This window comes from Halichoerus grypus, chromosome 7 (genome assembly GCF_964656455.1).
Source record: "Halichoerus grypus chromosome 7, mHalGry1.hap1.1, whole genome shotgun sequence".
NCBI lineage: Eukaryota > Metazoa > Chordata > Mammalia > Carnivora > Phocidae > Halichoerus > Halichoerus grypus.
The window spans coordinates 122,441,098-122,511,623 of NC_135718.1; the positions used below are offsets into that span (position 1 = coordinate 122,441,098).

Consider the following 70,526-nt stretch of genomic DNA (forward strand, 5'->3'; position numbering starts at 1 on the left):
CTGCCCCCTACTGTCTATTTTCAAATAGATTTCTACCTGTGGTTTCAGTCCCTCCACCATCCAAACCTACCTGTTTCTTAACTTTCTTACTTCTACTGGTGGTGAGTACTCTACTGAGCTACTAAAACTTAAAATCCTTTCATCTTTGACTCTCCCGTAGCCCCTCAGATCTCTGCAGTCCCTCAGCCCACTAATTTGACCTCCTATCTACACCCACTTTCCTATTTCTACTATTACTATTAAAAAGTGCTTTGTTTAAGAACAAAGCTCTATTAAAGAATGTTTTCCTCTACACTGGGAAATCATCAAGGACACCCAGGCCACTCAACGTCATTTAATTAATATGTAACACAGACTTGAGGCTAACCTCTGTTTCTCTAGCACCTCTGGGAAAACAGCACTATTCGACTAGTTAGATTCTCATGGCAGAAACGGTACCAATTTTAAATGGCACCAAATGGGGCAATGACCTAGCACAGCTCCTTTTTTAATCTTCATAATACTAGGAAAATTAGGGGCATGTCCCCCTGCCTTAGGAAACAGGAAGGCTGGCCTTTCTCTTTTGAACCAGTGGCATTGTTTTATTGTCCTTGACTAGGAAAGGTCTTAAGCAACAATTGAATTTGTACTATAGTTATTGCCAGAAGGAACATTACTTAATATAAATTACACCATAAATAAATCATGGAAATAAGTAAGCATTCATCAAAATTCAAAAAGAGCAATTTTATACAATCTTCTCCAACTGGTTAAATTGAATCACTCTGCTATTTAAGTTGCCTTTTCACACTATTACTTATTTGGGGCGCCCAATAGACGCCTTCTTCAGCAAAAAGTAGAGAATGATAGAGAAGTTCGTTTTGGGGAGGTATAGACAGGTGATCACAGCCTAAACCAGTTGTCAAGTGAAAGTCTTGGTTTCCTGAATAGTATGGACTAGAATTCCTAAGTCTGTCCAATTAGTACTGCACTTTGTTAAGAGCAGGGTCTCCACGCTCAAGGATGCTTATAGGTGACCTGTGATCTCCCTGAGCTTTCAATGTTCTCATCTGAAGAATGTAGATAATACTGGTGTCTCATTCATAGAGCTGTTTAGAACAGTGCCCAACACATTATTCAAATATGAGTCCAAGCTGTCCCCCTGCCCCACCCTGTGTGGCTCATGCTTGTCCTGCTGTGGGCAGACTGTCTGAGAAGGATCGCAAGTCCAGCTCTTACTATTACAACACAGAAGGATGTGTTACTTTCCCATCTTGTATCTAAATTGGATAGCTCTCATTCTAATAAACAGTTCAGAAAAATCTATATTATTTAGAGGCTATGGTCGTTATTTATAAGTATTTAGCATGTGCCCAGAGATTGTTGAGGCATCTGGGATTGGAGAGGTTCCAAGCATATAAACCACCCCTCAGAGGTCTCCAGGTTCAACTCGTGTGATTTTAGGCCTGGAAGGAAGGACAGCATCACATTTTTTCAGCCTGTAGAGATGCTTTAACAAGTAGCAGGTTAGTATGTAGGGAAGCTGCTCTTATTTAAGAACAATATGAGAACCAACGGTCTGAAGTACTCTTCTGTGCCGCATAAAACCAGGGTTAGGTATTTTCCACGGTGTTGCCTACCTAATTCCCTTCATTTAAGGTCCCTACATTAATTCTTTCTTGAGCTGTCTATAGCTGAGTTTTAGTCTTCTTATTGTCAGAAAATGGAAACTATGTCATCTAAATGTGTTTGGCGTTTGCGTTCACTACCAGAAAGCTGATAACCAGCTCATTGCCCGTATGTGCCCATCCATTCAATGTAAGTGCCGGTTGTCCACTCTCCTTGCATCTTTCGACTGTACCCTGCAGGACTTTGCTGTGAATTACCTTATCTTGCACTATGTTTTCTTTTTGAGTCCCTTCTGAAAAAAGGTTTTCAACCTTAAATGAAAAAAAATGAAATAATTCATTCATTTCAACAACAGCAATAACAGCAAAAATACTAGGTAAGTATTATAAGCAAATGCGAGTAAATCACTGGATGGTATTTAAGATTTCTGTTCGGAAAGGATTAAATAGAAGCAATAAGTAAAAAACATTTGGAGATGTTTTATATAGGCACATATTATATATCTCTATGTAATATATAGATAGAGATAGAGATATATCTATACATGGATATATAGGCAGGTATCATATATAGATACATACCCCATATATCATACATATTTTCATACAGACACATACTATATATGCATATGCAAAGATATCAGATTCTAAAATCAGACTGCTTAGGTTTGAATCCTAGCTTCACCCTCCACCAGCTCTATGTTCTTGCACTATGAGATTTATCATCTCATTCTCAGGCTCATCATCTCAAAATGACAGGTAAAAATACTTCCAACAAATGTTGCTTTGAGGATTAATGAGTTAGTTACGATATGGCAAGCTTTCGATAGATACCAGCTCTTACTCTTATAACCCCCTTTTACTCGTTTATGATAACAATGTTCCTGATAATATTTGCAATCCAGAATTTGAACGATAGGTTTACATGTTTTAAGGCAGTATCTTTCCAAAATGCTAAAGATTGAAAAGTCCTTAATTGTACTTCCTGTGAATAGTGCCTCACGCAAACTCCAGTAATCTAGAATGTATGAAGATCTTTAACAGGCACAGCTGGCTAGGACAGAGCAGCTATGATTAGGGAAGAGGGGCTCAAGGCTTAGTAACCCAGAGCAGCCCCCTTCCTTCTGCAGGTCACTCAGGATACACAAGGATCAGGGTAGAGGGAAAATGATCTCTTTTTTTGCTTCCAAACAACAGCCGCATGAAGGCTTGCTCTGCTGTTTCCTCCAAGCTCACCCCGGGGTAGGATCCTCCACTCAGTGGCCAGTCTTCCCAGTATATGTGGTCAGAAGAGGGGGCCTAGCAGGGGACCAGCCTGGGATGATGAGCTCCTGTACTGAACAAGCCTCACACCTTGACAGTCATGGATGGGGTCACGGGTTTTGGGGGGGGAGGTTGATGTTGACAAGGACATCTGCTACCTTACAAGCCCAGCCTCAGCTCTTGGTCCCCGCCCCCCACACCCACCCCAACAGGAAATGGACAACAGCCCCAAGTTCTTTTGGCTCAAAGTCATCAGCAATCAGATGACACAGGGAAAAAAACAAACAAGTGTGTTGCTTATTATGTTTTATTGTGTTAAATGGTTTGCATGGAATAGCCTATTTAATATAATATGTAATAAGCAAAAAAGTTGAGCTTTCTTAATTCTTAATTTATATGTTATTTCATTACATCCTTATTTAGAGGAGCCACATAAATGACAGTGTAATTATATTTTTAAGATATCTGTTCATGTGTGGCTTTGAATATTCACTTAGGGAACTAGAATCCAAATCCCTTGATGGAGGGATTGGAGATTCAGCTAGGAGTCTACCAGGGCTAGCTACTCCATAATCTGAGACTACTATCTGGTCTGGTGACCACTGGCCACGTGTGGCCACTGAGCACTCCCAATGTGGCTAGCACTACGGGGGCACCGCATCTTTTATTTTCCTTCATTGCTGTAATTTACATTTCAAAAACAGAAGTCGTGTAAAATATTTTTCTAATAACACCACTTGATCATTTTGGCAGGACCACACTTCACTTCAACCATTTCTCTTGCCTGATGGCGTACGTGTCGAGCATATGTGCTGTTTCTAGTATTACTTGTAAGCATTTTACTGATCCAGCTGGTGGCAACCTATGGATTCAATTCAAATGATTTTTTTTCTGTACATCAGTGTAACATTCTGATGTGTTTATTTGAATATTTTATGCAGACAGTGCAAGTTACAGGGATACCCATAAATCACAATTGGTAGTAAAATAGAAAATATTATTTTAATTGTAATACAATTTTCATTTTTAAATTCATTCCAATTTTAGTATATGTGCTGCCGAAGCGAGCACCATTCTTAAATTCAAAATGAAGGCACATAGCTGATGCTGCATTGCTTAGAGGTCCAGGAGCTAGTACTGTCATGGAAAAGATCTGTTGTAAATGTCACAACAAATGGCAATTGCAATTTGCTGAAGTGGTACAAAAGGAGAAAGCTGATTTTTGCATAAAATTTTTTAAAAGATAATTTTGTGTGCAATAGTAAGTGACATTTTCAGCAAACACATAGTGAATTTGATAAATTTCCTCTCAATATTCAAAAAAGCGTTGTTGAAATTATACTTCAAATTAGAATCAAATGTCTAAGAAAATTTTTTTTCTTTTTTCCCTTTGTAGACAATCTATTTTCTTTCTTTAAAGTTTTTAATTTTGGGGGTGCCTGGTGGCTCAGCTGGTTAAGTGTCTGACTCTTGATTTTGACTCAGGTCATGATCTCAGGGTCATGGGATCGAGCCCTGCGTCCGGCTCCATGCTTAGCATGGAGTCTGCTTGAGATTCTCTCTCTTCCTCTCCCTTTGCCCCTCCCCCACTCACACTCTATAAATCAATCAATCAATCTTTAAAGTTCTTAATTTTGTTTTTTCGATGAATTTTACATGTTATAATTTAAAATTTAAAGTGTACAGTATATTTCTTTGAAACCTTTATATAGTGTAATATAATTGCCATTGAAGCAATATTTATCACATTATATCATGATAGTACAGTATTATGGACTGTATTTGTTATAGTTTGCATTAGCTCTCTATGGCTTATTCACTACTTGTCATAAGTTCATACCCTTAAACACCATCCACCTATCTCCCCAGTCCCCATCTCCTGGTAACCACCATTTCACTTCTCCGGTTTTTTTATAGGTTTGACGTGTTTAAATTAATCAAATCTTTTTTTTCTTTTTTACAGCTTCATTGAGGTATAATTGAAATTTTAAAAACTGCACATACTTAACGTATACAGTTTGATGAGTTTGGGTGTAGGTAGACACCTGTGATATCATCACTACAGTCAATGTAATAAACATATTATCACCTCCAAAAGTTTCCCTGTGTCCCTTTGCTGTGTGTGTGAATGTGTGTATGTTAAAAACACTTAACATGAGATCTACCATCCTAACAATGTAAGTGCACAATACTATATTATTAACAATAGGCACAATGTTGTACAACAGACCTCTAAATTTACTCATCTATTAGAACTACATTTATACCCATTGAACAATTCCCCATTTTCTCCTCCCCCCACCCACCAGCAACCAACATTCTATTTTCTGCTTCCTTAAGTTTTCTGCTTTCTTAAGTTTAACTAGTTCAGATACCTCATATAAGTGGAATCATGCAGTATTTGCCTTCCTGTGACTGATGTATTTCACTTAGCATGATGTCTTCCAGGTCTATCCATGTTGTCACAAAATTTTAAGACTTTTAAATAGGATCTCAGCTTGTCACTTTGGCCAGATATAAAACTGCTCTGATTCTCACATACATACACACATACGCATACATTTTTAGATGGAGACAAGGTAAAAGAAACTATTATTTCAGTTATAGAAATTTTATTAGAAAATTATAAAGAAAATATTTTAAAAAGATATTTCACAAAAAGAACTTCAATTAAGCTACCAAACAATTGCTTATAAAATATAAGACCTTTTTAACAATATCAAAATCTGAAAAATTGCAAGTTTTTGTTTTGTTTTGTTTTAGCTTTAAGTGAGTCACAAGATATAAAAGACACTGCCCAATGAGTACTTGGAGTTTGTTTTGTCTCTAAGGACTTTGTAATTTATAAAGAAACATTGTCCATTCATAGCCTAAAATATCAAACTCATCGTGTAGATATTTTTTATTTTATATCTGTCAAAGAAGAATTTTGGCTAGATATTAAAAAGTTAATTTCTAACACAATAAACAATTTTCCAGTTATGTTAACTCAAATCACAGATTTATTGGAATTTTTCAAAAGGAACTAATGTTTCCTTTGTTTCTTTGTTCCACTGTATGATACAGCTTACAAATATTTATGCCCAGTTTTCTGAAGCAGACTCCATGAAATTTGTCCTGGATACAGTAGTTAAAATCATTCAGTGCATACATGCAAATGCAGTGAATCATTACAAGTGAAGAGAACTGTTGAAAGAAGTAGAAGACAGTGAATTTAATGGCCTCATGACTTCTTTGCCAATACTCTGAGGTTGAGTGACAAAAACGTTTCACAAACATTAATGTACTGTTAACTCCATTTCCAATTTTCATTCTTGAAAATAAAGGAATATTTACCAAATATCCAATAATCAGAGATGAAAAATGGCAACATGATCTATATTTTCACACCAATATCACATTGCATATAAATGAGCTAAATTTGGAGCCCAAAGAAAGGAAAAGCTTATCAGTGACCTACCTAGACAGATGCAAGATTTGAAATCAAAATTGAAACTTTTCATTATAGAATCAATAATAATGATTTTTATAGTTTCCTTTCATGAGTCAATATGCAGAAGATTTTCATTGTAATTGAAAGCACTGTGTAAACTGGCTGCAAAAACTATAAGAAAAATATGAAGAACTCGATACTGACAAAAACCTGCTTTTCACTGTCAATACCATTTTGAGTTCAATGTTAATACTAAGTTAACACAAGGGTTCATGCATTTACTTAACTTGGGCAGACATCAATTTGGAAATGATGTCTTTTGCTTTGAAGTCAAAGCAGTTATTTTCTAAAAGATGAATCAGTTTTATCAATGTGGATGTGAATATGGAAGGAGAAGGATTTTCAGTTATGAGGAAACTTCTAAGTATGTTTGGAACACCTTAGGTATGTGAATATACTTTTCTAACTATAACATTTATAAAATCATACATTGCAACTACTCCCCATAAAAACCAAGCCATCCGAATTTGCTGTGCTATACATGTAAAGCACACTTAATACGAAGAAAAGAGTCTAAAATGTCACATTATTATATTTTATAGTGATTTTGTGTTGAAAGGTAATATTTTGAGTGTATTGTGTTATATAAAGTATATTAGTAAAGTTAATTGACCTGTTTATTTTTACTTTTTAAATATGGCTGCAGGAAAGTTTTAGATTACATATGTGGCTTACAATATGTTGCTCTCAGACAGTGCTGACCTGGGGGAGCCTGTGAAAACTGCCTCCTCAGTAAATACTGTAACACTTAGGTGCCTTCAAAAGGGAGGGAGAGGAGGGAATGGAGGAGAGGAAGTCAGTCTGGGTCAATGACAGCCGCCCTGATCACTAGGAGAACTTTTTGTCCTATTGGGTATATGAGTGTTTGTTACTGCTTGCCATTGTCTTCCTGACTTTTCCTCTTCTGACTGTGAAAAGAAAAGAAAAGAAAAGAGGAAGGAAGGTCAGTTCTGGAAGCTTAAAGCCAGATTTCCTCTGGAAGTCTAGCCTGCCAGTTAACATACGTCAGAGTCTATTCAGAGTACCAAGGAGTGAAAGAGAATGCCTTTCTCCAGTCAGTGAAGGAAATAGCTTATAGGCTCTTGACCCCAGAACCATCAGAAACCCTGAAGCAGAGAAAAGGAGAGACTCTGAGCTTCTGGGGCCCTTTGAAGAGCTAGGACTTTTTGACACTGGCAAAGTTCATCTAAGAAAGTAAAATGTTGTTTGTGCAAAATAAGGAAAGTGGGGTTAGGAGAAGAGATTAGGGCTAAAAATTGAAGTTTAATGGGGAAAGGATATTTAATTTGCCCTTATGCATTTTATTTCTTTTGATTTTTCTCTAAAATATACAGGAATCACATGCAATGATTTGTGATTATTCGTGACCTAATAATTCATGTTCTTATTTTAATAATCACATTTTGAATGAATGAATGAGTATGAATGATCAGACTGTTTGCTGCTTTGGTCATGGTTGGGAAAAGGTTTTGTTTGTTTGGGGAAGTGGAGTGCTATGGAGAAATAACCCATTTACCTAGTGGCAGATACATGGAATCCAGACATGGAAACTGGGAGGAAACAAACACTTTCTGGAGCAAACTGACAAATTCAGCCGAGGTACTCCATCTGTGTCATAAGCAGCTCTTTGCCTGGCCTGGCGCCTGCTACCACGTAGGCGGCCAGCATCATTTGTTGGATTGAATTGTAAAATGAGGTCATTTCCACAAAAAGATTTGTTGTCTAATCAGAAGACAGGGTGCAAACCCTAAGGAATTAAATAAATATAATAGGTCTTATTTTTTTGTATTTTTGTGCTTTGTATTTATTTTGTTAATTATAAAAATCTTTTTCAGTTTTTTCTTTTTTTTTTAAGAAAAGACAATGAGTACACAGAACACAATACACACATTGAATTTACTACCTGAATCACACTCCCCAAATATTCTCTGTAATGACTTGGAACCATTTTTACCCCACATGCATTATTCTAATTGAAATCCTGCTATAAAGTATCTGCAGGCTGGGGCCAGTAAAAACTCATCATTTGAACACAAGTCTGGGCAAGAGGACATGGGGCGCCCTGCAGTCTATCTTAGCTGTTTCCCTGTAAGATGGCTTCTCTCTTGTTTGCCTTGTCGATTGCGTTATTTAAACTTGTGTGTTATCACCATCATCTTCCCCACATTGGTAAGTGAAAATGCCTTCTAAGAAAGTGGAAAAGCCTATGAAAAAAGTACACGAACCAAAGAGGTCTAGAAAACCCAATCACTAGAAAGAGAAGAGAACCAAAAAAGCATTCTGAGAGAAGAAAATGAATACAAAACCCTAAGCAGGAAGAAAGGACAATATAATGTGTATTGGCTACTGAACAACATGATCACACAGAGCATTTATCCACAGTCACTAATGAGTTCATTAAATGCAATTGGTGTTTTAAATCCATTATATCTTTCAGAAATCTTCCATGGATAATTATGTAGATTCCTAAGAATGGTTTAGTGATATATGGGAAAATTGATTAGGGTTTTAGGGAATGCTTTTTTATTCTTCTCACTTAAAATAAGAAAATACAGGTTCAAGCTATTTGGAAATTTCAATATCCAAAATATTTTTGGGAATAGGTTGGATTTGTACAACACAGGATGTCCAAGGTCACAGAGTGAAAGCACAATTAGATGGTGTTATGAATAAATCTGTTTTAAAGTTTTCATATCTAGAAAGGCCTTTTAAACTACAAAGAACTTAATATTTTTATGTCACTTAGAGATATTTGGCAAACATATGACTCTAGATAATGTTCCATAACAGAACTTCAAAGTAGTTGTGTGATGTTGAAATAAAGTTGGAATCCTAAATCAAAATTAAAAAAAAATACATTTGAAATTTTTGAGATCTTCATAAACTCTTCTTTCCTCAAAAGAGAAAAACAAAATTGAGTGTGGAAACTATAATCCATCCATGGACTGTTGTGGTTGTTCCTAGCTGGTTTCTCTACCTCTAGTCATCTCTGTCCCTCCTTGTCCCAGGGGTCAGCACGAAGCTCTCAGAATTTTCTGGTGAAACACTATTTAGTCACTACAACTTCTGGTTGAGGAAACATTCCCATTTCTTTTTGGGTCTGATTGAAATGTCTTTTTCCAATGGCCAATGATCAATGATCAAGGTCCCGTCACGTTATCAAGTCTTCTAAGTCTTCTTTAACAGTCACCATCAGTCTTACACAATTCACAGCGCTAACCATAGCACATACCCTCCCCAATGTCTATCACCCAGTCACCCCATCCCTCCCACCCCCCACCACTCCAGCAACACTCAGTTTGTTTCCTGAGATTAAGAATTCCTCATATCAGTGAGAACATATGATACAAGTCTTTCTCTGATTGACTTATTTCGCTCAGCGTAATACCCTCCAGTTCCATCCATGTCGTTGCAAATGGCAAGATTTCATTCTTTTTGATGGCTGAATGATATTCCATTGTATATATATACCACATCTTCTTTATCCATTCATCTGTCAATGGACATCTTGGCTCTTTCCATAGTTTGGTTAAAAAAAAAAAAAAGAAAATATCAGGAAGGGAAAAATGAAGGGGGGTATTCGGAGGGGGAGACGAACCATGAGAGACTATGTACTCTGAGAAACAAACTGAAAGTTCTGGGTGGGGGGGGATGGGTTAGCCTGGTGATGGATATTAAAGAGGGCACGTACTGCATGGAGCACTGGGTCTTATATGTAAACAATGAATCATGGAACACTACATCAAAAACTAATGATGTAATGTATGGTGATTAACATAACATAATACAATTTTTAAAAAAAGATAAAAAAAAAAATAGTCACCATCACTCTGTTAGCCTGCCCTCTTTTGTATGTTACTGTGTGGTTCTTTCAAACTTCCTGGTTTGGCAGACCCTCTTGGGCTCAGTTAGGGAACCCATGCACAATTGCCTAGGTATGTTCAGTTCCCCAGTCATCTTGGGCACAGGTACAACAGGGGCAATATCCACAAGTTGCTTCAAGCATAGCTCTGAGCACAGAATATGAGGTCAACTAATGTTTGTTAAATGAATGGATGAGTATGACATTATCTGCTTGAGTAACCATGGCCAGTCTTGAGAGACTAAAAATCTACAGACTTCCATCTTTAATCATAGGCTGGACCAGATACCCTGAAATTTCCTGCTGTAAAACAAAATAAAATATAATTGACATCTGTTTAAATGCAAAGCTGAGTTCACAAGATAAGAAATCCCTATAAGAATAGGAAAATAGTCATGAATTTGTGCTCCTTCCAAGCTGCCTAGAGGGGTTTTTTACAATTGATCAAGTGAAGGTTTTGGTTTAAAGGACCGTAAGGAAGAGAAGATATAAATCCCATTCAGTATGGAACCTGGAACCAAGACCTCTGGAGAACACTATTGGTGGAATCATAAAAGGTACTTGCTTGGTGAAGGGAGGATGAGAAAAAAATGCACTCTACTTCTAGATATATAAGGAGAATGAATACATCATTTACTGACACCCTTTCTGAAGCCCCACTAAAATTAGAGCAAAAAGATTTTTTTAATAAACAAACCACGAGAACAGAGTGCAGGAAAGAATCAGTAATGGTAAAATATTGGAAGCTTAAAAAACCTATGGAAGAGTAGTAACTGACTCAGAAGATAACTTAGAGCACTTAATCCTAAATCTGCAGTAGAGAAAGCTAAGAAAGAGCAGAATGTTGACTGCAAAATTCCCCCAAAACTCACAATTAGCATGAGGAATCTCTAGGGGGTGGAGGTAAATTCAAGGGTAAAAATGAAATGATTGGTTGAAGGTCAGTTTGGTTGAAGAGTCGTTGGTCCCCAAATTTCCACTCTGACCTCACTTGTCCCATCCCACCATACCATAGGTAATTGCATCTTTCAAACTGCAGCAAGATGACAAGAGTTAGCGGCTGATGGAAATAAAACACAAAGGCTCTAGACTGTCAAGTACTAACCTTTGTTTCAGACAGGTGCATCATTCTGACAATAAGGGATTCCCCGGCCACTCTCCCACTAGCTCCCAGGTTACAGGCATCTAGGACTAAACGCTCTAGGGAAGACAAAGGAAAATCTTCTGGGACCTCTGGCAAGCACAAGAGGAAGGGTCTAAAGCTACTGATGCCAGGGTCCCCCAAAGATACATCCCAGCCAGAACACCCCCACTGTGGAGACCACAGCTGGCAAGCCAAACTCCTTTCTCAGTGCTTCCAATCAGCTTGCTAGTATCCCATTCCTAAAGATGAGCAGATACTTTAGGGTCACCAGATAACAAAGAAAGCCTCTATCGTGAAAGACATAGACCAAAACAAAAAAGTAAATAAACAAATAGGAAAAAGAAAACCACTTGAAGGAAATGGAGACCATACAGGAAGAGGAATATTTAGGGGGAAAAAAAAGTACAATTACAAACATCCTCAGAGAGATAAGAGAAGATATTATTTCCATAAAACAAAAATAGAAAGCCAAAAACATAAAAAAAGAAAAGAAACAATATTTAGTAAACAAATTAAAAAGCGCTCTGGAAATAAAAAAATATTGTAGCAGAAATTTAAAATGTAATAAAAGAGTTGAAAATCACCCAGAATAGAGTAAAAACACATGAAAGAAAATATTATTGAAAAGATAAAGCCAGGGGACTGGTTCAGAAAGTCCAAAATCCAAACAGCAATATAATTTAAGATATTTTCCCCAAATAGGCAGATGCATGTTTCCAGAGAAAAAAGATGTATCGACCATCCAACATTATAGATGAACCTAACCCACACCAAGGCACATCATGGCTTCTCAGAACACTAAGGCACAAAAGAAAATATCCCACAAGTTTCCAGAAAGTAGAGAACATATCACATCCAAAGATCAGGAATTGGAATACCAAGACTCAGACCTAACAGCAACACTAGGACCTAAAAGACAATGGAGTAATGCCTTTAAAATTATAAAAGGAATTAATTCATAATCAGTAATTCTTTTCTTAGCTAAAAAATAAGTGTGAGAGTAAAGACAATTTCAAACATAGAAGGTCTGAAAAGGTTTGTCTCCATCCAGTACATCGATTCGCAGAATGCTGGTGAAGGGTGCACTTGTCACAAATAAGGGAGGAAGCTCAGAAAGAGGAAGACGGGGCACAGGAAACAGGGAATCCAGTACAAGAGAGAAACAGAGAGACTCCCTGGGAGGAGGGTGAAGGAACAGCCTAGGATGAGACGGTGCTTCAACATAGATGGCCGCAGTCCCACCTGGAGCGCATTTGAAGGCTGCATGCCATATTTCTTGAAGAAGATGCAATTGACAGAATGTTTGGTGTACCTGAATGTCTTGAGAGAAGAGTGCAATAACGGTGAAGAGTTTAGCATTGAGTCAATGATAAATGCCCAGGAACCTATGCAAACAAAAATTCAGGACTCTAGTTATTTGCAGAAAAGATAAACAAAACTAGTTCACAAAAGGGGAAAAATTAAAGTTGCTTGATTCACCTATAAATAGAGTTTGTATAGTTATAAAATAGCTAATGCAGAATATAAATCATACAGGCCTATATTACGATATAACTACACAAAATGAACCACTTACTGTCTTTCCTGGAATTAACCTTGTGGGGACAAGGGGAGTGAATGGGATGATGGAGGAGGTGAAGGGAAAGACAACCCAGCCTCATCTGCCAACCCAAGGGATTTACATGCAATGACTAAAATGAACAGTCTGGAAGTAGTAATGTAAACATGTTATTTAGAAATATGGAGGTAAATCCCAAAAGAATTAACTAAAAGAGGGGAAAGTGGCTGATCAGAAGAGGGAAAACAAGAGAAAAGATATGTTTGTTTTTCTTTTTTCTTTTCTTCTTTAATGTTTGGCAATAAATGTTATGAAATAACAGGAATCTTTAAACTATGTAGAAATACATTTTGATAACATTTATGTGTTTATGTATACATATACATGTATGTGTGCATATATTTATAAATGTGTGTATGTATATACATTTGATCTCTTTCAGTTTCTATTTGTCAGCTTATATACAAAGATAAATCACAAAGGAATTTTTCTATTTCTGCCTGGACTTTGGGTCTTGTGGGGAGAGGAAGAGGAGAAACAAAAAAATGTTTCCCTAGGACTCTTAACCCTCATAAGGGTGTTGGGTAAGAATTCTTACTTTGGAAGATTTTTCTTACTCTATATATTTTGGAAAATTTTGCTTACTGATGTATCCCATGCTACTAGCACATAGCAAGCACTCAATAAATATTTGCTGAATAAGTAAATAAATGTACGAAGATAAAATTAAATTAGTAGCATATAATAGCATGTATGACAAAAAGGGAAATACTTATCGGTAGACTTTGTTAAAATTAATATATTTATTAAAAATTTAAAGTTAGTGTCTATAATAATTGAAATGGAGTGTAAAACTTCCAAATTAGTGTAAGGGAAAAAAGTTGAATTTAAAAAAATGACCAATCTAAAAGACTGAGAAAAAAAGAAATAAGAATAGAAAAAATAGAAATAAATTCAAATGCATAAGTAATCGCAGTATATGTAAGTGGACTGAAAACTTACCGATTAAAGGACAGAAATGATTAAAATGGATTTTAGAAAATTCAGCTTTATACTTTTACCAAAGATACATCTTAAAGTAAGGACACAGAAATGTCAAAAGTAAAATGATGAAGAAAGATATTATAGGCAAATACTAATAGAAAGAAAGCTCATGTAGCTACATTAATATCAAGCAAAATACACTTTTATGTGAAAAAATTACTAAAGGTTAAGAATATCATTAAATATTGATAAGTTTTCATCCACCATAAGAAATGACAATTCTATCCTTTTCCACATCTACTAAAATAGTTTCAATATACAAAGAAAAAATTGATAGAACTACAAAAAGAAAATAGCAAAATGCACTTACCCAGTGGAAAATTTTAATGCAATTCCCTCCAAAAATGATAGATCAAGCAGGCAAAAAATTAGCTGGAAATAGATTTGAATGATGTAATTAACACATTTATTCCAGAGGTTATATATAGAACTCTGAATCCAGCAATTGGCAAATACACATTGTGTTCACACACACGGAACATTTATGAAAATTAAGTCTGTATTATTAAGCCAATTAAGCAAGTCTCTGTAAGTGGGAGAGCTAACATACCATAGATATTATCTTTTCTGACCAAAATGGAATTACACATTTCTTTAAAATAATATTTTTTTTAAAAAAAGTATGTTTGAAGTTTTTAAACATACTTCTAAAATATCCATGGGTCAAAAAAACAAATGAAGTTAGGAGCACCTGGTGTCTCAGTTGTTAGAGCATCCAATTCTTGGTTTAGGCTCAGGTCATGATCTCAGGGTCCTGAGATTGAGCCCTGCCTCGCGGGGAGTCGGCTTGGAATTCTCTCTCCCCTTTCCCTCTGCCCTTCCTCCCACTCACATGCGTGTGCACTCTCTCTCTCTCTCAAATAAATAAATAAATCTTTAAAAAAAACACAAATGAACTTAGCAATTGGAAAATACATAAATTTGAAGGATAATAAAATAGTACATACCGGATATGTGTAATGAACAAAGGTGACATTAGTGGGAATTTTGCAGGCTTAAATGTTTATATTAGAAAATAAGAAAGAATAGAAATTAGAGAGCTAAGTGTCTTAAGAAATTACAAAAACAATAAAATGTACACAAAGAAGAAGCCAAAAGTTGATCTTTTTGAAAATCTGAAAACTGATATTTTTTTACTAGTTTGATTTGGACGCCTGGGTGGCTTAGTTGATTAAGCGTCTGATTCCTGATTTCGGCTCGGGTCATGATCTCAGGATCCTGCAATGGAGTTGGGCTCCCCGCTCAGCAGGGAGTCTGTTTCTCCCTCTCCCTCTGCCCCTCCCCCGCTTGTGTTCTCTCTCTCGCACGTGCTCTCCCTCTCTCAAATAAATAAATAAAATCTTTAAAGAAAAAAATCAGGACCAGAGTAAAGATATCTTGTATCACTGCTTCCACTGAATATCGTACTTCCTGTTCTGGCCTGTGCAGCAAGAAAAAGAAATAAATGTTATAAGAAATGTAAAGAAAGAGATAAAACTGTTATATGCACAAACCTACCCAAATAGTTTCTCTGGGTAAGGTGATTTTAAAATTTATACGGAAGAATGGATGTTCAAGAATAGTCAAGACGTTTTTGAAGAAAAGGAATGGGGTGGAGTGAATTGGCGCTACCATCTCTACATCCAAATTTATTTTGAACTATAGTAATTAAGACAGCGAGGTATTGGCCCAAGGATAGAAATATGTGACTGGAATAGACCAGAGAGCCCAGAAGTACCGAAAATGTGACTAAGATTAAAATGGCACTTAAGATTGGTAAGGAAAAGATAGACTATTAATTAATTGGTTCTGGGTCCATTAACTTCATTCAAAATAACAATTTGGATCCCAGTATCACTGCAATATCGGTATCAATTCCAATTAGATTAAAGGCTCAGTTTGAAAAGCACAAGTTAAAATTTTTGGATAAAATCATAGGAAGATATCTTTAAGACTATGATACAGAGAAGAACTTCTTATATAAGATATAAAAGGCACAATTCATAAAGAAAAAGATTGATAAATTCAACTACATTACAATTTAAAACTTCCATACAACAAAAGAAAACATTAAAAAAAAAGACAAGTCACAGACTGGGAGAAAATACTCTAACATATGACTAATAAATAATTAATATCCCAAAAATAGAAAGCTCTCTTGACACAACCCAACAGTTCTGTATGTGTGATGTGCTTTACAACATAAACATGTGATTGACATTTTTTACTATATAAATCTATATATTTTAAAACTATAAATCCATATTGTATAGATTTAAAATAAGATGTGGCTCGAGAGAGAATTAGTGGAATTAGTCGAATGGTAAAATAGAAATGAAGAAATTATCTGAAATGCAGCTCAGCTATTCAGAGGTAGAAACTATGAATAAGAAATGGAGAGACATAGAGGACAGATTTAGAAGTTCTAATAAGTATTAATCAGAGTTCCAGAAAATAAAGACTGAGGTAGAGGAAATATTTGAAGAGCTAATATCTGAGTCTTCCCCAAAACTTATAAACAGGGGCACCCACGCTGGAGAACAATTTGTGAATACATCCTAAAGTTGAGTGTGTGCATTTCCCAACAACCCAACAATCTTACCCCTAAGTATGTATATACCACCAATAATTTCTTGCACATATGTGTAAGGTAACATGTACAAGAATATTCATAGTGTTAGCGTTTGTAATTGGAAAATACTGGAAATATTCATCAATATGAGAGAAGATAAATTACGATATATCCACATAATAGAATACCATGCATCACTAAAAATTAATAAGCTACGTATGTCAACACAAAGAAATCTTGCAATGATACTGAGGGATAAAACCAAGTTAAAGAAAGCATATGGTACGATGCCATTTATTTAAAAGGTACAAATGTGTAATACAATAAATATCACTCAGAGATAAATACAATTGTATTTGTATAAAGTATAAGTATAAAGAAATGCTCAGAAATAAACACCAAACTTGGGATGGTTATTTCCTGTGGACAGAGTGGGGAGAGGCAGAGTTATGATCAGAAAAGGAGGATGTAGGGGTCTTTAATTGTATTGGTAACATTCTGTTTCTTAAAGAGAGTAAAAGTCTCACAAGTTCCTTACATCACTCTTTATAGCCTTTTTTATGCCTGAAATATTCCAAAATCTATTTTTAAGCAGCTAAAAGGCCTTTGAGATACAACTGAGGATGTCCAAGAAGTGGGGCTATTTTAACTGAAATGTTAATAGAAAAGTTTCTAGAGACATCTAAAGATTCACAAAACACAGTTTATCCGTGGGTTATTCTTGACTCTTCATCTTCCTTTCTCCCCTGGAAGACACTGAATTTCCCTTGGACTGGCAATATCATATATCTTCATGGCACGCATGTTCTCCTTTCTCCTCTCCATGTTCACTGTATCCTCAGCTTATAAACATTCTCAAGCCTCTACTGTCCTTGTTAATAAATAAGGAACTCCTGTCACTTACACCTGCTGTGAACTCCTTGCCTTCTCTCTCACCCAGAGTTCTTGGAGGAGTAGCTTAAACTTCCTATCTATAGCCCATCACTTTTACTCGCTCTGTAAACCACTCCTATCTGGTTCTTGTCCACTTTGCTGGAAGAGCTCACACTTGGGTTACAACAATCACTTGAAAGTCAAATTCCAAGTAACTTTTCAGTTTAATAGACACTGGCTGCACTTGACATTGCTGATCTCCGCCTGCTCCCCGAAGCTCTATTGTCCCCTTGGTTCTGCGATCCTCATCGTTCCTTGTTCTCCTCACACCTCTTATTCCCCTTCTGTTTGTTTCATAATCTCTGAGTTAATCACTTTTGTTATAAATGAGGTGACCCAATGCACATGGGTGGGTTTCTGAATTTTCTGTTCTGTTCTGTTCATATCCTTGTTCCAGAACCACATGATCCTTTTTTTTTAAGATTTATTTATTTGAGAGAGAGAGAGAGCGAGTGAGCGAGAGAGAGAAAGAGAGGCAAGGAGAGTTGAGAGGGGCAGAGGGAGAGAATCTCCACACTCTGCACTGAGCGGAGGAGCCCGAAGTGAGGCTCGATCTCATGACCCATGAGATTGTAACCTGAGCTGAAACCAAGAATCAGAGGCTCAACTGACTGAGCCCGCCAGGAACCCCCAGAGCCAAATGATCTTAATTACTACATCTTCATAATTGACCTTAATATAGGATAATATTAAGATCTCCAGCTTTGTTTCTCTTCAAGATTGTCTGGTTATCATGAGGCCCTTTGAAATCTTTTTTCCCCTAGATCTGTCCCGAAAATTTTTTGGAAATTTTTGAAATTCTGAAGTCTAAGAATATCTAACTTAGTTATTCTTACTCATGTTAAGGATTAATTTAGGGGACAGCTTCTTCAGAAACCTGCCTATCTTCCCATCACATGTGGTTTAAGTTCCCATTTCAAATGTACTCATGATTCCCAGGGCACTTTTTTCCTAGAGATACTTTTGGGAATAATAATGATTATTTATGTGCTTATTATAATTTTTATTCAAAATCTCCCACAACCCCTATGCATTAGATATTATTATCCCATTTAATAGATCAGAAAACTGATGTAGAGAAAAGTAAACCTACTTGCCTTTCACACACCTGGTAAGTTTTAAAGTTGGCATTCAAATCCAGGTCTGTCTGATTCCAAGGCCCGGTTTTGTTTTGTTTTTGCTTTCACTAATATACTCCTCCTCTTCCAGGGACACAATATAATAATCACAGAATTTAAACTCAAGTTGTTAGAGGTTTGCTGTTTATTTGTAGGTTATTAACTTTACAGCACATAATATTCAACCTCCGTAAGTAAGGGCTCACGAGGTTCTCTTATTCTAAATAAAAAATACTGCTTATGTTTGAATTGCTTACTGCTGAGTAACAAATCCCCCCAGAACGTATTGACATCAAACAATAAGCGTGTCATCACGTTCGAGAAATCTGTGGGTCAGGGAAAAGCAGGAAGGGCTTGTGGGGCCTCTGCTGGGGACCCTGGAATGGCTGGAGTTTCCTTCATTCATACTTCCGGCGCCTGATCTGGGGCTCTGAAAGGCTGGGTTCAGCTGGAGCTGTCAGCCTGAGCGCCTTGATGGGGCCTCTCTGTGTAGCAAGTGACAGCAGGGTTCCAGGAGAGGGAGCACATCCGGAGAGCGAGCATTCCCAGAAAAAGGAGGACACTGCAGGACCCTTTCTGATCTAGCCTCTGAAGGGCCCAGCAGCTCTGGCATCATCTTCTCTTAGTCGAAGCGATCACAAGCCAGCTCAGAATTTTTTTTAAAGATTTTAGTTATTTATTTGAGAGAGAGAGAGAGAGAATGAGTGGGAGGGGCAGAGAGAGAGGGAGAGAGAGAGAAACTTAAGCAGACTCCACACCCAGCGCGGAGCCCGAGGCAGGGCTCGATCCCACGACCCTGAGATCATGACCTGAGCCGAAACCAAGACTTAGACGCTTAACCGACTGGGCCACCCAGGCGCTCCAAGCCTGCTTAGATTTAAGGGGCAGGGACATAGAGCCTGCCTCTCAGTGGTAGGAGTCTCAACAAGTTTGGGACCGTATCTTAAAATCACCAAAGTTTATAAAAATATCAAGACTTTAATCATGTTTTTTTCTTTTATTTCTGCTCCCTAGTTTCTCTCTTTATGGCTTGTATCGGGTCTGGGAGTGATGCCTTCACAGTACGCATAGTTCTGTCGCATCTCACAGCGTCCACAGTTAGATATATTCTGCAGGAAGGATGTGACATTTCAATGGGTCCCCATCACCCCGCACATCAGGAAGATGTGGGGCAGTATTAGACACAAATTCTAAATCTCCCATTGCTCTCTTCTGGAATTTTCCCATTGTCACGAACCATGAAAAAACTGGCATCATATGGTACCCAAGAAATGTAACAGGGAGAGTTTCCCTGGCTTAAGGGGCGCCTGGGTGGCTCAGTTGTTAAGCCTCTGCCTTCGGCTCAGGTCATGATCCCAGGGTCCTGGGATCGAGCCCCGCATGGGGCTCCCTGCTCCGCGGGAAGTCTGCTTCTCCCTCACCCACTACCCCCTGCTTGTGTTCCCTCTCTCGCTGTGTCTCTGTCAAATAAATAAATAAAATCTTAAAAAAAAAGAAACTTTATTTTAAATTGTGATAATAAGTAACATATGGGGAGATACTTAAGTGAAAATAAATATTTTAATATTTCATTTGAATAGTAATAGGGTACATTTATGGAGTACTTAACTCACCACTTGTCAGTACCATGCTCAGCACTTCTTTGATCTTTTAAGATTCTATGTCCTTTCTCCTCAAAGTCCTCAGACCAGCAGCATCCACATCACCTGGGAGCTTGCTAAAAACACAGAATCCTGGGCCCCTGCCCAGACCTCTTGAATCAGAATCTGCATTTTAAACAAGATCCCCAGGTGATTCGTGCTCACTTGAAAGCTTTAACATACTGATTCATGAAGTAGGCACTATTACCATCTGCCCATCTGCCTGAAGAAACTTGCTGAAGGAGCACAATTCTGAGTTAGCCGAGCCAGAATCCAAATCCAGGTCTGACCGGCTCCGAGACCCCTATGCTCCTGACTACTACTCCCAAAGGCCTCACAGTAAATTCCATCATCCTGTTAGCGAGGGTTTTTGCTCTATGGACAACTGCCAGGTGTTTAAAGGGAGGTTGTGAAAGTCTTCCAGGATTCTGAAAACGAGGCTCTAGAACAAGTTTCTCCACCAGAGCAGCATTGCTCCATCACCTCGAGAACTGTTCAGCCCTCTGTTTCCCCTGAATGATTGAGAATACCTTAAAGATGGGACCATTGCCCTGTTTGTTAACACAGAAGCTGGCACACAACATAGGATCCGCTCCTTACATGCTCATTAATGAATCAACAATAGACCTGTTTGTTCAAGTGATCTGTATAGATTGTGGACAGTTAACTGGAAGCTGATGTTATTTTGCAATAAAAGAAGGTGCAGGGGCTTTCTCTGGCATTTGTTAAGAGCCCAGAAGTTCAGCTGCAGAAAACCAAGGAACGAAGCTGCCCTTGGCTTGTCAGCGCGGCTTATCTCTCCACGAAGGCGGCCCCCAACCTCAGCCAAGCGATGGAACTTCCTGAGAAACATGCTCCTTTCTGTCTCAGCTCTGGAGCGCAGCTCCTCTGTGGCTATAATTAAGCTCCACCCAATTTATGAAGGACAGCACCTGTGAAATGCTGGGACGCTTGATCCTCACGTTTCTGTGGTCCCACACCTTTTCTCCTTTTCTTCTTCTTCTTCTCCTTCTTCTTCTCCTCCTTCTCCTTCTCCTTCCTCTTCCTCTTCCCCTTCCCCTTTCCCTACCCCTTCCCCTTCCCCTTCTTCTTCTTCTTCTTCTTCTTCTTCTTCTTCTTCTTCCTCTCCTTCTCCTTCTTCTTCCTTCTTCTTCCTTCTCCTTTCTTCTTCTTCTTCTTCTTCTTCTTCTTCTTCTTCTTCTTCTTCTTCTTCTTCTTCTCCTTCTTCTTCATCAGTTAAATCTCATCTCTTCCTACCAAGAAATCTAAGGAGAGGAGAACGTGGACATGCAGCAGTGGTCCGTGGTTAGAGCAACCAGACATCCTGGTTTGCCCAGGTCAGACTCTGTTTATGCTTGCTCTCCTGGTGTAGTTATTAAAAAAATCCTCTTTCGCTGTCAAAAGCGTCTCTGTTTGGATGATAAATGAGGTGGTCACCGGAGTCACTGGGACCTAGTGATGGCTCTGAAGTCAGCTCAGGGGCCAGAACAGGGCAAGTCCCTCATGCAGGCATCTGCTTTCTGGACAGGCACTTTATCAGTGGTTGGCTATTTCTCCAAGTGTGGTCCTCAGGCCACGTGCTGCTGTCTCTGCAGAGCTGCCCGGGCCCCACCTTGGCCCTACTCAGTCAGAAGCAGGAGCTTCCTTTCCTCCTTTAGTCTGACACCCTGCTCTCACCTTAGCTTCCCTCAAAGACCCCCTGAGGACCTTCTCTCCCCCCAGCCCACATCCTCCCAACCCTGGGCACCCAAATTCTTAGTTTTCAGTCGCAAGGCCTCCAGCTTCCCACCATCCTTCAGCAGTAGCCTGAATACCGCCCTTGTCTGCACACCACGGTGCTATTATTAGGGGCTAGCGTCAGAAACTCGAACCGCAATCCCTGGCAGCCCTTTGATCCCCCCACCCCCAAGCGGAGGAGAGAATCGCCGGAAGGGACAGCCCAGCCTGAGGTTAGATAGTCCGGTGCTCTTTCCTCTGGGCTCCAGGGCACTGCAGGCCAGCAGGAAGGAGCTGAGCTATTCTTAGCCAAGGTGTGGGAGCCTGGCAGGAGCTGCAGGTGCTGCCTCAAGGGTCAGAGACAGGAACTGGCCACCCACTTTGGCTGCCCCCCCCTTTGACTGCCCTTCACACGAGGAAATGACCACCACACTCCCTCAACCCAGCAGCAACTAGGGCTCAGTCTCGGGCCACCCCCTCGGTCCCCTCTGCAGCGAACATGGCTCAGCCTCCCTCTCCCCGGTCAGTGTGTGGGTACAGTTAGCCCCCATCTCGGTTCCTTCATGGAACCCTATCATTCCACAGATGCCAAGGCTGAGCTCCAGAATGAGGACGTGATTTGTCCAGGCCCCCTGGATATTCTGGGTCTGACCCAGAACTCTAACCAGTGCCAGGCAGGGTCCTAGGTTATGGGAGCCATAGGGTTGGGTTAAGGTTTCCAAATGCCAGTCAGAAGGCATGGGCTGTCTGTGACAACATCCTCTTAAGTCCTTGGGAAAATGATGAAAAATAAGATAAGATCACCGATTGTACTTTTATAGAAAGGGCTTTCTTTTTAGTTTATGCTCTCCTCAACTTGAGATTGTAAAAAAAAGACCTTATTTTTATGAAAAGACTATACTAGCGTATGATAATCCTATGTCAGCCCCTAACATGAATACATCTTTTACTGAAGTGTGAAGTGAAAATATGTCTGTGAACCAATAAGGCAGAGAATACCGACAAGAAAATAAAGCCACAGTTAATTAATTCATTCAGGAAATATTCAGAGGGTCTCCTAACTGGCCTGCATTGCATCAGGGCACAAAACACACATGGTTCTGCCCTCATGCTGCTTACAGCCAAATGGGGATGACAAGTGGCAAACAAGTAAATGTGGGACTGGAAAATGTCATAGGTGCTACAAATGAGTTTTTTAAAACTGCTGTAAGACAGTATAGAAGGGACTGGGAAGACTTAGTTTCAATCGGGCGGTCAGGGAAGACCGGAAGAGGAGGAGCCAGTTGACAGAAAGCCATCAGGGGAGACGAGCAGTCAGGCAAAGGGACAGCTTGGATGGAGATCTGAGGTTGGAAGAGACCTCAGCAAGATTTAGGAAGCTGAGACAGCCAGTAAGGGGGAGAGTGGGCGAAGGGGCCAGCCTCAGAGTGGAGGCCGACAGGCAAGGTGAAGCCCAGACCCTTCAGACCTGATTGGCCATGGTGAGCAGTTTGGATTTTATTTTAGAGCAAAGGGAAGTCACTGAAAGGTTTTCGGCAGGGGAATGAAATGGCTCAGTTTTCATTTTAAACATCTTATCTCTGCCTGCTGTGTGAAGAATGAACAGGGGAAACTCCAGAATGGTCAGAGGGAGACCAGATCAGAGGCCACTGGAATTCCAAGTGAGAAATGCAGGAAATACAGAGAAGTGGTAGACTTTCCTCAAGATTATGTTCTACTTGTAAGCAAACACACACACACATACACACACACACACACACGCACGCACGCACGCACAATGAGTCAGATTATTTGGCAAATTCAATAAAGTCATATGTTTGGACACAGATTTTTGGAGACAAGAGCTGAGAACACTCCAGGACCTTCCCACTCCCTCTTTAGTTCTAATCCTCTGGCTTGACTATGGGGTCTTCAGATGGTCACTGTGCTTGCTCCCCTAGGTCAATACAACCTCAGAGACCCTGTCCCTGCTGTCCCCAACCAGTCCTCCCAAAGTCCCCCAGTTTGGATGCGGCTATCTCTGGAGAAAACACACATCTGGGAAACAGCTTTCTGGCCACTCTCACAAAATCATCTTCTAATCCCGTTGAAGCTGGAGTGGAGTGAAGGCATGGAGGACTAAGGAAAAACATGAAGCCTGTCCAAGATGGGATCTGGGTAGAGTGTCAGGGGCACCACCCCATCTTTGGAGACATGCCTCCAGGGTAGCCCTTGGGATTTCAACTGGCCTTTGTGCCTTCCTCTTATCCCTGCAAAACCAGATGGGTCCCACAGCTGTGTACCATCTGCTACCCTCCACCCCAGAGGAAGCTACAGTTTGGGGGTTAAGGAAGTAAGGCAAAGACAGTGACTCTTCTTTGGCTCTGAAGGGTGAGTTGTAGGAACGAGTCTAGACTTCCCACGAAGTAGGCAAGTGTCCTGGAATCCATCTGCACAGTGGCTCCCCCAAAACTCTCTCCTGGCATGGAAAAAATGTTAAAGGAAACTCAGTGTCCTGAGGCTTCCAAACTCCTTTCCTACTGAATGGTTCATAGACTCTGGCTTAGAGACTTCATCTTTCCTGTTCACTCTACTCCCTGCCCCTCCTCCTTCCTGCACACCCCAAGCCCTTGCACCCCAAGTTTCCAAACCTGGATCATTATAAGTCTAGCAGCACCTAGTCAGGCTGACATGCAATCCTCCCTAAAGGAAGAGAACTGTACTTCCATCCAGTAGATGATGTTATCAGCCCCCTCCCTGAGCTCAGAAGTTTGGTGCAGCCCAGACATATGGATCTTTTTAGAGACTCATGCAGTTTGGCAACCCTGTTTCACACCCTCTGAGCCCTGCTGTTCTGACACTGCTCTGCTGGGAGTGCACCAGGAGAGGGAATGAGAGGATCTGTGCAGGCTCTGTTATTCTTGTTCTTCTCTGGTCATTTCTCCTGGCAACTCTCTACTCAATCTGGAAAACAAGAATTGTTTCTTTCCTGGTTCAGTCTTTGGCTGAAAACAGAAAGGAGCTAAATAAGAGAGAGAGAAAGAAGGAGAGAGGGACAGAGAGAGAGATGAGAGGAAGAACACAGAACTACACTGGTCAGTTTTCCAAGACAAAGACTGGGAGCTCCTCAACTGGCTATATACTCTGCCTTGCTCCTCCTCCTCTTCTCCATCTCTGGTCACTCCAGGGAGAGCTATTTGCATCCCCCAAGTGTGTGTGATTGGTGCTGCTGGATTGTGCAATGCACAGCCTGAGCACTATCTACTCCAACCCAGCCTCCTCCATCAGGTAATCCACCCTGAGCCTCTGGTCAGTAAATTCAGCCTTGCTCCATATGTTCTAAAATGATGAAAAATTCTTCTGCGGAGACAAAAAGAGGTCTCTGAACCTTCTGCCCCCCTTTCCCAGCCAGACACACAGGAGGCTGGCCTGTCTTGGAGGAAAGGGAACTTTCTTGCTGCCCCTAGAAGAAAGAACAACTTCTCTGCTCAGAAAGCAACAGCCAGACCTGCCAAGGAAAGTACTCTGGTGCTCAGAGGTCTTCTCCTAGCATGAGACCTCTGGTGAACCCCCCCGCGCAACCAGGGAGTCTGTAAATTTTGAACCCTAGAGGGTGACGGCATCTTGGATGAAGATGCTAAACTAGGAGGAGTCCAAAAAGTCACAGGAATCGGGCCATTCTGGAGCCATTTTCCCACCCTCTGCCTCCCAGGTGGTCTCTTCCGGGCCCACAGAACCAACACAGATGATGAGAAGCGGGAGAAATGAGAAGTGAAGAATGCCTTGCCTTTTTCTTCCAGAGCCAGGCCTGGACCAACCACCTTATTTTATTTTTGATGGTTTCAAGACAGAAAAGACCTCTACACAAAGCGTAAGAGTCAATAGCTTGGGACAGATGTTTCCTTTCCAGCCACATTTTCCTGCCCTGAGTTAAAAATAGCCACCCTCTTTGCTTTGGCTTCCATAAGATGTATGTTAACGCTCTCCAGTTGGGTTTGCAGAGACAAAGATTGATGGATCCCTGGATTTTAAAGCCTATTGGCCTATGAACTAGATGCAATATTAGGTGCAAGATGATCCAGCCCCTGGAGGGGGGGGGGTCCCTGGACCCTCTCTTGAGGGAAACTGCTTCCCTACACCTACCTTCAGGTAGCACCAGACAGAATTTCTAAGTGAAGAAGGCAGTTTGCTAAGTAGCTCCTCTTTTGTTTCTCCATAAATCCTTCATCTTGGAATTTTCTTGAATCAATTACACGCCAACCCCCAGGGTAGCCTGGACCCCCTTTGATACTCTGGCTTTAATGGAAACATAAACGCTATCCACTAGCATTCATGAGCAATGCTGAGATAGGTCTGCACGGTCGGGAAGATTTATTGAAGGCCTAGAACTGACACAAGGGAAATGAGCAGAGACAATGCCAGAAGTACAGCCACACTGACAGTCACAGACAGTGGATGTCTGACCCATTCTCAGAGCGCTGCTTCCCGGGACTTAAAGGATCCTTATCCAAGTTGGCTTCATCACAGACGTGTTCACCCTTTAGCCAAGCTGTGTTCAGCGATCACAAGGCCGCTCCCAGAGGACACCCCAGATCCTGACAAAGCCAAAGGGAAGAACTATAATCATGAATAATTGCCACACCTTTCACCTTCTCAAAACAAAAATAGCTTTGCTTGTTATTTTTGTTTATAGAAGTAATGCACAGCTATTGTAAACACCAAATGCACAGGCTGCCTACAGAGTGGAGAAGAAAGTGAAATTTAGCCATAACTTCACCACCAGAGACAATCCTTGTGCGTGTACAGGATGCATGTTATCGTTTCACAAAGTAAAATAACATCACACTGCGACACGCTGTTTTCCCACTATATCACCAGCTCTTAATAGGTGCAGCAATGCACAGAAACGCTGTGGGTTGTGAGCAAGTCTAGCTGAAATGCCACAGCCTTTCTCTCTGACTCAGGAGCTTGTCCCTTAGGAGCCAAACTGAGATGGTGGCCCTAGGCCAATGCTTGGAGGGGAGGGGGAAATGAGACATTACATTTTATGCCTCTTTTCTAATCATCATTACATTTTTGCCTTTAATAATATCCCAAGGGGCCTGTGAAACGTGCCAACAGATTATCTTGGGCGCCTGCACTGGGTGGTCAGCCCAAGCTCACTCCCATCTAAGGAAGAGCCCCACCCACTCAAATGCAATGAGGATGTTATCCCAACATACAATTCCCGTATACATACATACACATCCATGAGTAACTTGAAAACTCGTATAACTTAACCGTTTGTAACAAATTAAGACACAAATTATTCACGAACAAGTAATGATATGGATTAGAAAGGGGACATACTCCAGATAAAGCACAGAATAATGAGACAGAAGGAATTTTATCAATAACAATTTGAAATCTTTGATAAATATGTAATTGCCTAGGAAAATAATAATAACACTTGCTCAAGGAGAAATTTTTTTAAACTGAGAACTCATAACAACTAATGGAATCAGTATTTTAAAATAGTCTCACACTAAATACTGGGCCCAAGTGATTTCATAGGCAAGTTCTAACAAATTTTTAAGGAAGTAATCATCCCAGTCTTATAAAAATTCTTCCTGAGGATAGAAAAAGAAAAAGAAAAGAAATACTCTCCAACTCATTTTATAAGGACTTTATAACCCCAATACCAAAATCAAACAATGTCATAGTGATGAAGAAAAAATACAGGCTCATTTCATTTATGAATACAGAAGCAAAAATCATAAATAGAAAATTGGACTCGCAAATTAAATTCTACAGTGTATAAAAATGATAATAAACCATGACAAAGTTGGGCTTAATGCAAAGTTGGTTTAATGTTAGAAAATCTATATATGTAATTCACTATACTACCATATTAAAGGAAAAAATATATATCATTTCGATAGATCTAGATAAGACATTTTTAAAAATCATAGTAAGCTCATTACTAAAGAAAGAAATCTTTTAGTAAATGAAGAATAGAAGGGAATGTGTTTAGCATGATACAGAGCACATATAAAAAATAAGCAAACATAATCCTAAGTGGGAAAACATTAGAATATTAGCCTTTAAAACCTGGAATGAGGCAAGGATGTTTAGGATCACCACATCTTTAATCCTTGCAGCGGATGTTCTTGCCAGGACATTACCTTAAAAAAAATAATAATTCAGAGGGAGAAAGATTGGAAAGAAGAAACAAAATTATCACTATATGCAGCTGATATGATCATTTACATAGAAAACCCCAGGAATCTACAAACACTTAGGAATGATAGGAGAGTTTCACAAGGGAGCTCAACAGGAGATCAATATAAAACAATGAATTATTGTTTCATACACCAGCACAAAAATAATTAAAAAGAAGATACGATTTACAATAGCATTAGAGGACATCCATCATCTAGGAGTAAATCTAACGAAAGATGAATTACAACCACTGCAAGAAAAATCAGAAACTTTAAGGAAGACCCAAACAATGGAGAGCTATGCCAAATTCACCAAAGGAAAGATTTGGTTCTCTCCCAATTAATCAACAGAGAAGTTCTGATTGAAATCCAAAAGGCTATTTTAGGGAAGAACCTGATAAGCAGATTCTAATACATATGGAAGAGTAAAGAGCAGAGAAGAGCCAGGCCACTTTTCTGAAGAAAACTAGGGTCTTCACTTGCCCTACCCATATCAGGACTTACCTGAAGCTGCAGTAGATTAGACAATGGGAAAAGCACCGGGGTACACAGGGTGACCAGAGGAGAGAGTCCAGGAGCAGGCCCACATTTATAAACAATGTTGGCATATGACAGGATGGCATTTCAGATCGGTAGGGAAAGCAGAGACTACTCAGTAAACAGAGCAGGGAAAGTGGTTATCTGTATGAAAAATATATGAAACTGTATGAGTGCCAGTTATTTACCCTGAGTCCCTTAGTTCCAACCCCACATTTCTAGACGCTTCTCTATAATGCCGGGGATAGTGTGTGTTTGCTCCGTTATGTGAGAATATTCGATTCTTCTACAGAGGCCAAGAAAAGCAAACAGGATGGGCAAAATTCTTCCATTGTATTTGCTATAGACAATAGGTAAACAATTGGCAGAATTCAGATATGCTAAAAATAGGTAGCAAGTTTTTAATCTGCAAAGACATGAAAAAAATAAAATAAATGGAATATATTGTAAAAAGAATATAACGAACAAGAGTATCACTTACAGGTGGAGAGGGATAGAAAGATTAAGTCACTACAAGGTAGAGAGCATATCACCTCAGGGCTGACAGGCAGGTCATTATCTACCTAAATTGTCTACCTATTGGTGACACCATTCTGGTCCCTGTATGTTCTGCCCCTGAAATGCTGACAAAGGAGATGGGTGCACAGAACACTGACGAGCTGTGTGAGTAGACCTGTGACCAGGCCTACCTGCCCTTGCACCCCCCAACAGAGCAAGCATTGGTTGCCACGTTGGTTCCAGCCATGTTCCATCCCTTACTTAACTTCAGTTCTGGTCCTTACAACTATACCACCAGAGCATACCACAAGAGTGAGGCTCTTTCACCTTGCTTGCTCCCTACGCCAAGCAGACTAACCTACCCCAACTCTTTCCTCGTCTTTCTGGCAGTATGTTTTAAATAGATTCAATAACCTTTGTAATCCGATCATCATAATTTGGCCTGGGCCCTCTTGCTCTGTGGTCTCTATAGCCTGCCTATGGCATATTTGGAGGCGAGTAATTTCCTACCAGACACTGGGGCAGGGAACCCACATGCCATATTTCCCAGACCCCCTTTTCAGTGGGTTTCCAGTTAGCTTCTGCCAAGAGCAGGCCCTGGACAGAGATTGGGAGGCAGGAAGAGGAAAGAAGGTACTGACTTCCGACTTCAAGGCCTCAGGGCCTCCCTGTGGCATCCAAACACCTCTGTCACCAAGGCTCCCTCCCTGCTCAACTGGGATCTAAACCCTGAGAGTTTTCAAAGAGCCAAAACAAGTTTGCAACGTGGGAAAAAGGTGTTGGTTCTAAAATATGAAACTGGAAAATCAAAAGGAACAAAAGTTGTATTTACTGTCTATAAAAGGTAAACTTAGCCAACTTGTAAACCACAATTCAACTCTAACAGTTTTATATAAACATAATAAAGTCTGAATTACAAGAACCAAATGAAGAATAAACTTCAAAACTCAAAAACATTTTAAATCATTTCCCTTTTTTTTTTTTACATCAAAGTAGTTATATTTAACATGGGATGAGGGTCTATTTTAAATTGATCGATATGATGTGTGTGTGTTGGGGCTGAGGTGGGGCGATGTTCCATAGTAAAGATGGTCATAACCTAGAAGGTCTATAAAGGGCCTGACAGGGCCTCTCACTCTGGATCTTTCTGTTGCACCCTCCACTATGTGCCGTGTAGTTACCACCCTTTCTAGCACCAGCTTATGTGATGAACTAGGGGGGCAGAGATACCAAGGGGCAGCTAAGAAAGGCTGGAGCTTTGAAGAGACTTGAGAGCTCACCTCTATCTGACTGTGAGGAAACATAAGACGGGGGCCCCAGGATGGACTCATCTTCAGTGGCCAGACTGAGCCTGAGTTTGTGGGTGGTGTGTGCGTGAAGTGGTGAGTCTCAGTGACTCTGGAAAATAGGAAGGGTAGCCAGTTAACACCTGGGGGCACAGGTATGCTGCAGACCAGAGAAGAACAGCTCTGGTTTCTCAGAGGAAGAGATGTGCCGGCTTCCCATCCCTCTACTCCTAATTTTCCTCCCTGAAGTCTGCCCTCCACTTTGCACCCAGCGTGTCTTCTTTCTAAACTAGGGCTTCTTGAACTTAGTGTGCCTAAGAATCACGGACACTGCCTATGAAAAGTGCAGAGTCCCGGACCCTAACCTTGATTCTGTGTAGACCACATTTTGAGAAGCTCGGCACCAAAGCTAGCTAAGAAATTCAGACAAACTCTTTCCTGTCTCCTGTGGTCCAGCTAGGGCAGACAAATGGCATTTGAAGTAACCAGAACAAAAGACAAAGAATGAAGGATGAGCCATGTGAGCCAAATTGGTCTTCCTACCTAGCAAGGATTGGAACCCCACATTTTGTTCATGACCTCTCACTGGGGGTGAAGCAGCCCGAGCCCCTGGAGTGGAGAAAGTTGAAGGGGGGCTAAGAAAAGGGGTGGGAGAGGAGCTCCCCTCTTTTCTCTATTAATTGGAAGTCCCAAGGACAAACGCCTGATTTTTAAAATGTATTTTTCAGCCTTTTCTGTCCCCAGCTGCAAGCCTTTGAGATCACAATGTGGTCAGATCCACATCACCATTTACACTTTGAAACAGATTCATTCCATACCATTGTGTTCTATCAAATTTGCATCTTAAGCCTTTGGTTTTATTGTGTGATGAAAGGCATTGTTTCCTATTTAAAGGAAAGTTAGCCAACGAGATCAGAATAGAGAGCTTCGGATTGTGTTTTGAGATCTGGGCCCACTTCTGTACGAACCAAATAACAGTAGATCAGAGAAGGACCACAGAGATAAGTCTACTTTCATGATGCTAGGGAGTCTGCAGACAAGTAAATCAGGCAAGATCAGAGGGAGCTGGGCTGACCTTCCTTCCTCCCCATTTGGGCTGTGTGTTGCCCACATCATGGAAGACAGCACACTGGGTATTTGTAACCCTGTGATTCCATTGAGGACCTCAGACTGGGCCTTAACTTATCCCCTCCCTGGTGCCATCATCTGTTCCTGCCCACCCCTCTCTCCTCCAGCCTCTACCTCCCCCATCTGAACCAATCTGCGACTAGGCTGACCGCCCAGCTCAGAGTTTCTGCAGTTCCCTTTATTAACCTCTAGAACAACTAGTGAGGAATAGGGAGCTCCAGGATCAGTCAGGTAGTAGAGGGTGGGGTCAGGGGCAGTCCTTTTTCTGATGAAAGAGCAAGATAAAGCCTGTAGACTCATAGACGCAGAGCTGGAGAGGGGGTGCCTGGAGAAAGGGCCGTCTAGGTGCCCGGGGAGTCCTTTGTCTTTGTGATGATGGTGATGGGCTCAAACTATGTGGAAAATTAGGGACAGTCACAAGAAAAACCCCTCCAAATTAACACAAATAGACAGATCCTGCAGGGGAAAAAAGTGAAAAGAGAATCGACAAGAATGGTTCCGACGGGTAAAATGAATGATTACAGTCATTTATGTGTCCTGCTCACTCTTCATGCTTCATTACCATGCAGCACAGTCTCTGGTGTGACTGTCATGAAATGCATCAGATGGGGCACGTGCTGAGTTTTACCTGATTAGCAAAATGCTCACACTTGTAAACTCGGGTCCTAGAGTCCTTGGGCAAGATTGTTCTCGCTTAAAGTTAAAAATAAAGAAAAACAAAAAGGAAAGAACACACACAGAGAGAACTCCGAGGAAACTTGCCCCTGCCACCGGCCAGGCTGACACAAAGGGGTTAAAAGTTAAGTGGAAGTCGAGCTTGAAGGAGCAAGACGGGGCCTCTATATAAAGTTGAAGGACTCGTCTGGAGCCCGCACAAACCTCCACCTTTTTTGGCCTCCACGGCGGCAACCCCGGCCCCTGTTAACGTCCTCCGCCTGTGGGACTGAGCGGGGAAGCTCACGCTAGTGGCGGCCAAGGAGAGGGGCCGGCCTTGCCAGGAATAAAGAGGGAGGGGAGGGGAAAAAGCCAGCTCGCCCACCCCGCTCCCGGGCGGAGGGCGGGGGCGGCGCGTCCCGCGGGCCGAGCGCGTCTCGGGCTGAGCGCATCTCTCCGGAGCGGCGCGGGAAGGATGCTGGTCGGCAGGGGCGCGCGCGCGGGGCGCGGGATGCCGCGGGGCTGGACCGCGCTCTGCCTGCTCAGTCTGCTGCGTGAGTACCGGCCGCGCGCCCGGGCGGGCGGGGAGGGTCCCCGCTCTCCCGCGGCCGAGCGCGCAGAGCCCGGGGGCGCGGAGGGAAGGGACCCCGGCCCCCACCCACGCCCCACGCCCACCGCGGCTCGGGGCTCGGGCCGGACCCGGGCCCTTTGAACCGCGCCCCGCGGGGATCGGCGCAGTCACCTGGGAAGCGGCGGGGCGGACGGGAAGGGCAGGGCGGGCCACCCCGCCGCCAGGGTCAGCCAGCCCAGGTGTCAACCGGGCGGCGCGCCCCGGGCTTCCCGGAGTCAGAGCGTGCGACTCGTTGGAGTTGTCTCTAAAGTAAAGGGCTTCGAAGATGCCAGTCTGTTCGCGTGGCCAAAGGTGCGGAGCGCAAAATCGGAGCCAGAGCCAGGAGCGGGGAGGAGGGAAGCAGGAAAGTTTTGCGCCCGGGGGTTGATTCCGAAAGCCCCGGCCTGAGCGGCTGCTGGGAAGAGAGTGCAGGGTACCTTTAAGGAATGCGAGCGAGGCCAACCTGGGACGAGGCCCCGGCTCAGACGCCCAGGAGGCCTAGGAGTCCCCCTGAGTTAGGTGACCAGGGGAGTGTGGAATGAAGAACAGTCCGTGAAAAGATCCTTGCACTTAATGAAGATCGGAAAGCTAAATTACAACTCCCTCTTCCCACACCTACACCCAGTCCCCTCTTCCCACACCCACACCCAGTCCCAGGGAGAGAAGGTGGCGGTAGATGGGGTTTGTTCTGCGCCCTGCCTCCCTCTCCCCATTGCAACCCCCCACCCTGGCACCAACTAAGACTTGTTACATTTGGGGGCTTTCTCCCCCTTCCCCCTCCAAGTTCTGAAACTAGTGAATAGGTTAGCAGGCTAGTGGACGCTCTTCCAGTCACACACACTTGCCCCTACTCCTTAAGATCTTGCTCTCACTTTGGTGAAGAAATAATAGGCACTCAATAAATATTTATTCTTAATTGCTTTCATTTGGGGATAGCATTTTCCATCTCATCTCATTGCATTTAGAAGGTTTTAAACATTGTCCCTTGTTCTCCCTTTTGCTCAAGATTCTGCTTCCAGCCCTCTAGGGCTCCCAACTCCCTATTCTTACTCCATCCGAAAGGCCACCCACCATGGCCCCACAGAGTGACCTGGGCCTGCCAGTTAGGCCCCTTTGCTCTCATTGTCCTCTGCTGTCCCCCTCTGTGCCCACCCAGTTGGAGAGAGACTCCCGGGCTTGAGAAAGCTCTAAGGAAGGCTCTGGTCTGACCAGTTTGGCAGCCGTGGATCTGCCCTCTGGGGCAGGGAAAAAGCTGTTACTGAGCTCTCGAAGCGCTAGACCGGGGAACTCCCCTGGGTGCTAGACGACACCCTCCTAACAGGGGGGACTTGATGAACAGCTGATCAGATGTTCCACTCTCCCTTGGCTACACAGCTTGTGATGACCTGGTCCCCGGCCGAGTGAGGCCCACCCTTTTTTATTTCCTCAGCTGGTCAGCTTCAGTCTCGCCTTGGCCTGTAGCAGGAGGTGGGGGGAGGAACTGACCTCCTGCAAAATCGGGGCCAGATAGGCTCAGAATTCCACTGTTTCAGCTTTGGGGGTGACAGCTGGGGCATGGACTACTTGGGCCAATCTGGAGCTTTATGTCTTCCCCAAGAACTTTCTAGGGTTTGTTTATTTTTTTAATGCTAGGAGTCATTTTCTGTCCTGGTATACATCGTGGGATAAATAAGTGAGGGATCATATCTTGAAATGCCAACAGAGGGACATTGCAGGAATTCCGTGCTATTACTGCAAAATGTAGGGTACCCGGGGTTCGCTGGTTTCCGTGTCATGTACACCGACAGAGAGCTTTGTTCTGGGAAGTTCTTTCTGTCCCCGTGAGAAGTTGGCATAAGGATGGGCACAGCAGCGAACCAAAAGTAGACTCTTCTTGCTGTGGATGGGGCTGCTCTGGGTGGTGACCAGAGTCAGAGTGGGAGCTGAGAGGCCACCAGGGAGGACTGCCGTGCCACCAACTGGGAGGAGAAGCCTTTCAGTTATTAGGAAACCCCATTTGTCAGGCTCGGGCTATCTGTTCCTTCCAAGACCTCCATGGCCTATCTTTCCTCTCACCATAAGGACACCCTCCCAACCCCCCGTCCCGCCCCTTCACATTCCTCTTCTTCCTTTGGGTCCTTCGTGCATGCTGACCCCACACCCATATCCTGTCTGGGGCTACATGTAAGAGGGGAAAAAAGAAAAGGGAAAAGAATTTTATCAGATATTTTCCAGAGGAGAGAGGACTCCACCCTTTGAACCTCTGCCACATGGCGACTGAGGAGGAGGAGCAGGCTTGGGGACCTCTGACTAATTCAGTGGCCCCCAGTGGTCCCCTTTGTAGGGTAGGTCCAGCTGGCAGCACCTTTGCAAATGCAAGTCTTCTTCCGCAGCATTCCTGTTTGACTGAGAAAACACGCCTGGGCATCTTTGTTCTTATCCCTTTGGCTCCACCTCCTGGGCCTCCTTGCTCACTTGTCCTCACCTCTTTCCTTCTCTGAGTCTTTGTCTCCAAAAGCTCAGGGCAAGGAGCACCAAACTGCAGCAGATAAACTTGGGCACAGAGTCTTACAAAAACAAATAGAAAAAGGAGGAACAAATTCCACTTCACAAGGCCTCACTGCCCGATTTCCTTTAGATGCCAGGCAGGAGGGCCTGGGCTCACTCTCAGAGCTGGAGGGTTGCTCAGCTCCCCGAGGGTGCCTGGCCTCCCTCTCTCGGTGACTTTGCCTGCTCTCACTAAACAGCCCCGAGTGTGGAGAACTGAAAATGTGAAGGTGTGGAAAAAGAACAAAACACCACCCTCCAAGAGAAAATGCTCGGAGTTGCCAGGGCAGAATTTCCTATTTTTCTGGATTTTGACTTCTCTAATGAGAACATTCTCTTCCCTCCTCAGCTAAGAAATAAAAACACATTATCTATGATGTTTTGTTCCGACAGCTGCTGACTTTGCTAAGGAGAAAGATGCATGCATCCCGGGGGAGTGAGGTGCACACAAATAGGGATGGACTGAGGTGTACTTTGTAGCACCTGTTCTCTGGCCCCTCCCCATCCCCGGATCAGTCGCTTCCCTTTGGATGTAAAGGAAAAGGCCTTTTGGCTTAATTGGGAAGTCTGCTTCTTCCTGATTTGGGGGGAAAGACTCCAAGAACCCACAACTGATAGCTTGTAGTGGAGCGGCATTTCTAGGTGGCCAATTGTGTTGTTAAAGAAAATGCCTTAAAGAATCTCTGGGTGAAAAAAAAACCAGGCCTTGGATGTGCAGGGGCAGACCGGAGGTTGAATTGCTGAGCATGATAAAGATAAAGTGGAACTTTGTATCTGATGGGCCCAAGAGATGCAGGCTGTGGGAATCCAGAGGCCAGAAGGAGGAGAAAGGAGGGGTGCCTGGAGCAGCACAGAAACAGTGGTGCCTGAGGGTGGAAAAGACCCGGCAAGGAGAAACTCTTCATGGTGTGGCAGGGGTGCTTAGCACAGTGATGTCTAAGTAGTTCAAGCTTATGCCGGTGTGTCTTCTGGGCTGGGCTGTGATCTGGTGCCATGCTCTCAAACCTTTGATAAACACACACTCGCCTGGTATTAGTGTGCTCTGGAAGAAAGGACTGGGTGCTTGGCTGGCCCCCGGTGAATCGGAAGGAGAAAGGCAGCAGCCTGAGGACAGGGAGGCACAGAGCTGTGGAAAAGGGGTCAGTGGCAATGAGGAGAATGAAGGAAGAGGGGACTGGGAGAAACGTTGGGCCCCCAGAGGAAGCTCAGGAGCCTAGGGTTCCAGGGTAAGTGGATGGGGGCCAAGACCAGCTATTTGCATATTAAAGAGGAGTCCCAGTCCACTGGTAGCCTCAGACCACAGGCACTTGGTTTATGCTCACATCACAGCTTAGGTTCAGAGGAACCATCAGAAGGCCAACAAGCCAGTTCTTTGTGCTAGTCCAAGATGCCCAATCTTAGTGAGATGCATAACAAGGACGCTTCCTGAGTGCTCCCGGAAAAGACGGGTGGCTCACCACTTCCCAGAGTAGTTCATTCCATTAAAAAACAAAACAAAACAAAAACATGTTATTTTCAGCTTTTCTTTATATTACAATGAAGTTAGCTTTCTTGTATCTTCTAATCATTAACTTTAAATTCTATTCTTAATTAGAACCAGTTAATCTTCAGTAACTTCTTTTTTTTAAGATTTTATTTATTTATTTGAGAGAGAGAGAGAGCACAAGCAGGGGGAGGAGCAGAGGGAGAGGGAGAAGCAGGCTCCCCACTGAGCAGGGAGCCCGAAATGGGGCTGATCCTGGGACTCCAGGATCATGACCTGAGCCAAAGGCAGACTCTTAACCGGCTGAGCCACCCAGGCGCTCCAATCTTCAGTAACTTCTAATCTAATTCTATTCTTGGAACTACCGCAGAATGAATCTGATATTGATCTGTCTGATCCCACTAGATTATAAACTCCTTGAGGACAGAGATTTATTTAAGTTGGGATGACACCCACACCACACCGCAGGAAGGAGTCTTCTCTTACTCTGTGCTCCCACAGCACTGAGCATGGTCCTTTGCACATCACTGGTGCTTATGACAAAAAATAAGAGTGAGTAAGTAAGTGAAATGAGTCTTGAATAAAGTTATTTGTTCTCCCTCCCCAGATTCTTCTTTTCTGGATCAGAGATTGGCAAACTTTTTCTGTCAAGAGCCACATAGTAAATATTGTAGACTCTGGAAGCCATATGTTGTCTCTAATGCATAGTCTACTCTGTTTTATTTTACAACACTCGAAACATGTAAAAGCCCTTCTTAGCTCACTGGCCATACAACAAACGGCCTGTGGGCAGATTGGGTCCACCAGCTGTTCGCCAACCCCCCATCTAGATGAAGTAACTCCAGGCCCTCAACCATATGAGACTTGGTTTCTAGAACTCTCCTGATTCTGGTCATCCTCCCATGGTCGCTCCCTAATTTAATAAATTCCCTCTTAAACTGGAGCCCTGAATGGGACGGCTGTCTGTAGAGGCGGTTGGCGTGCATATGTCTGTCATGGGCACCATGCAATCTGAGGACTTCTTCCGAGCTCAGATGGTCGTGCTTGGCGCCCTGAGTAGAACGAATGAGTCCAAGAGACGCTTCCAACACTAAAGAAATTTATAATGTAACTGAGGCGACAAGACCTATACTCAGGAAACAGCATATATGATTTTGTGCCAGATAAGTGGCGGAGAGACATGTCTGAAGGCCTCTGAGAAGCAGAAGGAAGGGGGCCCTTGACTAAAGATAACCGCTATTTCTTGAGCGTTTACCAGCCGGGCTAACTGCTTTAAGCCCCTTAACTCCCCTATTCCTCAAAACAACTAGGAGGTAGGGGCGGTTTTTATTCCCATTTCACAGGTAAGGTCTAGAGAATTGAGGAAGCCTCCTTCCAAGCCCTGACAGCGAGAACAGGGCAAAGAAACCTCAGTACACGGTCTGACTGCCGAGCCCACACTCTTCGCATGGAGGCTTCACTGTTTTCTCAGAAACACAGACTGGGAGGTCCCAGCGGAGGCAGCAGGCTGCTTCTTCCTAGTGCTGTCTCCCCATGGGCTGAGACACCCAAGAATTCCTCCCAGAAACCCCTCTGGGGCTGGCTGCCAGGATTGGAACAGAAGGATGGGATGGGGCTGTCTGGCCAGGAGATCAGGGAAACACCAGCAAAAAAAACCCCACTAAACATAAGAGGGTCTTTGAAAAGCAAGACCAAGGGACACCTGGGTGGCTCAGTTGATTAAGCATCTGCCTTCAGCTCAGGTCATGATCTCGGGGTCCTGGGATCAAACCCCAGCATCGTCGTTGGGCTCCCTGCTCGGTGGGGAGCCTGCTTCTCCCTCTCCCTCTGCTCATCCCCCGCTTGTGAATGCTCTCTCTCTAAAATAAATAAATAAAATCTTAAAAAAAAAAAAAAAAAAACAAGACCAAGTATAGTCTCCTAAAGCATGGGAATTTAGCTAGTTAGGTAGCAGAGCTTTCTGGATGGGAGGAGCTGTACACCCTCTTTCAAGATGAAAAGATTTTTCATTTTACTAATTGTAGGTAGAAATCTCTTAAAAATATATTACATTCCGCCCCTGCTTCCTTAGTGTGCCCCTCAAAAAAAGGACTAACTTCCATGATTCGGTTGGATCAGGAAAATAATTTGGTTATGGTGCAACTCAGTGACTTTGTTAGTGCTTATTAAGGTGTATGCATTTATTTACTCCTACCATAAATGATGCCAGACTGGTGTGGGTTTTAATACTCATGCCTGTTTTTCTTTTATCTCTGTTTCTTCTTTTTTAAGCTGTTGTTTCTCCTTATTGTTTGCTTCTAGGAGTCTCTAATTTTTAGTTTTAGCTAGGATATCAGATAACCAAGCTTGTTAGAACTACGTGGAAGACAAGAATAATCGCCTCTGAATAAGTGCCTATAAGTTAAATGCATTACTTTTACTACAGGACTTTGGTGACCTCTATTTGGCCATTTTGGGTTCTTATCCTCGTTTTTGCTAACTTCCTGATACCTTGTCTCCTCCCTTTGCCCCAGGTTCATGAGTTGAGATCAAATAGGATATCTAGAGTCAAATCAGGTACCCAGGGAGACACAGTTAGTAAAGGTAGAATGGGAAGTAAACAGCAGAAGATAGCCTTTTGTTTGATTTTAAATTGTACTTTTGTTTGATTTTAATTTGTTTGATTTCAAATTTGAAAATGATCTGTTGGGTTGGGGCTAAAGGCTATTTGTCTGGAAGGCTCCGGTCTAGAATGGAATGGAGTGGAGGTTTCACTGATTGTCTCCTAGAATCGAACTGGTAAGCTGCTCTTACTCCCTAACCAAGTTGGGAGAACAGAAGCTCAGATAAAGAAGGGTCAGCATTTGATGGTTTAATGCCATGGACGTGTGTGGGAAGAGGATGAACAGAGACCTGTGGTCAGTCTTTATTCATGTAAATGTTATTCCTGCAAGATGCAGTCTCTTCATGGGAGCTCTAGATAGAATGGGAGCCCTAGAAGCTGTGAAACCACAGGACTCCCTCCCTGCCAGTCCCTCCGCAGCAGCCCCCCCCACCCCCGGTTGGATTAGCTTCCAGGGCCCTACCGCCATGTTCCCTCGCTCTATACCAACTCACACGTATCCTGTCACTGAGCCTTGCCTTTCTGGCCTCCCTCTTTGACTGTTTCTCCAGGCTCTCAGCAGGCATCCTTGCCCACTCCAGGCTCAGGGACGTGAATCTGAGGTTGGGCTTTCATTCACTTTGCAGATGGATCTGCTACCTTTGCTCGGTGTTTGGCCAGGTGGTGGGCGAGAGGAGGCTGCGGCCGCCGGGAGCCCGACCCTAGTGGGTCAGTAGCTGGCCTGGGTCCAGAGTTGCTTCACTCATCTGGCACAGGCACCCCTGTCCTCAGAACTAGCAGCAGGTCTCCGCTCACATCTGGAAAAGTTCAAAACTGTTTGTCTGGGTGAAGGAGGCCCTGGGGGAGGGGGTTCAAAAGCATGACATCACCTCTTTCTTTGGAAAGAGAAAAGGGCTGGGCCAGGCTGAGCCAGATAGGATTCCCAGGAATTGATGTGTTGGAAGGAAGAAGAGGAAAGGGTGGGAAAGAAGGATGATGTCAAGGGGGAGTTCCAATGGTGCCTTGGAATGGTACCCGGAGAGGACGATCCTTCGGTTCAGTGTCCACATGTTCCCACCACCTGCCCCCTTCAGTGAGTTCATACCTTAGGGGCAGATTGCTGAGCGGGTCCTATCTAGGAGCAGAGGAAGACTGGATATGCTTCCCCATCTATTTTATTATGAGAAGACCACCTCCCACCTGACCCAGATAGGAGCCCATTCTTTTCTCTCCAGAAGGGTGGAGGATGCATCCTGATCCTTAGCAGTTTAGACTCCCTGACCCTCTGGCTCCTTCCACTCAAGTGTCTGCTAAACCTCAGTGGCCCCATTGCTCCCTGCCCCACATAAACTATGGCCTCCCCTCTTGCCCAAAACCTTGGTGATTCAGGTTTTTATCTCTAAAATGGAGATGGTAATATCACTTCTTCCTCCCGCTCACCTGCACGTAATATTAAGATATGATTATTGTCTTCACCTTTCATATCAATCTACTTGCAGCAGGTGGGGAGGGAGGCAGATGTGGGAGAGTGAAACTTGTCACCATTTTTAAAGGCAGCATTCTTGGTCCCAAGTTAATTGCAATGAAACAAAAGCCTAACTTCCCTCTTAATGTCGAGGGAAAGGAGAGGTGTCATTCTACATTGCTATTTACCTGGAAACCCCAAAAGATACAGACCTAGATCTCAATCAGGAAAATTTAAAGACAAGCTTTAGGGTGGCCTGGGATCCTCAGGGGTCTTTCCTTAAGGGTGGTACTGCTGGGCGCTGACCTCTAGGTACCGAGCCCATCCCTAAGGTTTATAGGGCCCACGCCAAGAATAGAATAGAGGCCCCCAGTCGTATGTCTAAGTACTTCAAAGTTACCAATCAGGCCTATTTAAATGAAATATCCTCTATCCTCTTACCTTGAAAATCATACCTTCATGGCCATCTGGAAGGCCAAGTGTGAATTTGGACCCTGTCGGTCTCTGAGCAGGAAGAGATGGCCTTTAGCCGTAGCCCATCCCTCTTCCCTTCTTACTCACAACTCTGGCACACATTGTTGGGGATCTTCTATGCATGCAAGTGACACACCACCCACATGCTAAACGTGCAACCCTTCTCCCTGAAACAGCCACCTCTTGGCCACTCTCGTGCCTTGGAGGTACGTACCCGGTGCTGCAGTTCACCCTCAGAAGGATGGACTGGGAGAAAGGGCCGCATAAAGATCCTCAAGTGAGCAAAGAGCCATTTGGGCAAGAAGTTCTAGGAATTCTGGTCCCCACTGTATGACCTAGGAGAGAGGGCACATCTCTGTTGGCCCCATGGACTCCTCACAGTTTGGGGCCAGGCAGAGTAGAAGGAGGAACAGAATACAGACTCAGGTTCAGGTCCAGTCAGGAAGCTTCTCTTTCCTGGGTGTAAGGATGGCACTGCTAGGTACCCCAGGAAACATGGAACGGCAAGGACCCTCATGAAGATCTTCAGAGAATAATTAAATCCGGGAGCATTATACTATACCAATTTAATATTTGTCATTAATTTTCCCAACAATCCATGTAAGAAAAGACCCTCACTTTAGAGATTGGTAAACTGAGATACACACATATATATACACACACGCGTTAAACTACGTAGTTATTGGCAGAGTCAGAACTAAGCTTTCTTCCCACTACATTTGATGAGAAACCAGGCCTTATATTCTCTAGTCCATCCACTGGATTCCTAGGTCAGAGCTTCTTGAAAGAAATCTGTGTGTGTGTGTGGAGGGGGGGCTGCTCACTGAGTTTCTCAACAAAAGACAAGGAGGATGGGTTTGCAGGCCATAAGGGAAAGAATGAAGGGAGTTTGGGAATGGGGAAGCCTTAGACAGAGAGAAGATTTTTAGGGGGGGGTGCATGGAAATGGCGTGGCTGTAGTGATTATTCCAAGAGTATATTACTCTAGTGGATGGAGAGTGATGGAAGAGAGGAAGACACATTAAAGAGGAAATAAAGGTACTTCCTCCCCCATATTTTAGATCTCTGTGATATTTATTGAGATATAATTTGATATTTTAGTATTTTACTTAACATGTTACAAACACTGCCTTGTATTCTCATGTGGCTTTAGTTTTTCTTACAATTTTTTATTTGTAATGATTATGGTACATGACGTGCATATAGCATTTATCCTATTGTAATTCATTTAGTTGTTTGCAACTTTCCCCTCCTATAAATAGTACTATATTAGACACTTGGTGCATACAAGCTTTCCCTTCCTTATTTTCTTAGGGAAAATCTAGTAGTGAGAAATTAGTCACCTGTCCAGAAGGATAGTCTTGATGTCATGATGTCATGAAGCTCCAGGATGATTGAGGTTCTGACTTGTCCTCCTTGTTTCTTTATAGCCTCTGGGTTCACAAATACAGAAAACACGACTGCTGTCACCACAGAGTCAAGCCCCCAAGAAATAACTTCAACTGTGTTTGCAAATGTATCCAACCAGGAGGCCACCACCCTAAGTCCTCTTGGAAGTACCGCCCTGTACCTTGTCTCTCAGGACAACAATGGTACCACTGCAACCATCTCAGGTAAAAAGTGCTTGTCTCAGGCCCCAGAGGGATGCTGCTGGTGCCTGGGTAAAGCATTAGGATATTTGCAGACCACCCCCAGGCCTCCTTTCCCCCACAGATGGAAACATACAAGCCCCACGAAATATGGTTTGTGCATCATGCTTTGGGGACCCTGAAGTAAGTTCCTGATAGCTTATAGTGATATATAGTGACAACTTTCTCAGGCAGCTTTAGCAGCTGATCCTGATCAGTCATTCTCCTTGTACCCTGCTCTCATGCTGAGTTCAGGTTAGCGATAAAATAAGGATCAGATGAAGACTCCCTAGAAATCTCTGATCTCTTCAGGTTCAAACTGCTTTTTGACTTCTTTAGGGTAGACCAGAATCCAGTTCAGTGTCAGAAACCCAAAAGCTCTTCTAATAACATTTTCAGTTATAGCTGTGGTTCCAACAGCTGGCTTGAAATGAGTTTGGTAAGGGTTGGGACATGAAGTAGCTCTTAATTCCCCAAATTCCCTTTTCTGGTTTGAAGTCCATGCCAATATCATTCTCTATAAGGTTTTAATTCAAGACGGTGAACTGAGATATGTGTAGGGGTGTGTGTGTGTGTGTGTGTGTGTGTGTTTATGCAAACATGTGCACATGCACACTTGTGTTTTGATCTATTTCAGAGACTACAGTCAATATCACATCTACCTCTGAGATCACCCCAGTGCCCGGGACCACGAGCTCTTCTGTCCAGTCACAGACCTCTTTAGCTATCACAGTAACTTCTATCCCAACCAACTTTTCAACTTCAGACATGACCTTGAAGCCCAGCCTGCTACCTGGAAATGTTTTGGATCCCCCATACAACAGCACCAGCCTTGTGACATCCCCCACTGAACACTCTACATCATTTTCTCTTACCCCAAGTACCATCAGGGTGGGTGAATTGGGCCAAAAGTGGCAGATTACCCCCTCACTTCATATGTATGCAAACCCTCTCTTCCTTTCAACCTCTCCTCATCCCAACCAGTGAGATTTGGGTCATGTAAGAATTAGCAAGGAAAATATGTAGCTTAGGGGTGCTTGGGTGGCTCAGTGAGTTAAGCGTCTGACTCTTGATTTCAGCTCAGGTCATGACCTTAGGATTGTGGGATCAAGCCCCATGTTGGGCTCCATGCTCAGCGAGGAGTCTGCTAGAGATTCTCTCTCTCCCTCTGCCCCTCCTCCTTCTCACGTGCTCTCTCTCTGTCTCTCTAAATAAATAAATAATATTTTTTTAAAAAAGAAACTATGCAGCTTAAATATTGCTGGAAAGGATAGACAGGGGAAGAGAAGAGTGGAGACAGGTATACCCAATGCTGTGGGTATTGCATTTCTAGGGAGTAGAAAGTAAAGAGGGATTCTTGGAGGTCTGCTGTGGTTCTTGTTAGTACCTCTCCGTCTGGGCTTTGACCAGGGCACCATCTCCCTTTGGGCATATTTGGAAACCATCCTCCATTTAATGGGGCAACTTTTCCAAAAAGGTTTAGGACAACTACCATTTCCTGTATATGAGAAGGTTTGACAGTATGCCAGGCATAGAGAAGCCGTGAAGAACTGGGCAGACCAGGGATGGTGAGCTCAGCCTTGGGGTCTATGGCTGTCAACGGCTTTTAGCAGGAAGGGGAGAAAATATGAGGGCGTGGAGCCTCGAGGCAGGTGTGAGGAACCTGCCTGGTTTCTGTTTTTAAAGGAACTAGAATAGGAATCTGGGGAGTCCAAGGGGCCAAGAGGAAAAAGAGTGTCACCAGGTTCTGCCTGGCCACCCCATTATCTGTTTGCTTATATGGCCTTACTTGCAAGTGTAAGTAAAAAAAAAATCCACTGCAGGGAAAACAGCCCCAGTGGGAAAAGTTCCTCCCTTCTTCCATTTCTGTACCATCCAAGCTAATGTTTACCAAGACTGCAGATAGCTACTTGCTGGCAAGCCTGGGCTAGTAACAAGTTTTGATTATCTGATGGGGATGGGAGTGAGATGGTGGAAGGGAGGAATACCATTGTATAGCTCTAGTCCCCTAACATTTCTAAATTTCCTTTTTCCTAAAACCTCTTAAAAGAGTACCTCACAGAAATCAAAGAGGAAAAGAGGTGGGGGAGGGAATGAGGGGCAAAGATACTGGCTTATTTACTTTGTTTTTGTTTTAATACAGGGAGAAATCAAATGTTCCCAAGTCAAAGAAGTGAAATTGACCCAAGGTATCTGCCTGGAGCTAAATGAGACCTACAGCTGTGTAAGTCAAACTCCCCTCCACCTCACCCCCATCCTTTCCTCCTCCCTCTTCTCCCACAATCCTTTCTGAACATCCTTAAGCCATCTTGGACTGGACCAGACTTTGGTGGGGGTGGGAAGAACTTAGCTTGGTCAGGCACTTTCCAGCACTGAGCTTTGGGTTTAGGGAGTAAGAGGCCCCATCTGGTGGGCAAAGAAGGCAAAGACAATTTTATTTAAATTTAGTTGTTACTTTTTCCCTCCTCTGTCGTACATTGAATATGTATGTACATAGTCAGATTTAAGTTTGCTTTTGTGTTAAGAAAGTCCTCAGTGAAATATGAACTAGTAACCTAAAATACCAATTGTTTATTATTATTGACATATAACTCTTTAATCCATATAGAATGTCTTTGTGCTTAATGCTGTAGTTTCCATATAACCGGTTTTCCTAACATTATTTATTGAATGATACCCTCTGTTGTCGATTGGAATGCTGTTTTTTAGCTTCTATTAAGTTTTTATATGTCCCAGGGCATATTCTTCAGAGATATTTTATTTGTTCGGTTTGTCTTTTTTTTGCCTGTTTTAAATTTTTTTAAATTATTATACTTTTACATTGTAGTATTTTAAATATCCAGCCAAGCAGGTCTTTGCTTGCTACACTATTAAAAAAAATGTATTTTTTGTCTATTCTTTTAGAAAAACTCTAGAAACATCTTGTCAAAATTAAAAAAAAAACAAAATTTTCATTGGAACTGCTATAAGTCCCTCTATATTTTTCTGGTCTTCTCTTGTATTGTTCAGCATATTGTCCTTTTAGTTTTCAAAAACTAAAAGCTAGGTTTTTTTTCCTGTAGGCTTTATGAACTTTTTAAGGTTATTTATAATATAGATTTCCCATTAAATATTCTAATTGATCATTGGTGGTATATTAGAAAGTTGAGTTCTGAAATTTATCTTGGGTTTAGCCATTTTCCTTAACATACTTGTTAATTACAAGAGCTTTATAGTTGATTTTTTTTTTTAAGGCAAGCTATCTTGTTACCTACCACAATACATTGTTTTTCTCCTCCTTTTTAGTAGTTACACCTTGTTTCAGTTTCAAGTCTTATTGCATTGGTAAGACTATACTGTACCGCATTAACTTTTAATGGTGATAGCAGACGTTCTTGCTTTGTTTCGGTAAATTTTCCTGACAGTTACAATTTCCTTGACAAAGAATGGAACGACAGGACTCTTCCTATTCACTTGTAGGAAAAAACATTTCCTTACAAGTTGGGAATCCATTTAAGGGAGCCATATACGTGGTGTGTGATTGCATAGATTGGAAAGGACCTGGGTAGACTGTAGTCTGTAGAAAACATTCGGCTATTTATTTGGTCCATTCTGACGACCCATATTTTACCTGTGATTTTCAGCTGGGTCATTCTGACTCACAGATCTCTTAAAATTATACCTAAGGTCTTTATTTAGCCTAGGACTTTTAAAAACAATGGGAATTGCAAAGATATTAGTTCACACAATAGATAACAAGTGCAATTTGCAAAATGGTGAACTTAAACATGATTATACAATGTACAGGTAATACTCTGTGTTTCTGATACTGACTTTCAACTCTACTTATTTAAAAAAAAATTGCCAAGCCCTTTGCTAATTATAGCTTTAAAAAAGTAACTTTTATTTTTTTTTAGTAATATCCTGGTTAAGCACTGATTTTCCTGTGCCAAAATGCTGCTTCTTTGTACCACCGATTTAGAACTAATTGCAGAGCATTCTAAGTGTCTGTCCATTGCTCTTCGAGGTTCACATTTAACTAGGGTCATCGTACAAGACAAGGTGCTGGAAAGTTACTGCTACTCCAGAAATAACTCCTCTTACTGTGCTGTGGTTGCTTTCTCTCTGTGGTCTTTACGGTCTCATCTATTCATGCCACAGCTGAGAAGGTCTGTACTCCCTTCTGAGGTCTGGGGAGGATCTGTGAGTAGGGATGTGGAAAGACAGCAAGTCCTCCGGTATCCTGAAGAAGGCTTCTGCGCTGCTCATGATGAATCAGCTCTGTGGTAGCACCAGGTCATGCTACGGTTTTCCTGGCCCCTCTGCCACTCTTGGTCCCCTTTCTTCCTCCGGGCTCCTTTGCTCCAGCCCCCAAGCAGCAGTGCCTCCTAAGCCCCCCAAGGTAATTTTTCCCCAGTCAGCAATTCTCGCTCAGAATCTTTAGCCAAAGCTCCCGATTGTGTTTCAGATTCCTTTTCCTTGAGTCCTAATGCATGTTTGTCTGATAATCAATCTGTTCCAAGGGCTGTGAATGGCGTGGTGCCTGCTCATTTTCCTTAGGTTGCCTTTGCACTCTTGGTGTCAGAAGGCCTTAAGGCACTGGTTCTAACCGTGGGAAACTCAAGTCCCACTCACAGCCTGATGAGGAGCATGAAGGATTTGAAGTCCCCTAACACCACGTCCTTGAGTACTTGTGTCGTGTTGCCATGCTCCTGCATCCAGTGTATTCCCATAACAGAATTACGCTTGACTGTTCTCAGGTATTCAGACACTCTCTGCACTGGGATGTATTGCATATCCGACCTCGTAGCTCTCACTCTGTGGATCATATAGACCTGTCTTTTGTCCATGTATCTGCAGACATTTATTTCTCAACTACTCTCCTTTTGCTCCCCATCCTTCACCTTTAGACAGAAATCACCTCTGTCAGCTGGGGGAGGGAAGGCAACCCCACGTTCTTCTCAAGCACCTGCTACCCCATCTTAGAGTCCTCATTAGCAGCACCTGTCACTCTGAGTCTGACTTTCACTCTCTTGGCCGCAGTGTCAGGGTAATTTAGTTATTGTGGTTACGGTTTCCCAAATAATTTCCAAAATGTGAGATTACTTTATGCTCTTAGGCTATACCCATTTATCTAGGGGAATCCACCAAGAAATTTTTTAATGGTGGTAAAATACACATAACATAAAATGTACCACCTTAACCATTCAGAAGTCCCACAAATAGTTCAGCGGTATTAAGAACATTCGCATTGTTGTGCGGTCTCCAGAACTCTTCATCATCCAGAGCTGAAACTCTACACACGTTAAACCACTTCCCATTCCCCTGCCTCCCAGCCCGTGGCCACCACCATTCTACTTTCTGTCTCTGTGAATCTGACTACTCCAGGTACCTCATAGGAGGGGAGTCATACAGCCTTTATCTTTTTGCGACTAACTTATATCACTTAGCGTAATGTCCTCAAGGTTCATCTGTGTTGTAACCTGTGTCAGAATTTACTTCCTTTTCAAGGCTGAATAATATTCCGTTGTTTGTATAGACCACATTTTGTGTATCTCTTCATCCACCAACGAACACTTGGATTGCTTCCACCTTTTACCATGGTGAATAATATTGTTATGAACATGGGTGTACAAATATCTCTTTACCACTCTGATTTCATTTCTTTTGGGTATATACCCAGAAGTAGAGTTGCTGGATTATTTGGTAAATCTATTTTTAAATTTTTGAAGTCCCGACATACTGTTTTCCATAGCAGTTGCACCATTTTGCATTCCCACCAACAGAGCACAAGGGTTCCAATATGTCCACACCCTCATCAACATTTGTTATGTCCTGTTATTTATATATATATATATAATAACCATCCCAGTGGGCATGAGGTGGTATGTCATTGTGCTTTTGATGGGCATTTCCTAATGATTGGTGTTGTTGAAAATCTTTTCATGTGCTTGTTGGCCATTTGCACATCCTCTTTGGAAAAATCTCTATTCAAGCCCTTTGCCCACTAATTTGTTTTTGTGAACTACCTTTCTTTCAAACCACATGTGTTTCTATGCAGAGGTTGTATTTACTCGGCTAGTTCACATCACCCTTATTCTGTCGCATTGACTTCATCTCAGGCAGGCTGCTTCCAACCTCCAGATCATATCCCCCAGCCCACGCCTTCCTTGCCCTCTGCCCAAACACTAAAGGTCAGTTTCCACGCAGAAAAAAATAACTTACAGATGGAGGACAGATGAAGACAGTGTGTCTCCTGGAGAGAGCCTGAGATCTGGAGACAGCCTAACTCCTTGCCCTTGGCCTGCTGCCCCCTTGTTGTGTGACTTGTGGCAGGCCCTTCACTCCAGTCTCTAAATGAAAACAAGGTTTTACCTCCAATATCAAACTCACACCAAAATAGATAAAATGAGAGACAGAGCAAGAGAATGAGAATTGATCCTAAAAATCTCAGCACTGAGAAAAACCTTAAGGCTCATTTAGAAAAATACCTGTCCCTCTCTTCCCCACTCCAATGTTTAACATGCTTCTTTAACATGTTAAGAGTCTTTGCAAAGTTTGAGGGTGCTACCCAAGAAAGGTTAGATGGTTTTATTATTGTAGGTATTATTTTTGCAAAGTAACATGTGTGAGCAGATGTGGCTAGGGGCTCACAAATCTGATTCTCATGAGCAAAATGGCAAAGGTTGTGGTTTCGTCCTGCCCACTCTCCCATGGTATCTGCCCACAGCCTCTCTTGGGGAAGGATGTTTATTTCAAGCATCCGGAGAAACACTGTGCTTTGTTCAAGATCCACCTGCTCCTCTCCAGTCCCCAACACAATTCACTGATGCTGCTGAACTCCAAAGTGGGAGGCTGGCCGCGGTCATTCCCTTGAATTTAGTCCAAGAAACTAAGCAAAGGGTGGAGGAATCCTGTGTGGAGGCCAAACCAGTTGGGACGTTAAGTTGAACAACAATTCTGTGAGTTCCTTTGTTTGTTTGGTGCTATGCTTAGTGCAGTCTGGGTTCAAAATTATGAAATTATGTAACGTACACCCACTCCCCCAACTAAGGAGTCTTAGAGCCTAGCCAGAGTGAAATGACTATAAGAGTAAGGCAGAAGATGATCAAACCTCAAAATGTGGATTCTGGGGGATATGGTGCATAGTATGGTTGTTTATTAATAGTAACAGTACTAGCTGTCATTTGTCCAGTGCCCATTAGGTTCCACACCACCTTGTTGGGCACTCTTCATACAACATCTCCTTAGTCACAACTCAGTCCTCAGCTTAGGAACCTCACACTCAGACCAGCTGCATGACTTGCAAAGAACCTAGTAAATAGCAGAGGCAAGGCTGATGCCCAGTCTATGGAAGATAGGACCAACTTCATGGAGGAGGTGGGATTTGAGTGGAGTCTTGAAGGATGGGGAATCCAAGGAAGAAGGTGGTGTTCTTCCTTCTTCATATAGCCAGGGTTGTGAAGGTCACAGGCTCTCACACATTTGGGCTTCCCATCGTGGTAGCACCCCATCCAAAGGCCTTTCCCTACCAGCTTCTCCAGCACACATTCTCCCCATTCTTCAAGACCTACTTTGACATGTTACTGCAACCCCAAACCTGATGTGCCCTCACCCTCCTTTGAATGTCCATAGCATTTTAGCAGTACCTTTGTCATGGTTCCTACCATGGAACTACCTCTGTCACCTGTCTCTTTGTGCCTCAGTTTCTTCATCTGTCAAATGGGGAGAATAATAACACCCCTCTGAAAGGGTTATGCAAAGCCTAAATGAGCCAATATGCGTAAAGCACTCAGACCAGTGCCAGAGACATAGTAAGCATCATGTATGTTCTCTGCCATGCATGCAGACAGAGCTGTGACTGTGTGAAGTTCATAGCTATCCCCACCCCCACCCCTAGCCCACCACACACTTGATACACGTGCAGAGATTTTCACAGTGTCTTACAATCGGGGCTTCATAAATGTCAGAAGAGGTGACTATGGTTGAGGTGCAGCTTCTTAAGATTCTGTAGTTTGAGCAAGGTGCTGTTTTGTGTGGCTTATTTAGATTATGCAGGAGCCCTGGCCCTCTGCTTCTCTCAGGAAGGAGACGTAACTCAACCAGAGACACTCCAGAAGCCCGGAGTCATCTGGGTAGGGACTTCCCTCCTCCTCATCCAGAAGGCATGGTGTTTGGGAGGGTGTGGTGCTCACAGGAAAGCAACATAAGGCTCCCCAAAGAGAAAGGATCCTAGAGAAGAAACAGACTGTTGATCATATCCAATGGTGTCCAGACTGTCCGCTGCAAATGCTGTTTTCAAGAACCAGATTTTTCCAGAAACAGAGCCTCTATCCAAGTACTTCCTTAGAGACCGTTCCCTCAGGGGTAAAACAGCAGTGGCTCAAGAATTCAAATTTCTGTGACCTTGGTTCTTGAGGGCCTTCTGAGGCTACCTCTGGACTCCTCTCTGTGACCTGGAGGTTAGGTAGCCCTGCTCTTCTGGCCTCATCCGAGCCCAGTGAGCTCCTCCTGAGCTCCCTTAAATTCCAGCTGAGAGAAGAAAGCTGGGGCCTCGGGCCAATCCCGACTCTGCCTTGTGCAGGAGCAAAGGATCCTGGGCTTTCCTGCCGAGGGCCACAGCCGTAGGAAAATACCCAGGCTGCTTTCCAAGCTGGGAGGGCCCCAAGGAGCGGCGCTGCCCCACAAACAGGAAGCTTTCTCCTCCACAGAGGCTCAGTTCGGATGCCCCTCACACGCCCCAGCAGTTTTCCCCGAACAGGAAAGCTGTCGGAGCTGTTCAGGCATTTCCTCCTCACCATCTGCCATCCGGACAGAGGAGAGAGTCTTGGTTTCGGTTCCTTTCCTGTGCGGGGCGGGGGGTGGGGGGGGTGGGGGGGTGTGCTCTGATTGGAAGCTGCTGGAACACATTCTGGGACATGTGAGAAGAACAGGGTGTTGGAAGGGTACAGCCAGTGTTTCCGACTCATCCCGGTCCCGGGACTCAACTATCAAAGAATCATGAGGATTTCTCCTCGGGGGGCTGAGTCCTTGAGTCCTAGAGACCAGCCAGCAGCCTGGAGCAATCTGTGAACCTCATGGAAAACTGGGTTCCATGCCATTAATGAGAAAGAGGGGATGATAAAAAAATGCCATTTCAGTTTGAGCCAGGCTCTCTGCGAGCCCCCTTGGGGGGTAGGAGGGAAGGGCCCGCCGATGCCACTGAGCCTACAGCCAGAGATTTGTGCTCTATCCTCACTTCCCTTGGCTTTTCCTCCAACATTTGGGGCTATTGTAACCTTGAAACAAAGGATTTTCTCTTTGTCAGTAACATACTGTTCATATTTTCTGGTATCGGCAATTTCTTTCGAATTTAATTTGAAATAGTGTACGTGTGCATGGGCAATCCTTAAATAAGATGATGTTCCCTGAATTCGTTCTCAGCCCCTTTCAGTGCTGCCTATGGCGCCGATACATATTGTTTTGGTTACTGGAAAATTTTGGAGTTTTTTTCTTATTGAGTTTTTGCACATATATAGTTCACAGGATTTTTTTTTCCAGTTATAATTTTAGGGGGGAAAAAGGGTAATAGAGAGTAATAGTGTGACTTGAATCAGGATTATTGCCTAAGACTCTGGACCCAGTTCAGGGTACATTAGTAATTTCATCTTCTGCTCGCCATTTCTTTCTGTCTTCCCAGGAGGACTTTAAGAAGGATAATGAAGAGGAACTAACCCAAGTCCTGTGTGAGAAGGAGCAGGCTGAGGCTGGGGCCGGGGTGTGCTCCTTGCTTCTGGCCCAGTCTGAGGTGAAGCCTCACTGCCTGCTGCTGGTCTTGGCCAACAGAACAGGTAAGGGGCGCATCTGTCTTGGGGTCTAGGGAGGGAGTGGGGCTGAAGTTAGAGGATCCTGGCTAGAAACTCTAGTATATGAGCTTAAAGAGCACAGGTGCTAGGGAGAAGAGCTGGGCTAACTTTGGGAGAGGCTCTCCTGAGATGGACTACCCTGGCCATCAGAGCATCATCTAGAACATCATAGGAGGGCACAGCTCTTCCAGCTTCTAGATTCAGCAGTCCCTGTTTCTAATTCTAGAACTTTCCAGGAAGCTCCAACTGCTGAAAAAGCACCAGTCTGACCTGAAAAATGTAAGTTCTCTAAGATGATGGGAATTCTCAGAGGGAATACTGGGTCAAGGGAATTCACTCCAGTAGGGGAGAAAGTAATTCTCTTTTCTAGACCTGTCTTTCCTATCTCTCCAACCTTCTCCGACAGTCTTTACCTTTCTGTGCTTGAACCAAAATTTTATGGTGCAACTTGATTAAGAGATGTCAGTCTTAAATCCTGTTTAGAAAAATCCCTGAGGTCAAAGTCTTCTTGTGTTTCTCCTCTGTTGGGTCTAGCATGGGCTCCAGAACTCACATCCCACAAGTGACAGTCTGTCTTTTCTGTGTCTTCCCTTCCAGCTGGGGATCCAAGGCTTCACTGAGCAAGATGTTGGGAGCCACCAGAGCTATTCCCGCAAGACCCTGATTGCACTGGTCACCTCAGGGATCCTGCTGGCTGTCTTGGGCACCACTGGCTATTTCCTGATGAACCGCCGCAGCTGGAGCCCCACGGGAGAAAGGCTGGTCAGTTTAGGGGTCCAGGGCAAAGAAAATGAGGAAGATAGTGGTCCTCTGGGGAGGTCCATAAGTGTCACGAAGCGGGGAGGAGAAATCCCAGGAAAGGTACTTCTGTGCCTTTATGCATGGACATGCATACACGCACATTACCATGTCGGTGGACAAGGCTGAATAATATGGAGCAGATTAGGAAGAGGGCACTAACTGGGGTCAGCCCACCCGCTCACTGTGGCAGCAGATGGCTCATATCATCTATTTCTGATTTTGTCAGGGGTAGTTCAGCTGGGTACAACCAGAACAGGCTGTTAAATCAGCCACACTTTTTTGCATGTATATTAAGTGCCCATGGGTCCCATCTAGCTCACAGGAAGGGACATATGGAAAGAAAATATACTCTTGAAGTGTTCTGGATGTGGGAGGACAACGCTGGGGTTTGACTCTTGGCCTCTGGCCTGCTCCCTACTCTGGGGAGGTTATTCCATCCTGGGGACTGCCTGGTTGCTGGCGGGAGCTGGTTATTGAGTCTCAGTGTCACGGTGTGGTGCCTCTCCTCTGTCCTTTCTCCTCTAGGAGCTGGAACCCTGACCGCTCTTCAGGAAGAAAGGAGTCTGCACATGCAGCTGCAATCCCCCCCCCTCCCCCCCATCACCGCCTCACTCCCCTGCTTACCAGATAATGCTCCTTTATTTATACACTGTCTAGGGCGAAGACCCTTATTACACGGAGAACGGTGGAGGCCAGGGCTATAGCTCAGGCCCTGGGGCCTCCCCTGAGGCTCAGGGAAAGGCCAGTGTGAACCGAGGGGCTCAGGAGAACGGGACCGGCCAGGCCACATCCAGAAACGGCCATTCAGCAAGACAACACGTGGTGGCTGATACGGAATTGTGACTCGGCTGGGAGGGGCAAGGCTGGGCAAGGTCTGGGGAAGGGGCCCCTCCCTGCATCTGACCACAAGCTGCCTCGATCCCTTACCTTCTCCCCTTTCCTGCTGCACACACCCTCGGAGGCCGTTCCTGGGGCCCTGCACCCCACCAGGCCGAGGGTCTCTCTCTACCTTGGGGACCGGGAGGTAACCCCTGCCCTTTCCACGTTCAGCTCGCTAAGCTTAGAATCTGGTCTACTTTGAGTGCAGGTATGAGGGGGAAATGCCAAAGTGCAGGGAAGCTACCAGGGTTGGGGGTGGGGGGTGATGATCTTGCATCATTCACACATGGGCTTCTTCCCTCTCCCTCCTCTCTGCCTTATTAAAAGAACTCCCAGGGGAAGCATGGGCTTTTTCTGGGCTACAATTTCCTCCCAGGAGGCTTTGCCTTTTCCCGTTTCTTCCTCATGTCTGTCTTCTCTACTTTAGGGAAACCAAAGCAACCCAATGTACCCGCTCCTTCGTAATGATATAACCAGCAAGACTTGTTGTCTTAAACCGTCTCCCTTATGCCCACGCCAAGTCACTGTGGATTCAGGCACTGCCTTCCCTCAGGTTCCCCTGAGCTCCACACCTTCTTCCCCCACATCTGCGTACAGAAGCCTGCACTGTTTTCTGGCTGAGCCTGGAACGAGGCTCCAAGTTTTGAACAATGTCTTGTGTCTGTGTTTGGGAGACAGGGTAGGGGTGCAGGGACACATGCGTTCCTACCTTTGGGGACAGATGAGGGAGAGGGGATGGCTCAGTCCTTGTCTCTCTGGCGCTCACAGAGTCTCATCTTGGGCCCCTGTTTCTCCCTGTGGGTCCGAGTGGACAGGACCATGGGACCGGATCTTTGAGCCAAGCTTCTTGACCTGTGCACCTCTGAGGAAACCCCTTGCTCAGAGGCTAGGTCCTGGCCTTATCCTCTGATCTCGATGGCTTCCTCCTTCCTCCCCCTGACTCCTGGGTTGAGCTGTGGACTCAGTCTCCCAGCAGACTCCTTTCTGTCTCTGCCTCCCCCACCCCAACCCCCTCACTGCTCTGCAGCCCCGTGTAGTCAGGGCCCCTCGACATCTCCAGAGGGGCTTCATCACAAGCCACCTCCTCTGTCAGTGGCCCAGGTTTTCATTTGTATTTTTGTTTTTCTTCCAGAGGGGTGAGCAGGGATCCTGGTTTCAATGACGGTTGGAAATAGAACTTTCCAGAGATAGGAAGATTGGGTGGATTTTATTTCTGAATACAAAATGGTGTGTGTAAATACTGTAATTAAAGTGATACTGAGACACATCTGTTCTGTGTCGCTGTCCCAGCCAGGTGTGTCTGAAGGCCACGGTGGTGTCCCAGTCATACTGGGCTGGACTTCACAATGATATGGAGTGGGGTCGGGGGGGGGGCGGGGGGGGCAAGCCAGGAAAGAGGTGGGCCCATCTCAGGGGTTACAGGCAGAAACCAGGGTGCTGCTCTTTGGCCAAGTCTCCGGCAGTTGGAGGAGGCTCACAGAAAGGTTGGATGTTTCTAGTCCTAGAAAGAAAGACAGACCAGAGTGTAGCAGAGGCCTTCAGGATGGAGGGGGTTGTGCGGAGGACGTAGGAGCTGGGGCCTCCGTGAACACCTCTCTGGGAAGTGGCACACTTTGGTCCCTGTATGCAAAATATGCACGAGCAAGACAAGGAGCCCCGTGCACCTTGGATTATCACACCCTCTCCACCCCGAGCCAGGAGCAGGACAGTGGAGGCTGGTGCAGGCAGCCTGTGCTCTAGAGATCGGGCTGCCAACTCCAGGCGGGGGTGCTTCTGCCTTCAGCTCTAAGGCACCAGCCTAACTGCAAACACGCCTGCAAGGGCAGCCCCCAGCTCCCAGAGCTCCCCCCGCCACTGGGATAGGAAGTCGGGGAGGGAGCACTGCCAGACACTGCTCAGTAGCTTCAGGAAACACCCCCAAGTGTGTCAACAGTGGTAGAGGCAGTTGGGGCCAAACAAAGGATCCTTCCATTCTTATCTGGCCAAAGCCAGACCTTTCCCTTTAGCACTCCCCCCACCCCCAACTTCCCCCTTGCTTTTCTCCAACTGCTCTCACCAGAGGTTCCTCCGCAGGACTCGGGGGGCAGGGCCGGGGGTGGAGGGCAAGGAATGAGATCTAGAACTTTCCCTAGAAGGTGATGGCTGACCCTGGGCAATGGCAGGAAGGGGAGATGGTCATCTGGAAAGAGAAGCCGGGTTGGCCCCCATCTAGTTACATCCTGCCATGGGAGTGACCCGATGGGTTCTGGCAGGCTTCAGATGGCAGGGAGAAGGGGTGTACAGGGTACAGGCTCCTGGGAAATGTGGGAGGAGGAGAAAAAGCACCTGGATCTTTGAAACGTGTCCGGCCTTAGGCCCAGCAACTTGCTATTGTATTTTACCTTGAGTCTGTTGGCCAATGTAGACTTTGGGAGGAAAGGGTGTGTGTGTGTGTGTGTGTGTGTGTGTGTGTGTGTATTTAGAGGGTACCCGTGGCAGCTAGTTCTCTCTGGTGGCTGGACAGCTTGCCCCAAGGACTCCTTGTACTCTTAAAAAATCAAACTTTCCCACCTTTGGCTGAGCAGCCTGGCGCAGCAATGGCTCCACCTGCTGGCCATGCTGGGTTCCTACCACTCAACTTCAGTTCCCCGGTTTCCGCATGGGGCTTCTCTCCCAGCTGCCCCACCCTTAAACAGCCTAGTCCAGTAGATCTCATCTATGAGGCTCATACAACTATAAGAAGTCACCACTGAAGAGGATTCTAGAGATACACGCAACTTAACTCCTTTATGTCACATTAAAGACAAACTAAGGCCCAGAGAGGAGATGTGGCTGGCTGGCCCAGATGCCCTGGAACTCCGGTGTCCTGCATCCGAAGCTCTTCCCTTCATCCTACCGTCCCACTCTTCTGCCAGGCTGCAGGGTTCCTCCAATTGGATGTCATGAGGCTGGCGAGGGCCGGGTCAGAACAGGTTTGGGGCTTCACCTCTAGAGCCTTTCATCAACATGTGCCAAGCAGGTCCTGGGGTCTTGGGACAAAGGAGAGGCTGAAGGCCCCGGGGAAGCTGTGAGGCTCAACTCCCACTGTGGTGCCTATAGTCGGCCCCAGGGAATGAACTGGAGTGTTACATAGTCCGTTGTGGAAAGCATACCCGGAAGTGTCTTCTGCCTAAGTTGCATCTAGATGGATAATCAGAATTGTCCTCTAAGTCTGTATACGTGGGTCATCCCCATTCCATCCCCTCTAGGTAGATCAACCCCACACTTCCTCGTCACGCAAACCCAGTAGCAGGTAAGCAATTTTGGGCAACAGGTTGCTGCTTCTGTTCCGAAAGCCCCCACCCAAGGCGTTCACGGCCAGCCTTGAGTCATTCCAAAGTCTTATGGAACACATCCTGCTGGGTCCCCGCACTGGTCTAGTGGCTGGGGACAGAGCAGGCACAAATCCATACAGAGCTTACAAAAGAAAGACAATAAGCGAACACATTTCCCTAAGTAAAGACCTATGTTTTCAGATTGTATGAAGAGCTATGAAAAACATAAAATGATTGAGAGTGACGGCCAGTACTTTGCATATGGTGGTCACTCCCAAGGAGGTAAGAATTGAGAGCATAGCTCACTTGAATGAAATGAGGGAGAGATCATGCCACGCAGGGGAGATGGCAAATGCAAAGCTCTGTGGTGCAGACCTCGGCCAAGTTCGAGAAGTCACGGATGAAGGAGGACAAGAAGGCTGCAGAGGTGACATCAGAGTGAATGCGGGGGGGGGTATCAGCGGGCCAGGTCACAGTAGGCCTTTTAGGCTTCAGTAAGGAGTTTGACTCTTATCTGTAGATTCGGAAACCACTGGAAGGTTTTGAGCAGAGAAGTAATATGATCTGATTTCTGTTTTTAAAGGGTCAAGCTGGCCGCTGAGTAGAGAATGGGGGTAGAGAGGCAAGAGAGCAGAAGGGAGGAGGGCAGGTGGGATGATTGTACCCAGAGGAAGGATCACGGCTGGGAGCTGGGTGAGAACAGCGGAACCGGAACAGAATTCCAAAGAGGTCTTGAAGGTCCAGCTAACAGGGCTTGGTCCCTCCGTGTATTCCTTCAAATACCAAAATTTAAACAGTGTATTTTATTTAATATTCACAGAAACCCAATGAAGCAAGTACTATTATCTCAGAAAACAAAACTGAGTTTTCAGAGTAATGGGGGGCTGTGCTAGAGGCTCAGGGGGCAGAAGCAAAGACGAGTAAGGTATGAGTTTATTGGAAACCACAGAGTTTTAAATCTTGAAGAGAATACTCTAAGTGCATTAAAACAAACAACACTACAAAGTGCAAGGCAGGAGGTGAGCAATAACACAAGTGAAGTGTTGTATATCCAGAGGTGGGCAGACTCCTTCCAGCAGGGAGATCAGGGACTGTGAGTCCCGGGGAGGTGGTATCTGAGTGGGGTGGTAAACGTGGATACAATTTTGGTGGCAAAAATGGGTGAGGACCGTTGAGGCTGATAGAAGAGCATCCGTACGTGCATGCAGAGGTAGGAATACAGGGAAGTAAAAGATCCTTTCAAAACACTGTGTTTGCCAGTACAGCAGAGTAGAAGGATGTATTGAGGGAAGCCACATACCAAAAAGGTGTGTGTCACAGTCTGTGTAGGGCATTGAATGCCGGGCCACAGAGCTTAATTGTATTGAATAGGAAAGAGAGTACCACTGAAAAGTTCCCATTTATTCTTGATTTATTCATTTATTCAACAAATCTTTTTTTTTTTTTTTTTGAGTGTTTATTATAAGCCAGGTACGATGCCAAGTACCTGGGATAAGACACAGTTCCTTCTGGAGCGCCTGGGTGGCTCAGTTGGTTAAGCGACTGCCTTCGGCTCAGGTCATGATCCCGGAATCCTGGGATCGAGTCCCGCATCGGGCTCCCGGCTCAGCAGGGAGTCTGCTTCTCCCTCTGACCCTCCCTCCTCTCATGCTGTTTCTCTCTCTCTCTCTCTCTCTCTCAAATAAGTAAATAAATAAAATCTTTTAAAAAAAAAGACACAGTTCCTTCTGTCAAGTTTTTACACTGGTGAGCGTGGGAGGGACAAATGACAGAACAATTAGCACTGAATCTAAGTGATATGGTGAAGGATACTTTGAGTGGAAGGGGCACAGATACCATGGAAGGCTTCCCAGAAGAGGTGACATCTGGGACAAGCAGGGAAGAAGACACCAGAGATCAGTGTTCCAGGAAGAGCAAAGTGAGGGTGGTCATTCCAGAAATGTGAGGGGTTCTTTTAAAGTCCAAGCAAAGAATATGATTCTTCTTTGTGTCTTCTATTTCCATGCTGAGACTTTCTATTTGTTCTTTTATTTCAAGCATGTTACACAATTGCTCATTGAAGCATTTCTATGATAGCTGTTTTAAAATTCTCATCAGATAATTCCAAAATCTCTGTCATCTCAATATTGGTGTCCGTTAATTATCTTTTCTCATTCAAGTTGAGATTTTTCTGGTTCTTGGTATTACGAGTGATTTCAGATTGTACCCTGGACATTTTAGGCACTACGTTATGAGACTCTAGATCTCCTTGCACTCTCCTGTTTTAGCAGTCCCCATGTGATACTGCCCTGCTGCGGTGGCCTTCTTGTTACCCCCTGGGGGGTGGGGGCGGAAGTCCAGGCCCCCCATTCGGCTGTTGGTACCTGTTGGTGTGGGTGCCCCGTTATAGTTGGGCCAGAGTGGCAGTTCAGTCTCCCTACTATCTCTCTGCTGATAACACCCTGGTGACATAGCATTCTTTGAGTCCTGAGGTCCTTACCCTTCTTCTCTTTACCTTTCAGAGTCTTATGTTTGTTTTATATATAATATCCAGAGTCTTTAGAAGTACTTAGCCCGAGGGATAGGAAGAAGTGCATCTGCTTCGTCTTGTCTGGAACTGGAAGTTCACGCAAACAAACGTGAAGGAGGAGGGGCCAGTCACAGGCTGCGAGGCTGGAGCGATAGGCTGGTTCTAGAGCTACTGTCCCCAAAGCCCGCTCACGCCGTGAAAAGTTATTGACGACTTCAAAGAGCTTTTGATTTTGAGAGTTATATCCATCAGTAATCACTATGTCAGAAATTAAAATGGGGGAATTTTTAACTTATTCAGTAATTCATTTAAAAATGATCATTTTGGGGTGCCTGGGTGGCTCAGATTGTTAAGCGTCTGCCTTCCGCTCCGGTCATGATCCCAGGGTCCTGGGATCGAGCCCCACATCGGGCTCCTGGCTCAGCGGGGAGTCTGCTTCTCCCTCTCCCTCTGCCTCTCCCACTGCTCATGCTCCCTCTCTCTCTGTATCTGTGTGTCTCAAACTAAGAAATAAAAAAATCTTAAAAAAAAAAAATGATCATTTTCTCCTTATGTGAGTATACAAGTAACCTACCCTTTCAGGAAAAACAATGATATTTTCAAGAATAAAAACACTTGGGGGAAGAGGGGCGTTGTTTTACATGTTGGCACATCTCTTCAGTATCTGGCTCAGTAGAAGACCCCCGACTCTCATATATGTGTCTGTGTTCAGTCTGTTGTCATATTTCATGTCATGTGGCTTCTGGAACACTGTGGTATCTACACTTCAGAGAGAAGAAAAGTGGAAAATGGCAAATCACATTTTTTAGCATTATTACAAAAATCGTTTTGACCCTAGAGACCCCTTGGAAATGTTCCAAGGGCCCCCAGGGGACCATGGATCCTACCTTGAGAACCGCCGCTCTGGAATTGGCCATTTGTCCGTGGCCGTGGCCGCTGAGCACCAGAGATGTGGCTGGCATGAATGAGGAATGGAACTTCCCGTTTTGTTTCATTTTAATCAATTCAAATTTTAAAACCGAAGCAGCATGAATTTTTTTGTTGTTGTTAAATATAATCTTCCTGTTTGGGTAGGAATACATTTCACTTTAACCCTTGAAGACTTAGCATCTGCATTGAGATGTGCAGTATGTATTAAATACATGCCAGAATTTGAAAACTTAGGGGGGAAAAATGAATGTAAGAGCCATCTTATTAATAATTGTTTTATATTGGGCTTGTGTTGCTATGGTAATATTTTGAATATACTGGGTTAAGTAAAATGTATTTTCAAGATCAATTTCATTTGTGCATTTTGGAGTTTTTGTCGTTGTTTGGAGGTTTGGTTTGTTTGTTTCACTTTTTTAAATGTAGCTGCTATCAATTTAAAGCCACAGGAATAGCTCATATTAGGTTTCTATCCGGCAGTGCTGCTCTAGCTGAACCTGGACGATGAAGCCTTTGTATGCCATGTGAAGTTTATTCTTTATTTTGAAGGCAATGTGGAGCCGTCGAAAGGTCTCAAGTAGGGCTGCGACATCATCAGATTTGCATTGTAGAAAGTTTGCTTTGGCAGCAGCATGGAGTGTGGTTTGAAGGAGGAAGAAGTTAGGAGGTGATCACACTACTGAGGATAAGGGAAACGGGGGCCTGGAAAAAAGTGGCTTCACTGGAGATATATTGGGGAGATCAAATCAACTGGCATTTGTTCCTGGGTGTAATGATGACATATAGGAGAATGTCCTTATTCTTAGGAAATGCCTGCAGAAATGTTTAAGGATGAAGTGTCCTATTATCCACAATCCACTTTTAAATTCTGTATATTCACATGGAAACCTCATACCCGTACACACACTGCACATCTGTGAGAGCCTGGGGGTGGAAAGGCGAGTAACATGTTAGTATTATTATGAAAAATATGTGTATATAGTGAGAGGAGGTGGGGAGAGAAAGCAAATGTGATATAAAATGTGAGTCATGGTGAATCTCGATGAAGGGTTCTACTAAATAGGGGATCATTTTACTCTTCATTTCATCTATCTGTATGTTTGCAATTGTTCAAAATAAAAAGATGGGGGAACATGAAAAAGCAAAAACCTGAACATGCTGATTGGATGTAAGAGAAAGGGGAAGGAGCCGTCAAGAATGATTTTCTCGTTTCTTGCTTGACAATGGAATGGACGAGGCTGTTCTTCTTGAGATGGAAACACAGGAGGAGAAATAGGACCAGGGGTGAGGATGAGTCCAGTGTGGAAAGTGGGCGCCTTGGGGACCCAATAGGTGGTGTCCGCGTTGAAGTTTCTGAGAGGTAACTGTTCTAGAGATGCAGCCCCGCATGTTCTGGAGTCTAGACAGTAATTGAAAGTATTGGAGAGCACTCTAGTATCAGGAGTGTATGGAGGGAATGAGAAGAGAAAGAGGCGTGAGGACAGACCCTGGGGAACACTGACGTTTAAGGGTCAGCAAAGGAGAAGGCTGTGGTAGACAGCCTCCAGGATGACCCCCAGGACCGCCTTCTCATACTTGTACCAGTCTTTGTGGCAAGCGCAGAGGTGACGGTGCGTCACTGCTGATAACAGATTATAAAAGACACTGTGGCTTTCATCTTGGCCACACATGCTCATTCTTCTTGGATCACTTGTTCCGGGGGAAGCCATCTGTCATGTCATGAGCAGCAGTATGCAGAAGTCCATGTGGTAAAGAATTGAAACTTCCTGCCAACAGCCATGTGAGGCAGCTTAGAAGAGTTGGAAGAAAATAGTCACGAATGAATGAATGAATGAATGAATGAATGAATGAAAACTGCAACCTCATGAGAGATCTGGAGCTAGAACAACTCAGCTAAGCTATTCCACCCAGTTGACCTGCTTCCAAACTCTGACCCTTAAGAAACTGTGAGATAATCCATGCTGTGTTAAGCTGCTAAATTTGGGTAATTTGTTATGCAACAACAGACAACCAACTAATACCGATGTCTCAGTGGAAACTTAGAAAGGTGGGCAAAGAGATCTGAGAACTTTGAGACTGGAGTAACAAGAAACCTGGGAAAGAGAATATTTCACAGAGAAAGGTCTGGTATACAGTGTCAAAACTCCACCAAGTGGAAGAGAAGTGGGATTTTCAACAAAGGGGTGGTTGGCAACCTTGGTTAAAGCAATCAGTAGAGTGTAGGAGGGCAGAAACCAGATGATAGTAGACTGCAGACTAAGTAATAATAAAAGCTGTAATTTTTCCATTGTCACAATTAATTGGGGGGGGAAACCCTAGTGATAAGTATCATAATCCCCATTTCAGGGATGAGAAAGCCAAAGTCACGCTGCTACTATGTGGTAAAATCTGGCCCCGCTCCACAAGTGGATTGTTAAATAATTCTGTCTAACTATATTCATTACTCTTTCTGGGAAGAGTTCTGATAAATTCCATTTCGGTAACCTCATTCCATTTGCAGTGATGTTCTTGCATCCTTTATAATTTCGGTGTCCCAGACGGCTGCCCGGTGGGGATAGATGTCCCTTCGTCTAGTTCTGCCTAACTCAGCCTCCCTGCCTTAGGTAAGCCCTTGGGAAAAGAACTGACAAATTAAAGTGAGCGAAAAGCCATTCTCCCATTCATTCCACAGCTACTTTTTGAGCTCTTTGTAAGAGCCTCAGCTACCTGGCCAGCCTTCTGAGACATGGATGGGCTGCCAATGAGATGTTTTATAATATGAAGTCAGCACTCCACAAGCAAAAGAAAGTCTGCCTTATCTTCCTAAAGAGGGGGCCCCTACCCAAGGTTGAATAAAGCTCCGCATCAACAAACGAAGCAATCAGAGTAATCACTCCGCGGTGATTAATAGCAGTAACTCCTGGGTCTCATACACGGAGCTATAGCTGTGTAGCTATTTCTAGCTCTCGCTCTGTTCTAATGTCTTTGACCTTCAGTCAATCAGTTTGCTTTCCTGGGACCCACACCGCCTCCCCCACTGAAAGGTTTCCTGAGAAAGGCTTGCCCTGTGAGAAGAACCCACCTCGGACCTGCTTGAGCTTTATCAAGTGACCATGTGGCATTGTGGTCGATCTCCCTAGCTTGGGACTCAGACAGGCCTCCACGGGGAGTCCAGCTCTGGCGTTATCTATGTGATCTTGAGTGGGTTACACTTTTAACTTTTATCATTTCCAGGTTCCTTACCTGGAAAAAAAAATGGGGATAATATTTACCTCATAGCATCTCCAGAAGTATAGCAGGGAGAAAAAAATTGCATGTAAAAATATGACTGCCAAACTTCTTCATTCTAGGGTGGGGCAGGATTCATCTCAGAGATGCTTGGCTCATTTGTTGAGGAAAATGCTTCAGTAAACTTGTGTGGCTAAGAAAAGCAGCTGAGCACCCTCATGTTCACCTGTTTCAGTTTCTTCTCTGACCCCAGATTGAGAATAGCCCAGAATGGACACATTTGTTCAAGAGAGCTGAATGTCTTTGTGTAACAAAGTAATAGGAAACTGCTGTTTCCAGGGAGGGGTGGGGAACAGTAGAGAGATGGAAGAGAAGGTATCTTAGTGGGGAAAAATGGCCATAGGCAGGGCTCTGGACAGCAGGACAGCCCCAGGGAGGGCATGAGGTGAGGGAGGTGGGGAGCGTAGGTGTGGGGACTTCTAGCTGTTGCTTGCTCTAAGTGCTGCTACAGCTACGTGATCTAGCTTCTGACCTCCAGTGAAAGTCTTCCACACAAAACGGCCCCATGTTCTTAGGGTTTTAGGGACAGAAGGAAGGAAGGAAGGTGCTCAGCTTGCTATGAGTAAGAGTGACGGGTCAAGAGAATGGCATTGTCACGAGGCAGATAGAAGAGGTTAAATTCAGCCAGAACAGGAATTCATAAGGAAACGCGATCGTGAGAATGTCAGCCTCGGGCGCCTGGGTGGCTCAGTCGGTTAAACATCTGCCTTCGGCTCAGGTCATGATCCCAGAGTCTTGGGATCAAGAGCCCCACATCGGGCTCCCTGCTCAGCAGGGAGTCTGCTTCTCCCTCTACCTCTCCCCCCTGTTTATGCCCTCGCTCTCTCTCTCATGCTCTCTTTCTCTCTCAAAGAAATAAATAAAATATTTTTTTTAAAAATTACTAAAAAATAATGTCAGCCCATCCCCCAAGAATCCTTGAGAATCTTGGGGCGAACACAGACATCCCACAAAATCTGGTATGGGGACTGGGCCTATTTCAAAAACACATGATCCAGGATGGCTGGTAAAAATCAGGGTACATTAGGACTAAGTGAGAGAAGGTACATGAAGCATAATTAGCTCAGAGCCCAGCCCGTGATATGCACTGAATTGTGGGTAACTTCTTATTATGATTTAGTGTGCAATTTCCTCTTTTCTTCACCCTTTCGAACTTCAAGGGCTCACAATCTACTTGAAAATGATGATATAGTCATTCATTCATTCTACAAACATTTATCAAATTCCTTCTGTGTATCAGGTAAGTTAAATAATTTCAGGCCGTGGTGGTCATCACAGCTAATGTCACTCAGGGCTCAGGATGGGCCACGTACTGTGCTCTGGCCTTACCTGGCTCACCTGGTGTGTTTCATTTGATCCTCACAACACTCCTGGGGAGAAACAGTTGCATTCCCACTTTACAAATGACCAGGCTGAGGCACAGTAAAGTTAAATGACTAGCTCAGACGACACAGCTGGCCCGTGGGGGAGCCAACGTTTGAACACAAGCAGTCGGATTTCAGTGGACTCTTTTTTAAATTTTTTAAAAGATTTTATTTATTTATTTGCAAGAGAGAGAGCACGCGCACAAGCGGAGGGGGGAGGGGCAGAGGAAGAGGGAGAAGCAGACTTCCCGCTGAGCGGGGAGCCCGCCAAGGGCCTCGAACCCAGGATCATGACCTGAGCTGAAGGCAGATGCTTATAACTGACTGAGCCACCCGGGCGCCCCATTCAGTGGACTCTTTTAAGCTCCAGGCTTCACTGTTTTTTTGAATGCAACTACTTGTGTGTGAGTTACGGCCTACAGGAGGGGAGGGATCATCATGGAAGGGTCCTGGGGAGGTAAACCTACAAGCATGGGCAGGATTGTCTTGCTTCCTTTCTCTTCATCTCTCCCACTCCCTTTCTAGTTCTGAGCTCTCAAGATGGGGGTGACATCGGGATCCCAACACTTACATGTGTTCAGAGCTGCTCATCAGCTGGTTTGAGTTCTCCCATTCTGCCTGTGCCCACCAATAGAAAGGGGAAGGAGGAAAAGAAAGAGAAGGAAAAGACCCATTAAAGCAACCAATAGACAATTAGAAGCTCACTATTTTGCCATAATGCAGCACAACAGCAATAAATAAATCAATCACTTGGGGGGTGGGGAATGACTTTCCTATAATCAGCTATTAAAGTCTTGTACCACTAATTAGTCTATTAATTAGAACTGTTCTCGTCCTTCCACATGTTATCGGCCTGCCAAGGCAAAGAAAACTCAGCCCCAGGGGCAGGAGATAAGAGAAGCAAGAAAGATGGAAGTAGCAGATTCAAACAGCTGGGCATGTGTGTGTTTTAAAAGCAGGGCTCTTAGTGCCCCGGGCAAATCCACCTGCTAGTAGGAAAGGAACATTTATCAAAAACCAAAGGGCTGTTGTCTTCGTTGAGCAGAAAAGGAAGAAACGATTTAATCTTTAAAGAGAAAAACCACCATAACGCCACAAGGGGATCTGGGAAGGGCAGTTCCCCTGGGTGTCCCCTGGGGCACTGGACACAGGGAGAAGCGCACACGCTTAGTGCAAAGGCAGCGTTTCAACTGATTGCGTTTCTACCTGGCACCAGGTGTTGAGGATGCTTTGCAGAGCTCCCAGAGCACAGCCCTCTACGCACTGAGGCTGGAGCACGCTCAGCTCGGGGAACCGACACATACTGAGTCCCTACTATGTGCCAGCCACCACCTCTACTCTTTACATTGGCAACAGCTTGTTGGATGATTTCACCGGCATTCTTAGGGCGCCCTAGAGTTATTTCTGGGAGTTCTCAAAAAGGAGCCCCATAGGGAGCCCTCACAGCTGTGGTCATCAAAACATGGCAGCTTGGCTCTTCCTCTCCTGTTCTCTCAGTGGTCCACGCCCCCTGCCCACCGAGAGCTTGGAAAAGCCTCTCATCACGGAGGCTGACTCAAAGGGCCCAAAAACTCACAAGTTCTTCTCGCTAGAACAGTTCAAACAGCCTCTGAGCTCCACAGCTCTCTCCATGTCCCCAGGAGGGGCACAGCAGGGAGGACTGTGGCCTTCAGACTCCTTCCTTCTCTTTTCCAACGCCTCTGCTCCCCTCCACCCTCCCCTAGTTACCAAACTGACATGCCCGTGCACTCAAATGAAAACTAGCAGACACAGAGTGGGGTGTCGGAGGCAGGTGTCTCCACTAGCAACAGCCCACCAGCAGCTGTTAGGTTATCTTGTTGAATCCTTAGAACAACCGTGTGACAAGCTATTATCAATCCCATTTTGCAGAACGGGGGACCCGTCGCTCAGAGAGGTGAAATCATTCGGCCAGTCTTCCACATGCGGTGACAAAGCACTTAGCAAGAGTTCAGTAAATATTTGCCGACGGACAGAATTGGAAACATGGAGGTAATGGAAGAGCTCCAGTTTGGGGGGACCTCAGAGCTCTCAGGGGTCCAACTATGTGGTAAAAGGGGGCTGTCAAGTGAGATAACCCTCCAAAGTGGCAGAAGAGCCAGAGATAGGGCGTATAGGGTCAGCCTCAAGGTCATTTGTTCCCTACCCCACTCCTTCCTGCCCTAATACCTGTCGTTTCAGAGTTCGCTTTCTACCAACAAAGCATCACCCCTCCCTCCCAAAGAAACGCCTTCAGAAATGGTAAGTGGTGACATTTTCTAGCTGCATGATCCTCGGGATGTCAATATGAATGTGTCCCAACACTGCTTTCTACTTTGGGGGTGGGAGGGAAGGGCAATGGTGATGTATGCATGGGGAAAGCCTGGGCTTGGGAGCCAGTGACCAGTCTCAGTTCCCTGACGACTAACTGGGTGACCTCAGGCAAATTGCTTTGCATTTGCTACCTTCAGTTTCTTCATATGCAAAATGGGAAATGTCAGCTGCCTACCCCCAAATGTTATTATGGGGATCAAGTGAAGTAATACAACCCTACTATTATATATAGAGAGAGAACTTCACAATTACAAAGTACTTCCATATATATCTCTGGCAACCTTCAGATCCTCAACCCTGAGTATTATTATCCTTATTTTTCAGTTGAGGAACTCAAAGACTCAGATTGAAATTCACTAAAAACAGTGAGTAGTGCTATTATTCAAAAGCAGGATGCCTGGACCTACCATGCCTCACTTTCAGAGAGTGCAGCACCACTGCATTTGCCCCAGAGTCTCTCATCTGGGGTGTGCGTCACGTTCAAAGCTTTCATTCATTCATTCAATTTCATTTCATTCATTCAATTGGTTGCATTTCTACCTGGCACTAGGTATTGAGGATGCTTTGCAGAGCTCCCAGTGTGGCAGAGAAAGCAGACATCATATAAGTAAGGGACAATACTGTGTGGTGAATGTTATAGCACTAGAAGAACAGGTGACATAGGAGGAGACCATAGGGAAATCTGAAGAGTGAGTAAGGCATAGCCTCATAAAAAATCAGAGAAGGGCATTCTCAGCTCAAGGGCGTGGTGTTTTGGATGACTAAAGCATAAAGGGTAAGAGAAAAGTGAGGAGAGAGGAGGCCGGCGGGTCAGCTGAGCTCAGATTATAGAGGCCTGGCAAATGGGTGAAGGAGTTTGGACCTCATCCTTGGTACAATGCGGAAGTACCTAAGGGTTTGGTGTTTTGTTTTGTTTTGTTTTGTTTTGTTTGCAACCTAAGATTTTAAGCAGGGAAATGACTGAGATCGTTGGAAGATTTTTCTGGCTGGGATGTGGAGACTGGATCTGAGCCTGGCAAGACTGTAGGCAGGTAGAGCAGATAGATGGAGAAAAATACAGAAATTCAGGCAAGAAATAATGGTGATCGGAGCTCCAGATGGGGTCATGGGGATGGAGACAGGGGCGACCTTTGAAATAGATTTAGGAAGCAAAACCAAGAAGTGGTGATTGATGGGCAATGTGCATGGAGAGAGGGAAGTGAGAGGGAAGAGTCAAGGATGACATTAGCTCGTGCAACTGCTGGGTGATGGTTTCCCTTATTGGATAAGGGGACTCTGGGGGTAGAATATCTGCTTTCTATTGGGTGTATTCTGCATGAACTTGTATCCCAACTTCGTCAGGGACCTCTAAATTATGGCCGTCTTGCCCAGAGAGGAGGAATGGATGAAAAGATCCTGCTACCTTGAGAATGCCGTTTGCCAGGCACCGAGGTGTGCACGTGGTGACTATATGTTGGAGGTGCAGCATCAGAGAGGAGGAGAGGCATTGAGTTCCTTTGGGGCAAAAGGATTCATCTCCTGGTCTCCTATGAGCCTGCTATTCCCTCCATGCAACTTCCTTTTCTTTGGTTTTGAAGAGCTGTTTGTCAAGGGCATACCATATAAGGCACATTAGTAGTTGCTGAGGGGGAAACTGATCTCAAAAGAGTTTATTATCTAGAAGGACCAATAAGACAACCAACCAAAAATAATTACAGTTCCATGTGTATAGTGTTAATAGCCATAAATGGCATGAAGAACATGCTCCCAGAAAACCCAGGTTGCAGATGGCACTTCTGAATGGGAAAGTCAGAAGGAAGAGGCCTCTGGGTGGGTCTTACAGGAAAGATGGAATTTCTACAGGCAGAAGTGTGAGCTTGGGGTACAAAGGAGATCTTCTGAAGGAGGGAACACCATGATTAAAGATGGCAGCGGGTACAGGTAATCACCTGTTCAGCCTCCTCCTGTCTTAGGGTATCTGCAGACACAGTTCTTAAACTGGGGTCCATGCGCTTTGAGAAGTCTGAGAATGCCCAACTATGCAAAATTGTGTTTATGAATGCACGTGGACTTTACCGGAGAGAGGGCCCACGGCTCTCCTCCAATTCTCAGAAGGGTCTGGATCTGAGAAAAGGTTAGCAAACAGCACTCCAATTCTCCCGAATTAGAATTTACAGGTGGGCTGGAGGCGCGCGCGCGCCTGCGCGCGTGTGTGTCTGTGTGTGTGTGTGTGTTAGACAAGCTCCGTTGGGAATTGACCGGTGCATACCTGGGATCTTTTTCGATAGGCCCAAGGAGGTCTCGGAATGCTAGCCTCATGAGCTTCCTGCCCTTTGCCCACCCTGACCCCCCACCCCCTCTCTACAAGAGTAGT

General features: G+C 44.2%; 1 protein-coding gene and 1 long non-coding RNA gene across 4 annotated transcripts; one reads left to right on the forward strand and one right to left on the reverse strand.

The window, feature by feature from the left end:
• Window positions 1-26,256: 26,256 nt before the first annotated feature.
• LOC118537215 (uncharacterized) lies at window positions 26,257-33,196 on the reverse strand. 2 transcript variants are annotated; one of them, XR_004918004.2, is made up of 4 exons: window positions 32,954-33,196; window positions 28,613-28,789; window positions 27,999-28,072; window positions 26,257-26,503 (listed from the first exon to the last, which is right to left on the reverse strand). It is a non-coding gene; the product is annotated as an uncharacterized LOC118537215 (long non-coding RNA). The 2 variants fall into 2 exon arrangements; XR_013449893.1 differs by lacking the exon at window positions 26,257-26,503 and having other exon boundaries at window positions 27,558-28,072.
• On the forward strand, window positions 32,434-55,749 carry CD34 (CD34 molecule). Of its 2 annotated transcripts, none has more exons than XM_036094604.2 (8): window positions 32,434-32,765; window positions 42,781-42,963; window positions 43,616-43,869; window positions 45,122-45,202; window positions 52,637-52,787; window positions 53,029-53,081; window positions 53,400-53,564; window positions 54,129-54,186. In XM_036094604.2, exons 1-8 carry the CDS (start codon window positions 32,687-32,689, stop codon window positions 54,141-54,143), a joined length of 981 nt encoding a protein of 326 aa, XP_035950497.1. In that variant the 5' UTR covers window positions 32,434-32,686; the 3' UTR covers window positions 54,144-54,186. The 2 variants fall into 2 exon arrangements, with proteins under 2 accessions (XP_035950497.1, XP_035950481.1); XM_036094588.2 differs by lacking the exon at window positions 54,129-54,186 and adding an exon at window positions 54,261-55,749 and having other exon boundaries at window positions 32,435-32,765.
• The last annotated feature ends 14,777 nt before the right edge of the window (window positions 55,750-70,526 follow it).

Coding starts and splice junctions, on each gene's coding strand:
- CD34 (XM_036094588.2), top strand. CDS start 32,687: ATGCTGGTCGGCAGGGGCGCGCGCGCGGGGCGCGGGATGCCGCGGGGC. Junction 42,964..43,615: donor TACCACTGCAACCATCTCAG/GTAAAAAGTGCT, acceptor GATCTATTTCAG/AGACTACAGTCAATATCACA. Junction 52,788..53,028: donor GGTCTTGGCCAACAGAACAG/GTAAGGGGCGCA, acceptor TTCTAATTCTAG/AACTTTCCAGGAAGCTCCAA.